The sequence below is a fragment of the Oryctolagus cuniculus genome, chromosome 11, assembly GCF_051225735.1.
Source record: "Oryctolagus cuniculus isolate XC-2025 breed Fujian yellow rabbit chromosome 11, ASM5122573v1, whole genome shotgun sequence".
Taxonomy (NCBI): domain Eukaryota; kingdom Metazoa; phylum Chordata; class Mammalia; order Lagomorpha; family Leporidae; genus Oryctolagus; species Oryctolagus cuniculus.
In genome coordinates, this window is record NC_142877.1 from 35,472,102 (window position 1) to 35,542,724 (window position 70,623).

Genomic DNA, 70,623 nt, shown 5'->3' on the forward strand with positions numbered 1-70,623 from the left:
TTACGTTCAGCTACATTTCTTAAAGCCTTATTCGTTAGCCGGCCTGATTTATTTTAGGGGGTGAAGTAGGCTGAGAGAGGGGGCTGTGATGATGTACAGTTTTTATCTTTGCTTTTTGCTTTCTGCACGGTTCCCAAAAGATTTTCATCATAACGTGTGTGTGTGTGTGTGTGTGTGTGTGTGTGTTTTATGGAAAAAAACAAAGGGCAGCTTCTTCAGAGATTTACTACAGCTTTTCTTTCAGGAGTTAGGGCTGCTGAATTGTCCCCTCTCCAGCCTCTAAGGCGAGGCAGCCCCAGAAGGCCGAGTGTGCGCAGGGCAAGCTGAGCGCTGACCTCTGCAAGGGGGGAGGTCAGTTCAGCACAGAAGACTCAAAAGGGAGGAAGAAAAAAAGCAACTCCTCAGCAGGGAGTTTGACTTGCTTTAGGGCAGAAGAGCTTTTATAAATGAGTTCCCAGTCTCCCACGCCCTCTTGCCTGCTCTGCTATTACTGGGCCTGCCTCTACGCTTAGAGAGAGAGAGAGAGAGAGACACACACACACAGAGCCCTGATTTCCACTCACTGCCTCAGTGCTTCTCTCCACCTGCCCCTGGAACTGTGGACAGACAGGCAGACCCCGCTCAGAACAGGCAGGTGATGGATTGACTGGGAACTTCTCTAGGCCCAGTGGCTGTCAGAGCTCCTCAGTTCCCCCTTCGCATGCTTGACTGGTGAGAAGAATGCAGAGGGCTCTTTCCCAAACCCATTCTGGATGCCTGGGAGGGTTAATACCGTCCCCTCCATTCGTGTTGTCAGCAGGAAAAGGTAGAATGCTAAATCAGGGTGACCTCCAGCCAGGATGTGGGAGCCTGGGCTCAGTGTTTGGGATGCGTCCCAGTGGGCGGAGCCTGGAAGGACTTCGCTGTACTGGTGCCAGAGGCTTGTGAAACAGCAGTACTGCTTTATTTGTGTATCCTCCTTCAGATGCTTCCCTAGTGAGCCTTTTCCCAGTGCCTCTCTGCTCAGCACAGTAACCGTTCTAGAAGACATGGAGACCGCATGAGCAGAGCCTGGGGCTTCTCGAAAGGCCCTTCGAGGCATCTCTCCAGTGACAGGTGTCCCATCGTCAGTGTGAGAGCTAGGCATGCCAGAGATACGGGGAGCTGTGTTGCTGTTGGGGTCCGTGTGTTGTTGCTAGTAAGACTCCAGCTGGAAGAACCTACTAGATCACACCTAAAATCAGAGACAAAGAGATTCTGGCCACCTGCCAGTTCTCTGCAGCAAATTGCCATTCCTCTCGCTTGATGATACTTCTTAGTACTGGTTTATCAAATCGCACATTCTTCTGGGCCCTGATTCTAGCAATGACGTTGGCTCTCATTTCACATGCTTGCCAGGACTAATTCTAAGTCCCAGGAATATTTTAGAAGAGCCGCAGAACTCAAAAGAAACTTTAGCTTTCAGCCAGCAGATAGGCATGTCTTCCAGAGCCAGCTGCCCACCGTGTGAGGGCAATCCCAGGAGACAGGAGATGGTGGGAGATAAAGTGGAGTTTGACATTTAGCCCCTTCCCAGACCAGAAGAGCTGGCCACTGTGCAGTGATGAGAGTCAAGATAGGCACTTCCTTGTAGGGAAAAGCTTCTGGGGGGCAGGAATGGGGGAGAGCAGATTATAAAGTATTTCTGAAATGCTCAATACACTGAAAACCCCGTCAAGAAATGAAGAGTCAAATATTACCACACCATTTCACAAAGAGAGAAAACTGACCCAAGGATTTGTATCTCGGAGTTCTCCAAGGTCAAGCACCTGAACTTAGCTCATTTGGCACTAATTTTATGAAACAGTGATGACACAGAAGAAAGAACTGTGTTTTCCTCCCATTATTTGTAGGCTATGGGCAGCGATCTACACCCACAGACCACACACTGTGGGAGAATTGGGCACCAAGATTTTCGTAGTACGGCAGTTCATTCTTTGAATTTTTCTTTCTGTTACCCTGGCGGTAGGCACCTAACTGACCAAGGAAAAAGCCGAAGATTTGTACAGGAACCATCAAATACAGCAACTGCACATGACTCAGACTGGTATGAATCCCTTTAGGAGAGGCCCGTGTTCATTTTCTGTCACTGCGGAACAAACTTAGCCGCTTTCAACAACATAAACTTGCTATCTCGCAGTCTAGGACACCTTTAGTTAGGGCCTCGCTATGCTGACTTCAGGATGTCAGACTATATCCTTATCTGGAGGCATGAGCTTCCCTTACATTGTTTGCAGAATTCAGTTCCTTGAGGTTTTAGGGCTAAGGTCCCCAGATGCCTTTCTGGATGTGAGCTGGGGACTTCCTAGAAGCCTTTCTCAGATCCTCACCACTCTGGCCCCCTCCAGTTCATTAATAGCGGCAGAAATCACCCTGGCTGTGACTCTCTCAGCCTGGAATCTTCTGACTTCTCCTTCTGTGACTAACCAGAGAAAACTGGTTGTAAAAAGCTCCTGTGGGCAAGTCTGCCCCACCTGGATAACCTGCATTCTAAGCCAGCTGATTTGGAACTTCAGTGACATCTACCACATCCCTGCACCACAGTACCTGGAGGGGGTGTTTGAGCAGGACACCAACAGAATCCTGCCCACCAGCATGTCTGACGGCCCACAGCTGCCCTCTCATAGGAGGCCGGTTTTATTTGGTGAGACGGGAGACTTCATTGAAATCTTAGCTACATTCCATAGACTCTGGTGTCTCGGGTTGCTTAGAGAAAATAGTAAGGGCAGTGGACTTTTCTCCTCCTGCAGTTCTTTTCATCAATATTGACAGTGTCGCATGTTCATGGTCACTCTGTCAGAAAAGGAAACTGGGCAGAGAGGGATTCACAAACTTTCCCAAGTTAGTCAGTGGCAGAGCCTAGAATTCAGGTCTTTCTGTTCCCAAGGCCCAGAAAGTCTGTTGTTGGGCCACACAGGCAGAAAATTCCACGCCAGGAATTGGGGAGGAAGAGCTGGGATGGAGTCAAGGCAGTCTGGCCGCAGAGTGTGTGCCCCTGGCCACTCAGCTTGCGCCTACACAGCCTGACTCCGCACACCGAGAAGGTGAAAGGGGCAGTGCAGAGAGGAGCCAAGCCCGCGCCGGGGCAGAACACTCTGGAGGAAAACGCTAAGGACCTCCGTCCGAACTGCACTCACAGCCAACACTGTCCAACTGAGAACTCACAGGAAGCCGAGAAATAACGGGGCGTGGATGCCGAGAAAGCCGGAGGTTGTGGTGAAGCCCTACCCTCCACCTGTCCCGGCCCCTTCCCTTCCCGCTCCCTTCCCTACGCGGATGCGTAGCTTTGTGCAAAACCCGCATGCTGGTTCACATTTGTGCTCTTGGAGTTCCTTGTTGTGCCTTGAGTTCTTTCAAAAATACTTTCAAAAAAAAAAAAAAAAATACTGCAGAGCCAGTGAAAGCCCCCTGAGGGTATCTGGTTGTTCATGTTCCTGAACTTGGAGGGTTTATGTTTCTGTGTCTGGGATGGGGTTTTTCCAAGTCAGTCTGCGTGGGCGCCTTAGCACAGAGGAAACTTGTGCGTAATATGTTAATTCTGGCCTACCCCGACATGACAAGCAGGTTAAAGATGACTTGTGGGATATGCTGCTAAGCCGTCAGCGCCAAGCTGGGGGAGCAGCCGTCTTGGGGTGCCCGGCGAAGGAAGCAGCTACCCACAGGCAGTTCCGGGAACTCCCGAGGATGTCTGTGCCGGCCCCGCTGCGCACCGGACGTGGTGAACCTCATCACTTCCAGCAAGCGGCAGTTTGCTAGTTCTAAGTGCTCAGGTGATTTTTCCAAGATAACCTGTAAGGAACCTGCAGGGAGACACGGGAGTGGTTAGGGAACATGGGATGAGGCCTCATCATAATTGCAATCGTCTGACACAAGACAGGCCTCTTGCCAGGGTATTTCACACCCAGAAAGCACTGTGGTCCGGAAGACGCCTGCGAAGTGCGTGTGCGCGCATGTGCGTGCGGATTATGCGTGTGCATGCATGTGTAAGCACAGGGAGGAGGGCGACCTTATAGGGCTGTGGATTTCCGCTCTGAACTCCTTTTCCTGTGATTCACTTTATAATTCTATAAAATAGAAACTAAAGAGGAAATATGAAACTTCGCAAGAACAAAGGAATAACCTACAAAGGAATGGGGTTTAATCTGCCCCTGATCCAGAAAACGCCCACTGGTCCCATCCCAGATTTATAAAGATGTCACTTCCTCGGCCAGACCAGCTCAGAGCGGCAACAGTGACTGCAGCAGCTTCCCGCGCCCTCCCTCGAGCCTTTGTGTCAGTTTTGTGAAGCATTTCCCAATGCTTCACCTTTGAAAACCATGCCAAAGGCAGGATCCCTGCATAAACTTGGCAAATTCCCAGAAGAGACAGAAAAACTCAGCAGCCCAGGAAACAGGAGCCCCAGGGTCTAACCCTGGCTGTTGCTAACGCTGTGTATGACCTTGGGCAAGTCCTTGAAACTGTCTAGACCTTTCCTCTTCTGGGAAAGTAGTTGGGGGGAGGGGAGTCCTTTGATCAGCAAGGTCCCAGCTTGCGTTAACATCCCGTGGGTCTAAGATGAAGGCTTTTCAGCCGCACATATCTCAGCAAGGATGAAATCAGCGCTTCACTCTTCAGGTGCAAAACAGAGAGGGGGCCAAGCCATTTGGTCACCTGAGTAGTCATTAGGAAGCCAGCTGCAAACTTGTAGTTCCCTCCGGGATCACGGATGAGCCCCACTGGCCCTGCCAGGAGAGCTTCTCTTTACAACAAAGCTGTTACTTTCATGTTGTTGGCACAGATGCTTGCTCTGTGGATAACTCAACCCTTGGGTGCCCTAGTGTGGTTATTTGCGGTGGGTGGGTTGGGGGAGGCAGCGGGAAGAACTCAGTGCAAGGTTCTTACTGAATTTAGGAGCCTTTACTCTCCAAGTTAATTTTCCAGACTTGCGTTATCACAGGTTAATACTGGACCCATGCATAATGATACATAATTTGAGACTTGTAAAAGCTGCCTTGGACTTGAAAGAAACACAGTCCATGCCAGGAAGGTTGTGCCCGGCATGCAAGAGCAAGTCATACTGGTAGAATGTATGTCCAAAGCAAGGGAGCCGCGCCCCTTTGAAAGGATCTTAGAGGATGCCATGCAGGTGGGAGGGTGGGGGTGGGAGGGAGAGGAGATCCTGTTGCTAGGCAACCGTTCAGCTGCTGCCCTGAAAACCTCCGTTTTCATGACTTGCTCTTTTAACAGTCATTGCAAGGCAGTTCACAAAGGGAAATTCGTTATTTTTAATAGACCCAGAAATATCTCATGGATTTGAAGTGATGCAACAAGATTGCCCTAATGGTTTCTAAACTTTGTTTTTTAAGACTTCTGGGGCCAGAACTGTCAAGAACTGCCTTGGGGCACCCTTCCACTTCAGATAACCAAGCTGTTTGTTGGCATTGTTGCAGACTGACATAGCCTGAGCTAGGATGTTTAGCTGCTTGTGGGGTGGAAAAAAAAATGTTAAGAAAAATAATTGTTGTTTTTGCAAACTATCTATTTAAAAACAGAACCTCAGGAAGCAGATTTCTGTTCCAATGCCTGGATGAATCAGAGCTTACAAAGTATAAATACACATTAGCAGGAGGAGGCTTCCCATAACCCATGTGCTTGTGTGTCTTCCCAGACCAGGAACCTCTGAACTCCTGTTTCTCATTCCCAGTAGAGGCAAGAAAGAGACCCACAGTCAAAACGGAAATGGTGGAGCATTGCTCAGCCCAAATTCAAACCTCTGTAGGCCTGAAGAGCTTTTTTTCCTTTAAAGAAAGCTGATTTTTACCTGCACATTTGCTCGCTTTGGGACAGGTGTAAGCCACTTAGAAAGGTGGGAAACCTATGCTGTGGTTCCTTTGGCTCTTTGCGACCTAAGAAATATTACTAAATAAGTTAACTTTGACTCACTGACCTCTCAGACTGGCTAATAAAGATGAAGGGCTTAGACCATAACTTGCTCAAGGGGCAGTGTAATTATTTTACTTAAAAATGATGTCAGGTGGCAATTTAGCAACAAACTGGCTCCCAGGGTATTTAATTCACTTTAACAAGGAGGAAAAACATTGTAATTAATGAAGAGCTTGTACTTCAGTACTTGAGCAGGGTTGTTCTCAGATTTTACTGTACATAAACTGGGGTGGGGGCGGGGAGGAGAGCTTGCGGCGAATGCAGATCCCAGGTCCAGCTGGATGGGTCTGGTCTAATGGAGTCGTGGGCTTAACCCGGGAATCTGCAGTTAAGGGAGATTTACTTGCCAATAACGTTTCTGTTCACTCAGCCTTACTTATCTTTTAGTGGATATATTCCAAATCTACACTGTAAGTCTAGAACCCGAGGATGATTTCCCATCGTAAAACAACCAGCTTCAAGTTGCTTCATTCCTGGGATTTCAATGATACATTCTAATGCTAAAGTTCTAGTCAGTGCAGTTTCTGGACCAAAAGTGTTTTCCTGGACCCCTTTAAAGAGGGCCCAGAAGTCCTTTCTTTTCCCCTTTCCAAATCCCAGGATAGCCAGGGCTTCACTATCTACTCCCTTCTCCCCAGAAAAGGGAAAAAAACCACCCCTCCCAATTAAGTTCCTGGCTTTGAGCCGTGCCTAGGAGGAGCTTGATCTATGCCCTCCCACTACCAAGAGCGCCCTGGACAGGCTTGTTAAAACAACACCCGTGAATCTCAAGATCACTTCCCTCCTGGAATGAAGAATCACAGAGGCTCATTAAACTTTTTTCCTTGGCACAAAAGCATTTGGCAGTTACCCAGAGAATTCTGGGGTCCTGGGGTCCAAGTTTACAAACCACCAGGACAAGGTATTGCTTCAGGATGGTGTTTGAATCCAGAGCTACTGGGCCAGACTGCTGGTTCGTGGTCTGTGTTTTCTCCTTTCCTTTGACGCTACCTTACAGAAGCCAGCTGTCTACCAGTGTGAAAGTATTGCTACACCAACCCAGGAAGATGTCACGGGAACCCAGACTGTACCGTCCAGGTCTTGTCGGCTGCCTCCCCACTGAGCCAAAATAGGCTGTTGACCATTCTTGGGGCCATCACAGACTCTGGCCCCCTGATGACCTCTGCTGACGCACAAGGAAGCAGGGACACCCAAAGCCTGTCACCCATACCTAAACAAGATGCCCAAGGAGGATAATTCCTAGCCTAGTAGAAAAAAAAAATTTTTTTTCCAAGAATGGAAGAAAACATTCCTATCAGCTTTTCCTGTATTCGGAGTCGCAGACACCGTTTGAAGTTCAGCTATGAAAATCCAGAGGTGGGAAGAAAGGCCTGAACTGGTGAAGCGCCGGGAGTCAGCCTTGAGAGGGGTACGCTTGGCTTCCTACCCAGAAGCAAGGGCATTCCTGCTGACTCCCCGCAGCTGCTGGAAGCTGTCCATGTTCCTGTCGCTGCCACTCATCCCTCCTTGCGGAGGTGCCAGGGGCAAAGCTTCCCCCGCTCCCGCGGGGCAGGCAGGGACCTCAGCTTCTGCCAGTAGACCTCCAGACTCCAGCTGCCACCAGGGAGACCTGCAGCTCTCTGCCCTTGTACAAATAAAGCCCACCTCACGGCAGGCCAGACAGATGGCAACTCACAGCGGCGAGGCCAGCCCCACACAGAGTCCCACGTACCAAGGTGAGGAGTACGTGGGTCCTGATGTCAAAGCTGTAAGTGCTACCTGCTCTGCAGAAAGAAACCACCCACAACGGTGAGCACGCACAAGGTCTGCAGGGTATGGTCTGCAATGAAGACAGGACATCAGTGTTAATCCAAGTAGCCGGAGTGCGGGGGAAAAAACAGCATTAAACGTCCCTCTTCATCCCCCCAATTCCAAACTACTTAAAACCCCCGTGGTGCGGTGGGCATTTCCCGTGAGTGCTCACAAACAATTCACCGCCACACTAGAGGCCATTAATCCAGTGGTGTTTATTCAAGCAGTATTCACACTTGCTGTTGAATCACAAGGGAATCCATGCTCCCCGAGACGGGGCTCCCACAAGCTCCAGCTCCACAGCAGCCCCACGGTGTTTGAGAACCTCAGATGAAGTTTCTGGTTGAAAAGCCCTTCAGTTCTTCATCCTCGGGCCCATCAGGCACAGCCTGTTACACCCGACTACCAGAACAGGCTCAGCAGCGTGGCAGGGGCACACAGCAAAGCCACGGAGAACCATGTAAGCTCACAGGAGGCCACACTGTTCCATGTTTTCATACAAAAAATTTAATAAATATTACTTTTCAAAATTTATTGCCAGGAACAACACATCAAAGATGCATTTCTGTGTTCATATAACACCAACAGGACAATACAAAGTATCTTCACGGTCTCACTGGTGAACCAACAAGATTACTCTGTTTTATAAGCCTTTTTGACCTTGAACTTTGTAATAGCACTTTGATTTCCTCACTTAAGGCAGGCAGTGTACTCTATGGCAAATCTAAACAGTGATCTTACGGGACATCTTATGGTTCAAGTATTCAACTAGCTTATTAGAATACTCCCTAAATGCAGCAGATAACAAAAATCAAATCTACAAGTGGTTCAGTATTACGTATGAATGGTGAAAAGAAATCAGAATTTACAAAGTAAGATTGGTGTGCTTCCAAGTTCACACAGTCAATTTGATATTTTTAATGATATTCAACCACTCACATCTTGGCTACGTTAAGTCATAGCTCTGCTCGTTCCCTTAAATTGCTCTGTAGCAGATCAACCTGCTTGTCTCTTTTCAAGTCTAAAGCAGGGGAAAAAAAAAAGGAACCTGTTCTAGACTAATTCTCAAACTGCCTCAGTCAGTCCTTAAAACGCATTTTAAAGTGATGCTACGGAAGGTGTTTTAACATCTGACGTCGTACAAAAAAAAAAAAAATCCATCAGCATTCCAGGCACAAAAGCCCATCTTATTTTAAAATAAACTAGTTTCAAACACCTTAATTTTGGCTTATAGGCAACACGTAATGAGAAGATAAGTTCAAAAAAATAAAGTAACGCTTACACTGCTATCAAAAACCTTCAGTTCTAAACATACATATAAATAAAAAGGAATGATGTTTTAAGGCTCTTGATTATTAAGTTAATAAATCAAATATACACAGTGATTAATAAAAAAGAATTATTTACATAACTATACAAAATTCTACTTTTGACATTTTCCTCTTTAAATTCTTCATTTTTACCAGCAACTGCTGACATCAAAGTCCCCCCTCCCCCAACAAACAAAAATACAATAAAAAAAATAAATAATAAACTCATTTGTGATAGTTGCTGTGGTTCTGAGCTGCAAAGGCACTTTCAAATACAGAACTACTTGTACGTCATCATAAAACCAATATACAAAAACAACTCAAGAGTCAATAAATATAAATAAAACTATGATCCTAAGACTGCATCACCATGAGGACATCTGGCACGAGTGGGAGCTCAAGGCTGGGGCAGTCTCCTGGGAGCCCGATCCGCGAGGTGTCGCAAACACCAGGGCACTTTTCGCCTACGTGGGTTTTTTTGCTTGTTTGTTGTGGGTTTTTGGTTTTGTTTTTGTTTGTTTTTGCATAGCTGTGAGATGCAGCCCTCGCTTTCCCAGCCAGCCACAGAAACTACCATTGCCAGTGTAAGCCAGCTTGTCAAAACTTAAATTAACACAGGGGTTTTGCTAAGTCAGCGACAGCCTCAGACTCGAACAGGACAACAGTTTAAAGAACAAGCTCCGTGTGCCCTCAGACTCTACCTAGGTGGTGGCAGCGCCCACCGTCTGCTATACGATGTACTCCATCCGGTTCAGGCTCTGGGCACTCTCCAAGTCTCTGTTGTCCTGTTTGTTTGTCCAGTTTGGGTGTTTTGTCGGCGTGCTGTTGGGGGGCTTCTCCTCTCTGTCTACCAGCGTGTACGCCGGCTGTTTGGCAAACCGGGCCTTCTGCTGGTGCTTGTCCATGTCGTCCTCTTCTACTTCAGAGTTGTGTGTCCTTATTTTAGACATTTTGGAGTTTTTGTTCTCGTAATCCTTGATGGGGACCGTGTTGGCGCCGTGCTTCTCAATGGGGTTCTTGATCTGGTTCAGCTGCTCCCGCACATTGTTGGTGGTGTTGTCCTCTGAGGCTGAGTGCGCGTGGCTGCTTGGCTTCCGTCGCTTCCGCACGCACCAGTAGAAGGCCGTCACCAAGCAACAGATCCAAGCCACGGTTAAGACAGAGCTCAGCAAAGGAACCAGGAAATCTGGAAGGCAGGCACAGGACCAGTGAACGCTCAGTGACAACGACCGAGCCATCAGCTCAGGAACCCAAGAAAACCAACGGTGGTTCCTCCTGTCAAGTCCCTAACGGGCACCGTGGGGACAAGTCCCTTTTCACAACTGCACATTGTCACATCACAGCTCTTAAGGGGCCCTTAGAGACCGTGGCACTTGTGTGGCCAGAGGGGTCAGGTTCTACAGGCACCCCAACTCTGCTTGGGGCCAGAGGTGTCTTGTGACTGAAGCTGGCTTTCAGAATTCTCAGTAGCCCAACCCGAGTGTAGACAGCACAGGCCCACATTCCCACCTCGCCAGGGCAGTGAGGGCTGGGATCCTCTAAAGCATTTGACACAACGGGCAAGATACCACTTGGGACGCCTGCATCCTGTGGGAATGCCAGGCTCCTGGCTCCAACATGGGCCAGCCCCAGCTGTTGTAGACAGGGCCATCGAGCCCTCTACGAAACCTGCACTTCCCCGTCTGTGTCATGACATCAGAGCTCCAAACCAGGCTCGGTGCCACCTCAGGCTCCAGGCACAGTGGTGCTTTGCCCTAGACTCTTGCTATTGTTCTACAGGGGAGTGCGCACAGTGTGCTAGCAGGGAAATACTAAGGACAGCAGACCTCTGTCCCCATCGGCCCCGTGACCTTGGACAGGCTGGCCCCAGTGTTAACAGGCGCGGTGGGTTTTCTGGGTGCTGTGAGGAGATGGATTTGCTGCATTGACACCAACCTGTTCTGTTCTTCAGAGGCCGCCTCTGAACCCTCACTTCTGCCACGGCAGCGATAAGGGAGCTGTTGCCGTCACGCTTACTAACGAGATCGATTATTTTGTCGGTGATTTCTTTGATGGGGTTTCCATCATCCCGGATGTCTTCAGCGGACTGGAAAAAAACAGTCCATCTTGAGTCAGGAACCAATCAAGGTAGCTTTCATTCAAAATTACCAGACAACCCATGCACATGGGCTTTTTTTTTTTCCCGTGTATTTGGCCGCATTTTGATACTACATAACTGAAGTTTTATTAACTACCTTGCAGTCAAATAATTGGGTATGTAAGAATGAATCTTCTACTCACAATGGCCACGTGTATTTCATTGTTTGCCGAGGGTGAAGGCTCACAAGCTATGTAGATTGAGTATTCAGCAGACACATTCTTCAAAATATTCAGGTTCCTCAATTCACTACAAATGTGTTCCGTGGTGAGACCCTGAAAGAGTTTTTTGAAAACCCACATGTTAAGATACAAGAAGAAAGCAAAAGGTTGATGTTTGAAAGCAGGGCTAAACCCAAGCCTTGTTTTACCGTAAGACAGGGGTTTAGGCTAAGGGGAGGTGGATCTCAACTCGTGACCCTCCTCCTTTACAACAAGCACCTACACACCATTCTCAACTCCTAAAAAGGTGTTACTTACTGGGGACATCATCTCCTTGTTAAAGGTGAACGTGATGTTTGCACAGTTATCCTGGTAATAGGAGTCCGAGGTGCACTTGGTCTTCACAGGCTGGAGACCGGACGACCGACACTCGCCCACACCAGTGCAGGGGCGGACGAAGCACTGGTCATCCAGGATAGGGATGCAGCTCTGCCCACTGGGACACTCGCTGTGCCCTTTGTGGAGCAGACAAGGTCGAGGGCCACACCAGACCTGCAGAGAGAACAGGAGGTGGCAGCTTCGCAGGAACACCCACACTGACTCCAGCACGCAGGAGAACCACAGCAGTTCCCATGCCCTACCTTCGAGCACGCAATCCGTCCATTAAGGCACTGGCAGGTGTTACAGTCGTCATCCCATTTGGCCCCATCTGGTATCACACTCCCCCTGGTGACGCAAGGTCTCCCTGAAACTGACAGGTGGAGGAAGATGTCAGTGAACACACCTCTCCATGGAGTGCATCAAGGTTCTTGCCTCTTCAACTCCTTCCTTGTTATGAAATGGTTATACCCAGGCACTAACAGTTCATTCCAGGACAACAGGTACATAAATTCCCTGCTCTCACTGACTCTGCCTATTAGCCTATGTGACCTGCTTGGGCCAATGCAACAGCAATAGAGGGGACAAGAGACCCTTTATCACCAGACTGTCACAGTTGAGCTCGGCCTCTCAATGGGCCTGGCCATTTGATAAAAAAGAAATGTGCCCCCCAGCTAGCTGCTGACCAACCTCACCTGACCCCCAGCACAATCTCACTCTGCCCACCTACACAACACAGCCAGAGTTTCGGGATCGTTTGTTACACAGCCATACTGTGGCAACAGCTGTCTAAAAGTAGCTATCCTATTTGGGGCAGACCCCTCCTGCACCCCCCACCATGTGTCCCCCCACTGAGCACAGCACTCACACATGAACAGGCAGAAAGATAACTGCATGGCCCACTAACTGCTAAGATGCAGGGGGTAGCCAGGGCCTGGCCCACTTACCTTCCTGGCACTTGGCACCACTGTGCCCTGGGGGACAGACACACTGGTAGCCATTGATCTCATCCACACAAGTTGCCCCGAAGGCACAAGGCGAAGACTGACACTCATTGATGTCTAGGAAAAACGGAGTTCAAGTTTAGGCCCCAGTGTGGAGCAGCAGTGTTTTTTCTTCTATATTGTTCAGTAACACAGATGGAAAGCATATAAAACATGTCAAAGCTGGATGACTTTTCACTCATGTAATAAAACAGGGCATCCGTATCCCCGAAGCCTCCACCCTCCCAAAGATCCCCACCATCCTGATTTCTGCCAGCTCAGAACACCAATGTTTCATTTGTTTTCCCTGACAGTACAATTTAGAGCAAGGCCAGCAGGCTTCTCCTGAAGAGGCAATAGCTTAGGCTTTGCAAGCCCTAAGGTCTCTCGAAACTGCTCGACTCTATGGTGACATCATGAAGCAGCCATAGATAATATAGAAATGAAGGGTTCTGGCCATATGCCAAAAAAGCTTTGTATAAAAACAGGCCGTGGGCCAGATGTTGTACCCTTCACCAGGCTGTACTCTGCCAGCCCCTTAGAAACACAGAACAGATAGAACCTATGCCTACCCAGTGCTGAGGTCCAGTCACCCCAGACCTGGAGATGTAAGGCACTAGTAAAGTTTCAGACAACAGAGGCCAAGAACAAACCAGTACTGCAACTGACTGTTCTATACTTTTTTTGGGGGGAGGGGAAAGAACAGGACTTGTAAGAGAGTAAAGACTCAAAATAAAGGTTAAGCTTCCTGAAAAATCTGCATTGCCTGCCTCTCACTTTTATTTTCTTCAGGCCTGCTCAAACCCAAGGCAGAGCAAGCAGCCTCCAGAAGCCACCGTTCAAGGCCCTTCCGTTTGCCTTAGCTCCACGCAACAGCTGTGGTTACCATCCACGGGCCTACAAGTTCACATTAGTCATGAGGAAAAGCAAACGCGTTCCTTGGGGCCTCCATGTAGCTTAGTCGTCAGATTCTGCAGCTGGCATTCACTTCCCCCAAGAACTATGCAAGCTGTGCCACCCGGGGAACTACTGGCAGGGACCTGGGAGGAGCCAGCTAGGGACACCTTAATCCCAGCTGGAGGCAGGAGATTATTTGCTTTGTCAGGGTTCCTTAAAGTAGCGATGGCTTTAATTGTTTTTAAAGATGAATAGTCTCGGGCTGAGGAGTGGAGCTGGGGGAGAGTAAAGCCATTGGGAAAACCAGAGTGGGTCCTTACTTATTCTGCAATCCGGCCCGGCAAAACCTGGGGCACACTCGCACCGGTACCAGTTGTCTCCATCCACGCAGGTGCCACTGTTGTAGCTATGAAGAAAGCAAAAAAATAAATAATCCCCCTGGGTTACCAACCAATGGCCCAGTCTACATCTCTGGCAGCCCACCCATCGCGTACAACCGTGCACTTAGAATCAGCGGCTGTCACCCCTGACCGTCCCGGGGAGTTTACAAAAATACTGATGCCTGGGTCCCAGCCCTAGAGAGTCTAAATTTCCTAGGTCTCGGTTGCAGCCCAGGCTCTGGGACTTTTAAAAGCTCCCCAGGTGATTCTCGTGTGCAGCCAAGGTTGAGAACCACTGCTCTAAATGAAGGCACAACCTGGCTAATTAAAGTGTGCTTCACAGAGCAGCAGGCTCAGCATCACCCGGGAGCTCGTTAGGACAGCGAAGTCTGGAGCCCCACCCCAGACCTCCCGACTCAGAACCCGCACGTAAAGCCAGATTCCCACGCAGGTTAAAGCTGTCAAACTTACCAGGGATGAGGGCTGCAGTCATTGGTATCTGCAAAGAAAAGACAATTTAACTGTGAGGCCTTCAACAGGGAAGGCAGTCTTGGCTCTAAGTAAAAGCACCACTTATTTCTATAATAACCAAATGATAAAGTCGTAGTTAACACCAGCAAAATACACTTAAAACCTCTGCTAAATTGGAACCAGGCCTGCACCACACTCGGTTTCATTTGCCGTGGGACACATGTATGCAGGAAGAGGCCCTGGTAGGGGAGAGCATGGAAGCAGACAGGCTGCTGGTCAGACCCAGAGCCGGGAACAAGACACCATCTGTCTCCACTTATCTCATTGGCGACTTTCTCATGCCCAGGTCAGGACTGCATCCCATCGAGTCATTAACGCAGACCCAGGTGATACAAAAGCAGACATCAAACAGCTCTGCTTCTGGTTTCGATTGCAAGTCAGTCCCCAGGGGTGTCAGACTATGCCGCAGCAGCCCTGGGAGAGTTCAAGGGGGAAGACACTCACTCTGGGTACAGATGGGCCCCTCCCAGCCTTCTTTGCACACGCATGTGAAGGACTCGCCGTTGACCACACAGGTGCCCCCATTATGGCAGGGGTTGGGCAGGCAGCTACTATTCCGGGCTACAAGACAAGAGCAGGCAAGACCACGCTTCTGAGAATGCGCTCACAGTCTGGAGGGAGCAAAAACCGGAACCCCGGAACATGACCCTAAGTCCCAGGAGCCAGCCAGCACACAGGCTCCTGCGGCTGCGCCCACCACAGGTCCCCTGTGGGGCTGATGGTTACCTATGTTGCAGGTTGTTCCTTCCCAGCCACCAGGACACATGCACTTAAATGCATCCCCTTCGTCATAGCAGGTACCACCATTGTTGCACGTGGCCTCATCACACTGGCTGTCACCTGGAGGTAGAACAGCTTGGCATGAGCCCCCAGCTAGACCCCTCACAGAGGCAGGGACAACCGCCGGCACCAGCTGCCACTTACGTGAGTGGCAGGTCTTTCCTTTCCACCCGTTTTTGCAGTCACAGTAGAAGTCGTTGACCAGGTCTCGGCACGTGCCCCCATTGTGGCAGGGGTTTTGGCTGCAGTCATTAATATCTAGAATCAACAAGGAGATGTTCAGCCAAAAGGTGACGCCAGAACCATGCACGGCACACCCGGGCCCTCCTTTCCAATCCCCACATTCCAAGAAACGCTGAGCAGTCCGAGGACTTCAACACCATCATCCCCTTTTCTAGGAATAAAGGCGCTCCCAAAAGGGCTCCTGTGAACGCCCCAAGTCAGGCCAGACAGCAGGCAGGCCTCTGAAAGTCCCATGACGATTAAATTCAAGATGAACAGACATTAAAATAACAGAAAGTGCCTGCCTTCCACGCAGGATCTGTATTATCTTAATTGCACAGTCCCGAGCAGAAGTCCCTCCCCGCCGGCTGTCAGCAGCGTTAGCAAACACAAACAGGACACCACGAGACAGTCCTACTGCACAGAGGCCCCAGGTTGAGGCCGGTTCCTCCCAGGGCCCTCCCCTTTGCAAGACTGTCACTCCCAGCACTGCAGACTCACTGGCTTCACAGTAGGCCCCCTCCCAGCCATCGCTACAGATGCACTTGTAGGAGTTGACGCCGTCGATGCACGTGCCGCCATTCTTACAGGGATTGCTCTCACAGTCGTTGATATCTGTGAAAGGAAGGAGGAGGAGAAGGATGACGAACTAAGGGGGCTGAAGGACAAGTCACGCCATAGCCAAGCCCTGGTGCATTCCCGGCATCTCAGCGTGCTCAACTCCATGGGCACCGTTTGCCGAAACATACAGGCAGCTCAGTGAGCAGGGCCTCCAGACAGTGCCTCCCCACGTGGTTTTATGGCCTCACTCACGAAGCTACTTAGGGGACACGGGGAAGAAACTTTTACAGAAGAGAGGGACCATCTACACTTGTAGGATTCCAAAACATTCCAGAACAGGCACGGAGGCCCAACAAGATCTCGTAAATGGAACATGACCTCAGTCTCAGGTCCCAGATGTAGTAAGCCTTTGCCAGTCTCCCCAGTCTTCCCCTTTCTGGTTAAATGACTCCTCCCACCCCACCCCCGGGCTGGGCAGTGGCAGCTGTGGCCCATTCCCCAATGAGAGGGGTCTTACTTTCATGGCAGTATGTTCCCGTGAAGCCTTTGTTACAGTCACAGGTGAATTTGCCTCCCGACTGACTCTTGCACTTCCCGTGGGGACCACAGACGTTCGAGGAAATATACCGCACCCCTTCAGGCGTGTCGTTGGACGCCATGGCCACTGTGCAGCTGTCAATCACTAGAAGACAGGCTGGGGATCAGATCACAGCCAGGGACATGCACAGACATGGCTTTCCTAAGCCAAGGCCCCCATAGGCCAAGCCCTGTTTCCTGGAGAGGAGCGCCCTTTGGCTGAAGAGGGGAGAAGCACTGGGCGGCAATGTGCCCTGTCGCGCAATGGCAGGTGGGGCCGAGACACCTCGTGGAGATTGTTTTCTTAAAGCAGTCTCCCCCCTGCCTGTGGGCTCCTTTCATCCCACTCTGGCATGTGGTAAATGCTTGCTAAGGAAAAAACTCAACCTCCTCCCTCCTTAATCTCGCTTCAAACAAGACGCAAGGACAAACCTGCAGAAGCCTTTAAAAGGTTGTGCCGCCTACTACAGCAGCCACGGGCCATAAGTGGCTACTGGCATTTAAATGAGTTTCTAGTGACACTAGTTCACATTTCTAAATGCTCAGTGGCCACCGTGGCCCGTGGTTACCACACCTGATGACACAGTTATGGGACATTCCCCGCTGTTGCAGGAAAGCTGCTGCCCTGAGGAATTCAACTTGGGGTTGCCAATCAGCCCACCCCAGAACAAGAGTGAGAAATGGATTTCACATGCTCTCCCCTGGGCTGCCTGTAGGCAGGGTCCTCCCACTGCTGGGCCCGAATAGATCGTTTCCAGGTGTCCTGACTTCCCTCGGCAGGCAGACCATGGTAGTTTCAATCTGTCAGTCCTCCTTAGCTCTAGGCCCTTTCTGGCAGTACCAAGGAGAGGTGGCGAATTGGGGTGAAAAAGGACGAAGTCTGGGGAAAACCGGGTTCCGGGGGCCGGGGGTACCTTCACAAGGGGTCGTGCGGCAGTGGTCTTTCAGATGCGAGCAGTTCTTGCCCTCATAGTCCTCAGGGCACTTGCAGAAGTAGTCGCTGGCACGGTTGTAGCACTGGGCACCATTCTGGCAGGGATTGGGCTCGCAATAATCTATGTCGAGCTGCAAATGTCAAGTGCAGGGAAGGAGGGAGGGGAAAAAAAAAAATCAAAGTAAAACAAGCGTCATGGCCCCTGCTCTGGGGCAGGAACAGGACCCTCCATCTGCTTCTATAAAGAGACACCCTGTGTCGTATGTCCTAGGTCCAGGTATGTATTTGAAAAAACAGAGCAGAGCAGAGCACGCGCTGAGCCGGGGGGTGATGGAAATGGAACACAAGGCCAAACAGTATGGGCTACAGGCCTGAAGCAGAGAATCCTTCATCAACCTCTCCTGCCAGCCAGCATCTGTCTAGCGGAGCTCCTAACCAATAGGACGTTAGACACCACGAGACTCCAGACACGACAGTCAAGAGGGGGGCACGGAGGAAGAGGGGAGGCGGCAGCGCTGTGGCAGCTTGGCCATCTGAGGTTCATCAGCACTCACCTGACAGAGGTTTCCAGAGAAACCAGTGGGACACAGACACTGGAATCTGTTGATTTCATTCTGACAGTGACCCCCATTCAAACAGGGGTTGCTGGCACATTCATCGATGTCTTTCTCACAGTGGTTGCCTGCATAGCCAGGTGGACAGATGCAGCGGTAACCATTCACCAGATCCTGGAGGGGCAGAAGCGGTAGGAACACACGCTGACTCTGCGATCCAGACACAGGGCTTCCCCGCCTGTTCGCAGGGCCACTGCCGTCCAGCTAAAGCACTCCTAAGTGCCTGAGGCCATAGGAATCTCTATGTCTTCAAAACGACCCCCCCAGGAGGCCAGGGAATGCGAGCCCCGGGAAACATCCAGAGACCCCCTCTCCACCTGCATTTCTCAATCTCAGGGGGACAGAGCTCTCCCCGCATCCCATATATCTTGAGATCTGCTGTCAATCACCCAAAGTTTGGATTCAAGCAGAGGTCTACATACCCGACAGGCGGCGTCATTCTGACACTGGCCAAGGCAGTCATTGATATCTAAAAAGTAAATAAGTCATCACATTAAAGAGGCAAGTTTTTTCACAACTTCTATAAGGGAACAAATTTCATATATACAGATGGAGATGCACAGTGAGGAAAGAGATTTACCCTGAAATATAGCTTCACGGAAAAGCCCCCTCAGCTCGGGACAGACCAAAGTTTCCCACCAAGGTCCCCCTGTGAGATGAGGCTCTCCCCCCCACCCCAACTGCTCAGACTCAGGGAGTGAAACAGCACACCCTTGTCCCAGCCACCTTATCAGACTACAGCCAGGTTAGCAGCTATGGAGCCCGACAAAGCATATGCTGCACTGACCACGACCTCTCCAAAAACATCCCCAGTTTAAGTATTCCTTCCATGGCTCAAGCCTCAGAACTGCAGCCCGAGCAGGGCTGGGCAAGACCCTTCAAATCCCCCAAGTTCTGGGGGAAACCAAGTCACTCACTTATGTCACAGTTCTGACCCATCCAGCCGGGAAGGCAGTCACAGTAGTAGCTGGCAATCAGATTCTTACAGGATTTGGCATTTACACAAGGTTTGGCCTCACATTCATTTGCATCTGAAAGGAAACAAGGATGACCACTGAGACAGAGTTCTCTCCCCCACCTGCCCCCCCCTTGGAAAGAAACACCACAGAGTTGGTGTGAAATAAGAGACCCTTTAATAAGGCAGCACAATAAGAGGTACCAGGCTCCTCTATTGTGACCATCTGAGCCCCCTCCCTTGCATTGTCCAGGAAGGAGAGCTAATTGATAACTTCCCAGCTGCTGGTTACCAACCGGCCCCGCAACAGAACAGCAGAAAGCCACCAAGCATTTCTGTGCAAAACCCAGCACAACACTAGTTGCTGGGATTTAAATGTGCCAAAAAGAATGCAGACAGCTCATTCCTCATGAGATCATCCCCGTTTGGAACCCAGCTGAACGCTCCTCGGACAGACGATTGACATGGTTCAAGGAATCCCACAACTTTCCCACAGGGCCTAAAAGAGCTAAGTCCATTTGCATTCAAGTTATTTCTCCCAGGCCTGCTAGGGTCTGGAGAGAGTACATGACTCCGGAGTATCATGGAGCACAAACTCACACCGCTGGCCACATGCTCCTCTTCCTCAAGAGCTTTCGATGATCGAGGCCACCCCGATATGGAAATGACAGTCCCAAGGATTCTCTTACCTAACTGGCATGTTTTGCCGGTCCACTGGGGAGGGCACACACACTTAAATCCATTCACCAAGTCCAGGCAGGTACCCCCGTGAGAACAGTTATTGGGAGAACAGTCATCAATATCTGTTCAACAAAAAAGCACAGAGGAATCGACAGTTTAATGCCAATGCACCAGACAACCAAGGAGGACGCGGTCCCAGGGAGCCAGACACCTGCTCCCAGCAAAGCCACGGCAGGACAAGTGGGACGGGGACAATACGGCTGAAGGCTCCATTTTAGCTTTAAATCCCCCACTGCCCCAGTTCAATTAATCCCCCCTAAGCAGTGGGGGAGAGACAGACAGCTGGATACCACAGCGCAACAACCCACGTGCCGGGAGCACTGGACGTTCGTTATCTGCCTCATCTTTGGTTTTTTTTTCCCCCCATCATGGCCACTACACATGCAGAGGGAAGGGAAAGTAACTTTGACAGGTGGCAAACCTCTTCCTCCGATTTCCTTAGAGTCTCCCAAAATAGCATACCCAGGGGCTGCACCCCCAACGCCCACACTGGACTAAGGAGATCTCTCTGCCTCTTTGATGAGGTATGCCACATTGTTGGAGAACTCACTCCCTGGTATTCACAAGAACCATTGAAGATAGAAGCTGCTACCAGCCCACTGGAACAGGAACTGGGGAGGTTACGTGGTCCACCAGCATCCTACAAGGGCCTCAGGCAACCTGACCCCAGAATCCACATCACCAACCACACCCCATGCCACTCTCAGGGTGCCGATGACAGCAATTCTCAGGCCTGAAGGGCTGTGGGCTCCCTAATTCTAGAGGGAATCGGTGGGACCCAGAGCTGCACCGTAAGGCACCCCAAACAGTTCTAACAGCCAAGTCTCAAGAGCCCAGGTAAGCACTGTAGCCTGGGCCCTGCCTTGGCCTTATGACAAAATCAGTGGTGCCAACCGCTCGTGAAAGCAGCCTGGTTACCAAGGCCACAAGCAGAACAATCCCGATGCAGATGAGACAGCTCTGGGAAGCACATGCAGAGCCCTAAGCTGTTCCAAAAGGAAGTCTTTTCCAAGAACACACATGTGTGCTAACAGGTGGGCGGGGGTGCCAGGAGGCCACACCCACTCCTCCCCGCCAGGCAGGCCCAGGTTACATAACCCCAACCCCGAATCCGCACACAATGATCCTCCATAATGGACACCGGCCAAACCCTGGACTTACTCGTGGAGCACGTGGGACCAGTCCAGCCCGGAGAACACTCGCACTCAAACCCCAAGGAGGTCTCCTTGCAGCTGCCTCTGTTGTGGCACGGGTCAGAGAGGCAGGCGTGTTCCGCTACGGAAACCAAGAAGGGCAGTGGTTAAGGGAGGCCGGCGACAGCCACCTCCACCTCCCCCCTCATCGGAATCCCACGCCCACGCCACCATCACACATGCTTCCAGAACTGCAAGCAAGCGTGTAATATGAACCCTGCAGAGATGGGATGTCTAGGAAGAATGGAAGTCATCTTTCCCGCTACGCTGTCTCCAGCCACATTCCAGGGCATCTCAGGGCTGGGGTCACTGCATCTCTTGCCACCTCCTGCGCTAGCCAGCATCACCCATACAACTTTGAGGACTTGAAAGAAGCTTCAGAGACCCACAGGAGGGCTGGAGTGCCAGGGTCATCAACTCTGGCAACTATGGTCACTTTTTTTTTTTTTTTTTTTTTGACAGGCAGAGTGGACAGTGAGAGAGAGAGACAGAGAGAAAGGTCTTCCTTTGCCGTTGGTTCACCCTCCAATGGCCGCCGCGGCCGGCACGCTGCGGCCAGCGCACCGCGCTGATCCGATGGCAGGAGCCAGGAGCCAGGTGCTTTTCCTGGTCTCCCATGGGGTGCAGGGCCCAAGCACCTGGGCCATCCTCCACTGCACTCCCTGGCCACAGCAGAGGGCTGGCCTGGAAGAGGGGCAACCGGGACAGAATCCGGCGCCCCGACCGGGACTAGAACCCGGTGTGCCGGCGCCGCTAGGCGGAGGATTAGCCTATTGAGCCGCGGCGCTGGCCTTTTTTTTTTTTTTTTTAAAGTCCAAAGCTTGTACAGCCAAGTTTACAGAAAAATCTCAACAGATCTCACTGAGCGTGGAACACTCACCAATTTCACAGTTGGGTCCCGAATAGCCCTCAGGGCAGGAACATTGGTATTTGTCAGGACCGGTGTTGCTACAGGTCCCCCCGTTGAGACACGGCTGATGGGTCCCACAGTAATTGAGATCTGCCAAAAAAGATGCCAAAGTCACCACCAGACACCCGTCAAGACGACTAACCCTCCATGGTTCTACAGCCTCATGCCCCCTTTAAAAATGAAACAATCAACCCCACTTTAGACAAATTCAAACAGATTCAGAATCTTAAAAAAAAATCTCCCACTGTCCCCAGGTGCCCTCCCCTGTGGGTGTACCTTTGTCACAGAGCTGGCCGCCCCAGTTGGTCTCACAGAGGCACTGCCAGGGCTCATTGCAGGTGCCGTGGACGCATCCCGGGTGTGGGATGCACTTGTCACAGTACAGGCCCTGCCAGCCGTACTGGCACCTGCAAATAAAGCATATACACCCCCGCTCAGCCAGAGGGTTTTTTTTTTCTTTCTTTTTAAAGATTCATTTATTTATTTCAAAAGCAGAGAGACAGAGACAGAGATCTACCATCTGTAGGTTCATTCTCCAAATGCCCACAACGGACAGGGCTAGGACACGCTGAAGTCAGGAGCCCAGAACTCTATCTGGGTCTCCCATGTGGGTAGCAGGAACCCAAGTATGCCTCCCAGGCACTTTAGCGGGAAGCTGCATCAGAAGCACGGAGCAGTCAGAACTTGAACCCTGAACTCCCATATGGAACACACTGGCTTAACCCGCGGCGCCACAACACCTGTTCCCAGCCGCTTGAATACTCAGAACCGCAAAGGCAAAGCCTTTTCTGCTTTGTTTCTGGGGACAGGATGGTACACTTTGCAAGGCCCATCAGGGGACTCCTTATAAACAAACATTTTCACAGTTGGGCCAAGGTCCCCTTCCCAGCCGGTGCCGACAAAAGGAGAGCTGTTTGGGGAGAGGCCAGTGTGGGGACACCCTTCACAAAGCCACTCTCTTCTCAGGCTCCCACAAATGAGGGAGGGAGGGAGGGAGGATGGAATAAATCAATGCCAGGACCTGGTTGGGACAGACCATAGAAGGAAAGGACTCTGGTGACAACAAAAGCTATGCAAAGGCTGCACTTGCAGCTCCGCTGAGCTCTTTGTCTCAACAGCAAGTCGCGACCCCGGCACAGAGAAACGCAACAAGACACTAAGTGTGGCAGCAAACTGCCACGCAATGACAAGTTACAAAATCAAGTTGAGGAAGAGGCATCCTCCTTGGGGTAGACCCCCATCACATCCCTAACCCCAATTCTGCAGGGTGGCAGAGGGAAGCAGCAGCACTTGGAACCAATTCCATAGATAATTTGTGACCCATTACCATGGCTGTCCCTGCAAAATTTATAGTTATTTCTCACTTTGCAAGAAGAGGGGAAAAAAAGAAAAAAAAAAAAAAAGGTCAGCTGAGTTTATCTAGTATTGGGGGAGTCAAGTTTCCTTTATAAGCGCCTTGTTCAGCGGACTCTTTCGAGGCCAAATGGTGTCTTTGATCCCCAAACAAAAACACAAATATAAACCTTCACCTGGGTGGGAGAGAGGGCAGGGTCTCAAACCACTCTCCCCTCAAGTTTCAAGCCCTCTGAAACCCTAACCGCCCTCTCAAAAACCAAGCTTTCTCAAAAGGATGCAGGGAGAGCTCGCAAGAGCACCAAGTGGCCCGCTGCCGGAATGAAGGTGGGGGTGAACGTGGGACAGGCCCAACGTTTCCAGACTGGGACTTGGGAAGACCACGATCGGAACCAGCCGACCCGTAAGCCGCTCAGCTGCAACTCTGGAAAACAAACGCCAGTGCCCACCCCCACCCCCAAAGGAAAGGCTGGCTTTCAGTTTCCAGAGAGCTGGAGCTAGAGCAAATCCTTGTCATGGGAAAATTATAGGGATCTAGCTAATAGCTAATCACCCATGGCCGAGAATCAACTTAACCCCTGAGAACACTGACTAACCGCTTCCTAACTTCTAAAAACAAGCCATCCACACCCAAACACCAAGAACCACGAGAATGTGTGGTTTAAAATTAATCTGACACAGGATTCTGGTTCACGTAACACAGAACGTCCGTCTAAATGACAAGCGACTATTTCAACTAACTCATCTGGTAGAAATGACTTTAAGGAGCGGACACCCCCGTTGGGGGAGGAGGGGGCGGGGGGCAGCTGTTCCGTGGAGACTGACAGTCTTAGCCTGGAAGACAGGAAGAGTGAAACAACAGGCAAACGGCAATATCGCGGCTGTCTTTCCCTACCCTCCCCACAGCAGGGATTGCTACACCTCTCCGGCCCGCCTAATAAAAAAAGGAGAGGCAGCCGAGGACCCGGCCTCACCTCCTAACTAACGAGAGCGCAATCCCAAAGCATGAAAAAAGCAACCACAAGAGGCCACGGATGACTTCAAAAGAAAACAAATAAAAATACTGACCCTGAAGAGAGAGGCATCCACCAAGTTATCCCAGTTTAATAATATATGATTAAGATTCTCATGAGAAATTGAAGCCACTTTCCTCCGGTGATGATTCATCACTAAGTTTGATATCATTGGCAGGCATGTAATACAGTCAGCATGTGCACCCAGGAAAAGGAAACCCGTGTGCACTTGGGAACCAGAAAACCAGGGCAGTTTTCTCATGGCAGGGAGGAAGAAAAACAAAAAACCGTGTAATACATAATCCAAAAGACAACTGACAAGGCACTTGCCAGTCAGCCATCTCTCCAGCAGGACACGGCCTGCACTTCCTTAGCTGGAAGGTTCTGTTTTGCTTTTCTTTCAAGGGAGGGAAGAAGGAGCTGGGGTTGAGAGGCTATGCAAATGCCGCGTGGGAAAGTGGCACCTTAAGTAAACAAAGGCACCGCTGCGTGTCTGGGCAGGGAGTGGGAGGTGAGACTTCGAGAGAGAGAGAGAGAGAAAGGGCTCAACTCTGGAAACAAAGCCTGTTGTTCTGGCTGGGAGAGCCCTCCCCTGCAGCAGCACCGGCAGCAGCAGCAGCCGCCGCCGCGTGTTTATTCTGATGACAGTAGCACAAATCGTGGCCTCCGCCGATACGCATCTGAGCAGGGAGCAGTCACTAATAGCAGCACCGAAGTGACTTTCTCCACAACACCCTTAATTAGCAAGAGTGAGCGTAGGTGGATTCCTGCACACATCTGACAGCAATGCCGCTAAACCCTACAGTCACCTGCCACGCATGAGGGCATTGACGGGAGCCCCTTCGGCCTTCCACAAGATAAACTCTGTGAAATGCAGCAAGGGGTCCTTTCAGAAACACCTGTTCCTAGTCTCACCTCCTGCGAGTTCAGCGTCCCCTGCTGCATGGGACAGGAACAGATGGAGGGGCGGGGTTGTCAGGGTCAAGGCTTCAGAGCAGGAAGACATACTACGCAGCAACGTCATGGGGCAAACTTGTCAGATGCAGATTCCTGAGATCACAAACCTGCACCTCAACAATCCCCTGGCTCATCCTGGGAATTAGGCTTTGAGCACCGAACTCTGGGGGCAGCGATTCCTGACCTGAAGTAGGGTCCCCCTGCCATCCTGTGACAGCAGCATCCCTTGGGCACTCATTAGAGATGCAGACCAGGGCCCTCCCCAGCCCTGTGGAATCAGGATCTGCGTATTAGCAACAGCCCCAGGTACCATCCTAATTTGAGGTGCACTGGTTTGCACTCTGCTCCATAAGCTGCCCTTGGCTCAAGTCAGAGCAGCTTTGGGGGCACAAGCGGCAGGCCCCAAGGATCCATTTAGTGTCACATTCAATCTGCTAATCCTTACAACTTGAGGTTGGGGGCGGGGGGAGAGAGGGAAGTGCAAGACTGTCAGAACGCTGCAGACACCACCAATATTTCCCTTCCCAAATTGGCATAATATACATTTCAAGACGTCCCCCCAAACCGGAATCAAGACGCAGTCAGGGTAGGTCTCTGTTTGGCTTCTGCATTGTTCCTGGACCATAAAAGAACCAACTTCAAAGGCCAGCAGCAAAAGTCTACATTCATCAGGCTCAACTGACAAGATTCCAGCGCAGCCATTAACCTCTCAGCACCGGCCCAGCTCCCGCCTGCAAAGGGGCCAGGAGATTGTACTAATCCCATTCTAAAGAATGCTGGACTTTCGCCTATTGATGGGAAAAGTGGGGGAGGGCAGGCAGAGGAAACACCAGGGTGGAGGAGGAGAGGGGCACAGCAACAAACCCACATCCCTCCAATCGAGTCCATTAGCACTTTAAGGGAAGATTATGAACGTGTGTTATCAATTTACAGAACAGTTAATACATGAAGTCACCAGCTATGCCCATCAGAGTTTCCTTTTCTCCCCCCAAGAGAGAAGTGCTGTGTGCATTCCACTGGACAGCTGGTATAATTTAATAAGCTTCGGATGTGCCTATCTGATTTTTTTTTTTTGAAGCTTTCTCATCCTCCAAAGAAAAAGAGGCAATGCTCACAATAAAGTCAGCTCCTCTCTCTCACATTTAAGAAATGTTAAGAAGCAACAGACCAGTCGAGTCATTTACCTGCAGTCTCCTGGGAGTTTGCAAGACCCGTGCTTGGGGCTACAGCCCTGCCGGCAAATAGCTGTAAGAAATCACAGAAGGAAACATCAGCGCACTGCCTCCATCATGAGAACGGCCGCGTACATTAAGCCTACAAAATCCACGATGTTAAGAGTTCTCACGTTAAGGCCACCGGAAGGAGAGCAAGACGGGAGGGGCCCAAATAAGAAATCCAGCTTTAAATTTCAAGGCCATGCTGGCAGATCCTCCAAACACACATGGGGACAAAATGCAGGCGAGTGGATGGGGGAAGGGGTCCTCATCCAATCTCACTAAACAGCAATTTGCTCCTCTTGGAACCCCAATTCCCAGCCTGCCTACATCCACCTTTATCAAAAGAGAAAAAGAGAATCCTTTCTCATCCCACCTGCTCTGCCCATCAGGGTGCAGATGAGCTCCTAAAACCCCTACAACTGTTTGGTTTCAAAAATCTCATGGGAGCCACAGAGCCTTCCACGCTGGCCTCATTTGGCAAGCTAATCTGGTGACATTTTCTTCCCCAAGCAATTCTTTCTTTATATATATATATTATATATATATATGAAAGATTGATGTCTTAAAAATATTCATTCAACATCACGGGTTTAAGTGACTGTTACTGATTTTTAAAATGCCAACTATTTAAAATATGTCAATCAATTCCTCCTTTCATATGAATTCCAGAAGTGCCGCCCTTTTTAAAACTCTTGTCACCTGTCAGTTAAGAAAGCAGCATCACCCAGGAGACCTGCTCATTCCTCCCGCATGTCCCCAGGTGAGGGTTCAAAAATTCATTTGAGTTTCAACAAAGAATCTGCCCAGTTATCCTACAAAACGGGCAGTCTGTTAACTGTTCCTGAGGGGACAGTATATGGTTAACTAGAGTCACCCAGCAAGTTGTAGGAATTAGAAATCACTGAATTCTAGAAGGGGCAAGGACAGCAGACAGCACCCAGGACTCTAGAAACTTCTACGCCTTTGGGGCGGGGGAAAAGGGGGGCTCAATCCCACAGAAGTAGGAAGGAGCAGGCGAGCCTTGCTCCGTGCCCCAGCACCCAGGGATGCCCAGCAGAAGCTCACGGGGCTACTCCGAGCTCAGACGTCAGTGGGCTAACCCAGTCCCACTGCCATCTCTTCTGGGTCAGGCTCCTTAGCAGATCCTGAGAAGGGGACTCACACACAGGAGGAGAGGGAGGGAGGCAGATGGAGGGCAAGAGCTGGGCCAAGAGGTGGCCTCAGCTGGAATCTGGCTTCTGCCTGGTCCCAGGGGAGGCACAGGCGCACGCACGTGTGTGTGGGTGTGTGTGTGTGTATAGGGAAAGGGGACAGGCCTTCATACTCTGTCAGTCACTCACTGACCATGAGCTCTGGGGAAAGGAGCAGCTGGAAGCTACAAGGCGCCAGAGCGCTCAGCAGCTGGGGAATGGGTGCAACACAGCACTCCCAACAGCTTGCAGAGAACAGAACCTAAAGGTAAGCTCCCCTTGGTACAAAAAAAAAACTTTTCTGAAGTCCATATAATTCTTTGACAATACACATCTTCCGTGAACTTTTTTGCATGGTTTTCAAGACTCGTTTGCACCAAAATGTATGGGTTTATGCCTTTTGTCCCCCAAGCTCATCTGTTCAGCATCTTCGCACTTAGGCCTGTATTAACTCCCAAAACACCACCCCACCCGAGACAGGAACACACCATCGGACCGCCCAGTGGGCGAGTATCTGACGCCAAAAGCCACAGGCGCACGCACCTCTGTTACACTCGGGGCCCATCCAGCCTTCCATGCACGTTTTGTTGCCGTTCTGGTCGCAGGCATAGTGGCCAAAGAAGTCGTCTCTGGGCCGGCAGAACTTGTTGCAGCCAAAGCCGTAGTAGTAGTCATCACAGGTCACACGGATCTGGTACTCAAAGTGGGCCACCCCCGTGTTCTGCTTCAGCGTCTGCCACTGGCGGCTGGGGTTGATCATGCCCGAGTGGGAGGCCTTCTCAATAATGCTGTCTGGTTCTAGAGGCAAAAGATGAGCAAGAGAATCACATTAAGAATCCCCTCAGAGCCTCCTGCCCGGACCACGTCGGCTACATACATACATACATAAATAAATATGCATGATGCAAAATGCAAACAGTTGTACAAAAAGAGCAGAAAATGAAATGTTTGCACCCTCTTGCCAGAGGCAGACACTGCACTGTCGCCAGTTATGGACCCCCTGCCGGGTGCACAATCCTGCATTGCCCAGGAGCTCCTTTAAATAACTTACCTAGGGCCCCAACCTCGGGCCGTTAGGCTGTTTTTGCTTTTTGCTATTAACCAGAGCCCCGAGGTGCATGTGTACGTGGCACCAGCACTAAGAAGCATCCTAGTGGAGGCACACGAGTGCCACCAACCCCCTCTGTGCGCAGAGAATCCCAAAGGACTCTCCAGTGAAGCCCTGCCAATCCGCACTTCCACCAGCACAGGAAACTGCATTTCCAGCAGCAGTGCCAACAGGGTTGATTATGGCTTTCTGATCTCTCCGCCTGATACGTACCCAAGCATCTCCTGTTCTAATTAGCATCTAATTAAGTGATGGTGAACACCCTTTCAGGTGCTTAGCAAACCCTGCGTATGGGTTCCTGTGAGCTGCAACCTGTTCCTCCCTTTGCCAACCTTCTTGCTACCTTGTTGGCCCTCCCAATTTGCAAAGGCTCTTTATGTATTACAGAAGGTCACATGTAAGAAATTTCACGAGCCCAAAGGTCAACACTCTTCCCTTCCACCTTTAGAGTTTTGGGCTTTGCTTAGAAAAAGATTTGTCTATTTTTGTGGCCTCACTGGAATTCAAGGAATAGAATGAGTTACATTAAAAAAAAAATGCTAACACAGCCACCTTTCAAGCTGGGATTTCAATAGCAACACCGCAGACCTAATGTCTTTCACTTTTTCCCACCACCTAAAAGGCAGGTGGGAGAATAATTCACCCTTGTTTAGAGACAGGTAAGCGAGGTCAGTTCTGTGGCATAGGTTAAGCTGCTGCTTCAGTGCCAGCATCCCATGTGGGCATCAGCTTGAAACAGGTCATTAACGTTTGGGTTTTTTTTTTTTTTGTCTTTTTTGTGTTTTGTTTTTGCCAAGTTATCCTCTTTAAAGAGGGCTTTCTGAGGGGTCAGCTGCTGCCTGCGATGCCAGCGTCCTATGTGAGTATCGGTTCAAGTCCCCTTGGCTCCACTTCCAATCCAGCGCCTTAAGTCATCTGAGAAAGCAGTGGAAGATGGTCCAAGTGCCTGGGTTCCTACCACTCACATGGGAGACCTGGATGGCAATCCAGGTTCTTGGCTTTGGCCTGGATCAGCCCCAGCCATCTGGGGAGTGAAGCAGTGGATGGAAGATCTATCTCTGTCATTCTGCTTCTCAAATGAATAAATCTTTAAAAATAAATAAATAAAAATGCTTCCTAAGGAAAATAAGCCCAGAGTGCAAGTGGCTCTCGCAAGGACTAAGTGGTCCCTGCCCTGCCGTCACTTACAATCTAATCCGACATAAGAGACAGGTAGAAAAATCCGCTCCAAACACAGGTGCCAGGAGTTCAGGGGAGGGTTGTGCAAAGGCAGAAGCAGGGTACTAAGCCAGCACCCGTGCCTGGTTGTGTGTTTGTTTTCTTAAACCTGGCAGTGCTAACTCCTCACCACCTTGTCAAATTCAAGGCCACCTTGGAGAAACAGACTCGGGACCTGCTCACAAGGTCTGTGTGATTCTTACCCACCCACACGGCTGTTTTTCTAGGCCCTGAGCCTGTGCGCTCCCTCACAAAGCGAGCCTCACAAGCCCCGCAGGTGACCAGGAAAAGAAAGATTCCTGCGCGCTTCATCCGCACACTCCACTTCCAACACAGCCCTGGCATTCTCTCGACTGCCGCACGTGCCTTGAACAAGCCCACACACCTGCAGACCCACACCTGGGCATATAGCACTTGCACATATAGCACTTTTGTATTTGCAAAAACTTGAAGTTAATAAACACAGGCAAAAGACAAGCAAAAACGTCCCTCCATTAACTATGTTTGTTCTGCTGCTTTGGTCAAAATGTACTGCACAGTTACAAGATCTTCATGAAGAAAAGGATTTAAACACATTGCCCAGGACTCAAAAGCTTCCAGCGACTCTCAGGCCGGTATCAACAGCAAACAACTCCGGCAAGAGTCTGGGTGACCTGCAGGGTATGTACAGACTGACACGGAATGCTCAGCGGCTCACGGCCTTCTCCTTGTTTCCAGGAAATGCTGCGATGATCTCTTGAAAATCCTCAGGGGGCTCCAAGAAGCTGCCACCTGCTGCGGCAGGGTGCTGGCTTGTCCGTCACACGCTCTCCAGCGCCTGCACTGTTTGAGGGCGAATTTGCTACCTGCTTTTCGCGTGCTACTGCCTGAATCGCACTTCCCATCAGCGTGGGGCTTTCTGAATGTAACTGGGGCAGCTCCCTGGAGAGTGCAGCCTCGTGACCGGGACCGGATGTCACCACACCTCCCTGCAATCCTCAAGTGCCTGAAGACAGTGATCTCACAGAGCACCCACAACTGGCTTTTGGGCCAAGGGGGAAACCATGACAGACCCAGTGTCACGGCACCTGGCAAACCTAGATGGGAGTCTTAACCAAGGCGCCTAAGGAAAGCCTCGTCTCGTGCATGTCTATTTCTATTTACCTATTAAGCAATACAATAAACTTAAACCATGTACTCTGGGAGAGACAGAGTTAAGGCCTTTATACCCTCCCCCTGTCCCAAAATGTAACAGAAATGACTTCGGAGGACTGATGACAGGAGGGCCAAGCTCTGAAGATTCTAACACACACTAGAACAATCCTAGTCCACCCTGGACTTCCTTGAACTGTATTCTGCTCATAAGGGTTCGTTGTAGAACTGATGTTAGAAAGAATCCTGGCCTTCTAGTAAGTAAAGATGTATTTCCCAAATTCTGGGATATATCTTTAATTTCTATCAGAACTTAGGATGTTTGCAACTTGCTTGGGCCCCAAAGGGCAGCCCACTGCCTGGATTTCTCAGCCCTCATGGAGTCCAGTCCACCAGCAGGCACTCAGGATAAAAAGAAAAAGGAGCAAAACATACCAGGAGATCATGTACAAAGGCCCGGAGGCAGAGAACCTACCACGTTTGAGGATGGAAAGGCAACCGCTAGGGTATGGCTAGGATACAGAAGTGATGGACAAGCACATGGCATAGCAGACGAAGCTGTCAGGGAGACAAGGTCTTTGTGGGCCACATGATGATCTGTCCCCAGAACAGGAAGTCACCAAATGGTTGGCTTTTAGAAGTCAGGGAAACAATCAAATGTTATGCTCCGAGACCAGGACAGCAGGAAAATGGAGAAAGCACTGGAGGCAGATAGGGGCCCACCAGTCGGCAGGTACCCTAAGAGTTCAGAGTGAGCAGCTGGTGCCTTGGGCCAGCGCTATGGCAGTGGAGATGGTGGGAGGTGGCTATATTTGAGTGATGTGTCAATGATGAGATTTTCAGAACTTGGAGGTAGATTAACATACAGACGCTGAGAGAGTAGAGAGAGATGAGATGCCCAAGAGGCCTTCCAGATGTGTGGCTTACAGCACCGGGTGTTCATATACTGGTGCTTGTCTCCCAAAAGGGCTTTAGAAGAGGTCTGTGCTTTTGCAGAGGGAAGATCCTGAATTCTGATCCCCTGCTCCCCAGGGCTCACCGCGTGGGCCTCAGCAGCCTCCCAAGGTGTATTCCCGCCCGTCTTCCTTGTCCCCCTACAGGAATTCAGTTACTTCCCAGCCAAAGCCGAGAGGTCCCAGAAGCAGAAGATGGGGCCACTGGGAAAGGCAGACAGATGTGGGCAGCTCTGGACAAGCAAGCACCAGGTTCCCAGGGATGCTCCTTCCTGACCTGTGGGGCGAGGGAAGGCCACCCCTTGGGTGCTGGTGGGGTCTCTCTCTCTCTCGCATCCCTAACCAGTACCCTCACCCAACTCTTAGCACAAGCAGGAGCCACCTCAAGGATGTCCCGCCCTCCACATGGATGATTTAACAGCCAACAGGCAAGGGAAGGAGACCAGGCCTGCACCTGACTACCTGAAGAGCCTCTTTCTCCGCACTCCCCGCCCCCATCTTCCCAATGCTTAGTTACCATTGTCAACAGGTCACAGTGACATAACGCTCACTCAGTCCTCAATGTCTGTGGCAGCAGAGGGAGGGGAGAACAAACAAGTATCTGTGACCCTGACTGCCATCAGCCACAGCCAAGCTGGCACCATCCCCCAAACACACACACCCCCGTGGTAGGATGGGGTGCTGGCTCCCTGCATGCTCCCCACAGAGGAAGGCTCAGACCCTAGACATTCGCAGGCTCCCTTAAAGCAGGAATGATGACCTCAGAGCTGGACTGGGAGCTCCAAAACGAAGAGGAGTGACCCGGAGGGCATAGCAGCCTCAGGCACCCTGGGCTCAGCAAGGGTTCTCTGACCCAGAGCTGCCCCCTGGGCCAGCGGCACCGAAAGCCACCCTCAGAGCAGAAACCCAGCTCCAACAATGCCTATGCCGGACAGTCGCCAGTTTCAGGTTCTGTGAAACACCAAGACGAAGGGGCAAAGGATGCTAGCAGTGAGCACACAAAGAAAGCATCAGTAAGGGGGGAAGAAGTTGGGTCAAGGGGCCAGCATCCCATATGGGCGCAGGTTCGAGTCCCAGCTGCTCCACTTCCAATCCAGCTCTCTGCTATGGCCTGGGAAAGCAGTAGGAGATGGCCCACATCCTTGGGCCCCTGCACCCACGTTGGAGACCCGGGAGAAGCTCCTGGCTCCAGATCTGCCCAGCTCCAGCCATTGTGGCCATTTGGGAAGTGAACCAGCGGATGGAAGACCTCTCTCTGTCTCTTCCTCTCACTGTAACTCTACCTCTCAAAGTATTAAAATAAAAAGTTGGGTCAAGTCTTCATCATGCACGGACCAAGAGCCTTCAATATGAATTGGGGTTTCTAATGACAGCCACCCAGGCTCTGCAGGCACACAGGGTACCAGCAGTTTCAGCCCCATGAGGGAAAACATACATTGAAGTTAGGAAGAGCAAGGCTGCTGTAGTGGCCAGACTGCTACCTTCTCATCACACGCCCTCTGTGGCTTCTCCACCCAAACCCACCCACGCAGTCCAGTCCAGGAAAGTGACCTGTGCAGAAAACGGAGCATCTCTCCAAGGGGATGAGACAGGTAATGGCTCCGAGGCCCTGGAATTCTGCCTCAATAAAAGGCTTGTGGTGTGCATTGTGGGAAATCCAGACGGGCCTGAAGCTCACCTGCCCACCGAGGGAAATTCAAGGCCGGTCTTTAGAGCCCAGAGCCACCTGGATGGGTTTATCTTTCTGATGGGAGATTAAACACTCAAAAGTTTAAATGGACTTTTAAAAAGTCATGACTTTGATCCCTGAGCAGCCTACAAGGTTTTAAAGTTGTAAAACCATTAAGATCTCTATCCCAAAGATAATCTAGGTCCCTTATTTCTTATTCAGGGGACTGAGTTAACTGGGAGTCTGTTCTGGCCACTTAATATTCCAAGCCCGGATGCCAGGCAGAGTTGAGCAGCAGACTCCACTGAAAGGCGGGCACCAGGCTGGGCGAGCCAGGGGCAGGGGGCAGTCACAGTTCCGACAGGCACTGAGGACACAGAGCCAGCTCTGCCAGGTCCCCCGACGTGATACTTACGAACAGTGTCGTTACTGGAATCCCACGCCTCCACAAGCAACGTGTAGGACCTCTGCAAGACAGAGAAACAACGGCTTAGCCGGTCAGCAGCAGTGCTCAGCTCTCCAGGCCTTCTCTTACAGCCCGCCCAACAGAGCCCCGAGGCCAAAATGAAGATTCTACTGTCCACTGCATGGAGGTCTTGGGTGTCTAAATGTAGACCGGGTCCCCTCCCCTCTCGCACACTCTCCCCAGGGTGACAAACGACTTGGTGGGGACCCACTGGGGCTATTACATCGAGGTGGTCCTAAGTCCCCATCAAGAAATGTCACCTCTCCATGAGAGAGCACTCAGCATATGGTTTTTCTCAAAAAGTTTCCAAACCCTAACCCTAATGCAAGGGAAAATACATACACACACACACACACACACACACACACACACACACACAGAAAGAATTTATTCTAAGTTAACCTACCCAGGTATCTGTACCAAAGGGGTATTGCTAAGGTTACACTTTGGGGCCTGGTGGGGCGGTCCCCAGGGAGGCCCCCTTTTCCTTTTCAGAACCCCTTTGAAAGCCCTGTCTGTGTGAGACCATCCCAGCTCCCACAAGTATCAGGTAACCCTAGGAAGCAGGAGGGGGTAGGCGCAAAGAGACTCCCAAGACAAAGGCGGCCGCCTAACTTGGGCGGTGGGGCCGAGGGGTCAGACTGCGGGGAAGAATGTACAAAGGGAGAAATCCCCGCACACCCATGGGTTATATTTATTGATGAACTTATCTGTCAATAAGATCTAACATTCCAGGCATAATCAGAGTCTACTAACTAAACAAATCCCCTGGATACGGGCAAGATGCCAGCTTTCATACTGAAGGCACTTTTTTTATCTTCCAGGCTTATCTCACGATTGCCTACCTCCTCTCTCCCCCTCCCCAAAACCCACACTATTAGAAAGTGCCCGGTCTTACTCAAATCTTCATTTGTAGTCATTTACAATGAGGTCAGTCTCACAAAACACCAGGGTTTCAATGAACTGTCTGCTCTGTCTCTTGGCACTGGTGAAATACACCCAGGGCAGGTGGGCAGCCCAGGAACGTGAACCTGTCGGTGCATCCCTGCTCAGCTCAGTCAGAAACCCACACACTGGAAGTGTGTACTGATGAGCTAATGCTGGGCCGCCAAGCAAAGAGGCACCTGACAAGGCAAGTGCAAAGAAAGGGAGCAGGAGGAAAAAAAAAAAGCTTCATTCATAATTGGAGGCAAGCTCACTGCTCTCAAGGCGACACAGCAGGTCTCCTCTGAATATAAAAATATCTCCAAGATAGACCCAGCCTTGGAATTCAGCCGAAATATGTTTCATACTCAAAGCAGAGTAGGATCCCATTTCGTTCACTGATAACTGTGGGAAAATGCTCAGAGAAGCAAGCAGAACCGGGCAAGCCAGGGCACATACCCAGGCCTCTTCTGTGAGTGGCCATGGGTCCAAGTTCATTGTCGTCGTCGTTAATATTTTATTGGTGAAAGTTACACCTTATTTACAGCCTCTTTAAGTCTCTTAGGACTTCCTACAAATTACAGGACTCTTCCCAGAGAGCAGCAAGAAATTATGTTTCTCAACTGATTCTAGACAACAGCCTGGTGGAAACGAGGCCGGATGTGTGGCCAATTCCGTATAATTAAGCCCTTCGTTCGCTGGTCACGTCGAGGCCCACGTCCTGCACTTCAACAATATTGCTGTAATTAATTCTCTGATTAAATGCATTGATACCGAGAGTTCTGACAGACTTGCATAAGCGCTAAACACATAATACCCACAAATGCCACTGCTAGGGAGGACACCCCGGGACTGGACTGGCATGGCAGCAGTAGCCCCGCTCCAGTACCCACGGAACGAGGCTTCCTTAGGTCTTGCACAACCAAGCAAGGAGCTGCTGACCAACACCACCCCACCTGGAGGGAAACTGACGACTCACTAGGCTCTTAAGAGGCCTGGCTTGGTAGTGACTGCCACAGTCCACCTTCCTTTTCCAGGACAGACACGAGGGGAGGCTGCAGCCCTGTAAGCGCAGCAGAGCCTAAGGAACTTTCTAGCTCCCTTGTCTCACAGAAGGGATGAGAGCTCGGAGACTTGCCTCCTGGAGCCTGGATCTTCAGAGAAGAGGATTCCCTCCAAGGCTCCTATTAGGCACTCTTACCTCCCACTCCATCCCCACACTATAGATCAACAATCAAGATAACCCAGCAATGATTATTAGTTGCTAGGGAACTTTAATTTTTCCCAGGCCCACGCTTGACCTCTGTACATCCCCGAGGATCCATCTAGACACTCAGATCCTAGACCGGGCACACCAAAGCAGGTGCCAGGCCTCAGATCAGCAATCCGCTCAGATGAATTGCCCCAACCCATCAGTCACTGCAAACCTGACCCCCAGCGAGGGCCCCCAGTCCTGTATTCAAACTTAAGTTTTCCAACTTAAGTTCAGGCCAAGAAAACAGGAAAGACCTGGGCTTTTCATGATTTCAAACTAGAAAAACTAAGACTCTTAGGCAGGGTCACCTGGCTTTCATCTTTTTTTTCCTCCTCTCCTTAAGTTTTCCCAGATCAAGAGTCTAGGAGCCATGCAGGAGGGATAGGTAGTGCCCAGATCTTAGCCTGGATTTGCAAAGTGGTCACTTCTGTCCCTGTGCAGCTCTGGGCTCCAGGAAATCTGGCAACACAGAGGCTGGGTGCCATTCCCCCAGCAGCGTCAGAGAGGACTGGTCAGTTTGCAGAACTGCTTTTTGGGCAGTTTCTGTGGACTTTACCTAGAGGAGAGTCCTGGCATCAGCACCCCAAGGCGTCCTGGGGCCACCGGTTCCCCTTCCTACCCCCCACCGCTGGCCCACCAGCGCCTCCTCCCCGGGGCTCCACACTCTGCTGAGCTGTGCCCTGTCCCACTCCATGGCGGTTACCTTGGCACTGGGCAGAGCGGTAAGCACTTAATTGCCACATTAAGAAGGGGGGATGTAAGAAACAAAGGTAATTGTGTTGGCAGCTGGGAGCTTCCTTTTCCTGGCAACAGTGGCAGCCAAACCAAGCCCTGAGAAGCGGCTGCCTCCCCTCCTGCCAAGCTGAGGGACACAAACAAACCGCCATCCAACGGCACGCGTGCGGGCATCCAAACCCCAGGCCGCTGCGACGGGCAGGCGGGCCGGCCGGAGGCACGCACGTCCTGGGAATGCCTGGCGCAGCCATTGTGCGCGGTGGGTCGGCCCCGGGTCTGTCGGGGGGCCCTGCACTCTGCTGACTCAACTGCCGCTTCCTGTCGCTTGTCCCTGTATTAGCAGTATTTCTGGAGAGGCCCCATTCTTCTCCGTAATCCTCGATTCAGTCCATTCGGCCAACTCTATTGTCCCGCCTGCGACTGGGTGGCCAGGGTCTAAAATATTCCAGTCACAGAACGTAGGAAACAAAAACAGGTTTCAGGGGAGTCCATGTGTGGGCACATGCTTGCACACAGCATCCTCGTACCACGGAGTTCTGGCAAGGCGAGCGACGAGAAGACAACTCCCCTACACAGCTCGCGAGCCCAGCCTTCACCGTGGAAGGCAATCAAGTCTGCAGTGGTTGGCATGTCAATAGAGTCCGATCTGGTTACAAAGGGTGATTTTTCTCATCAAAGCCTACCTCAAAGGCTCACCAAGTGGCCCCAAAGCTCATATCCAGATTGGAGACTCAATGAGCGCCCCTATCCCCTTTCCATCATTACCCTTACCTGTTTGAAAAGCATCCCACTGATAATTAAATGCACCAGTTACAAAAGGGTGGCGAGGTTAATAGATAGAATACCGAGAAGCCAGCCAAGCTCAACGGTCCGGTTCACACAGAGCAAGCCCGAACAAGAAGCCTTTCTACTGATTTACCAAAAGGGCATAAAAACTGGGCTGAGCTGGCTGAGGACCCTGAAGGTCCCACTATTTGCATACCCTCTTTAACCAGAGGGAGTCACACCAGGGAATTTTGTCCGCACACGCCTGGTGCCAGTCATAGATGTCACTGACACCATCACATAGGGGGCCGAAGGGCTGCAGGGGTCCACGCAGCAGCCAGAAACCAGAAAACAGCACGGAAGTTATTACGCGGCCACTCGCCAGGGAAAGTGGGGCATTTCCAAACACCCAGGACCCTTCTCCCACCTCAATCACTGTTCTAAAGCCACTGCCCATGCCTTCCCCTCCCAACAACTGGACAAAAAGGCTAAGCTTGTTCCGTTCCAACTTTTTAAAAACTTTTTTTTTTTTTTTGGTATCCCATGTATCCCAATCTGGGGTTGTGGGGTGTGGGGGAGGGAAGGGGGAGGCATGCCTCTAGAAGCTTACCCAGGGAGAATTCTCAGGAATATTTGTTTTTGTGGATTACTATGCTAATTGTATGCATGTCCAGAGATTATGCATTCTTACATTGTAACTAATCTTAAAAGCCTGACATGGGGACCAAGTTCTGGCCCCTGTACAATAGGGCTGGTGGCCGTTAACGAATGCAGCCAAGGACTCTGCATTCCTGTTTTCAGGTCAGGAATGTGAAGATGACTTGTTGCCTTAGACCTGCTGTGGGTGTGTGTATGTGTGTGTGTGTGAGAGAGAGAGAGAGAGAGAGAGAGAAAGAGAAAATATTCTTTTCTGCATGCTAAACTGCCCACATGCCCACTGTCCAAGTGTAAAGACCTCAGGCAGCATTCACGTGGCTGGCTTTCTGGAAGGTTACACGTCTGCAAGCTGCTGCTGCCGCTCCTCCTTTTAGCACTCAACTCCCCCAACAGCCTCTGTGCCAAAACCTTCACCGTTTTCTCCAAGTGTTCTTAAGTCCCTGTAGAACTGTGGGTGTGGAGCTGGTGGGGTGCAAACTCATCTAAGTACTGGAGGTTTGAATAAGTTGCTAAGAAACATGACAACAAGGAGGAAAAAAACAGCGGTGGCTATACACCTGCAAGAGAAAACTTTGGAAACCAAGCACCTGGGACTGGGATTTCATTTTGGGAGCAGCATCTTGAAGACACATGACACAGTTCCGCTTCCCCCCAGCCTGGCTTTGCAAACGTGGACACATCATTCTGTAGACATATTGCTTCCGTCTGGGCTTTTTCTCCACGTGCACAAAGTCCCCTGCACTGAGCACTTACATATGACACGTGTGCATAACACACTGACCACACAGGTCAATCATGAGAACCCCATCCCTCTGCCCTCCATGGGTCCACACAGCTCTGAAGCCTCAGGGACTGGGGGAGGCAGCAGGAGGCATAAAGGCAAAGACTTGTCAATGGTATTTTGTGATTTACATGCTGGCAGCTGATTTACCCAAAGCCCTGGCAATTGGTCATTCAGGCCTAACATGCGAAGGAAGCCAAAGCTGGCATCCCCTCTGGTATGCAAGAATCACATTTCATTGGATTCTTCTTTAAAAAAAAAAAAAAAAAAAAAAAAAAAGTTGATCTCAGCTAGCCTTTAAATAGGGCCAACAGTATTTAAATAGGAGACTAACAAGTTAGGTATTGCAATTGTTCCCCGCCCCTGCCACCACCCAATCACTCTTGGGCCACAAATCAGCCATATAGCTAACTAGGGTTCTGGGATTCCCAAAAAAAGTCGTGGCAATTACACTAATGCAGTTTTAATAAGCAGGCACTACTGGGATTTAGCACTAATTTTGAGAGGTGCAAATTAACCATTTCAGTGATTCATGAATGATTATTCCCAAGTCATTTCTTGTTAAGCCCAATTACCTCTCACAATGCTGTTCTTATCACTTGGTCCCCCCAACCTGAGCACCGTAAATCAGGCCGGGCGCTTCAAGCCCCTTGGAGCAGAGACGAACAACCAAAGCGAAAACTACCACGAGACAGGGGCCAGGGCAGGGGACTCCAAGTCGGCAGTGATCAGATCTGATGGGGCGGGCGGGCAGGCCCACCTCCACAGAGCATCTCACAACGGGCACACTGGAATGTGGACTGTGTTTCATATCTGCCCAAATCGTTTCCTCCTTTTCCTCTGCAGGACGTGAACAGTTGTTTGATTGGGCTTATACTTCCAAACAAAAGGCATGAATTGCGTGACCTTCCCTAACTGACCTACCCCTGCAACACAACCAACCAACAGCTCTTCCAGCGTCAGCAAATCTGGGAGGATGCACACAGATGGGAACTGTGGCTGCACAGGGGCCGGCAGCTTGGGGGGCTGGGGTTTGGGAGTTCTTACTTGCACATCACACATCTTCCACTCATTACCTCTGGAGTTCTACACTAAGTTCACTTACAACCTAGCCCAGAAATCAGCTTGAGAATGATACACTTATCAACTGCCAGACCGCACAAAAAAGTGCTGTCTACTTCAATACCAGCTCAGCTACCTAAGTGCTTTCCAGTGGACGCGCACCCCGGAATCATTGTCCCACGTTGCTGGTGGTGGGGTTTCTCCAAGCCACACACGGGAAAACAAACTTGAACGCGGCACCTATACTCCAGTTTCTCTTGGGAAGCAGGGTTTATGTTTCACGGGAGGCCTTTTTGGGGCAGAAGGGTGGCGACTTGTTTGCGAGTGATACATGCATTTGGCCCGACTTCAAAACAACCACACTCTCAGGATTGCCCCAGCAGTCTCCCCCATAGTAGCAAAGCCAAAGAGTCTATTTCATGGTTGGTGACCCGTGAGGCCCCAAACCACAGAAGAGCACCAGCAAATCACCCTGCCCTACCCTCTCACCCCACTTCCGCTCCTCGTCCACTGAGGACCCTCTATCCAGTGTCAGACCCCCTTCTTGGGCCACTTGTCCTCAGCCAGCCTGGCAAGCAAGCCTTCCAGTTTTTCCTGTAAGCCACCTCTGACCCTACTTCATAGAACGAACCTCAGCCAGGCCCGCAGCTTTTTCAAATCACTAACAGGATTCCTTTTATGGTCTTGTGAAAAGCAAGGGGCTCTGGGCTGATCCTCCCAGGGTGGCACCACCTGCAGGCCCCTTCCCCCTAAACTCCAAACACCAGTTCAAGGGCAGTCAGCATTCACACGCGGCTTGGGCCCAGCCAGATTTAAAGGTGGCCAACTTCTGTAGCTTAAAGTTCTCCCTAATAAGGGATTAACAAACAAGATAAACAGTCTTTGTAAAAGTGAAATCCCGCAGCAGAAAACGCTTTCAGAGCTCAGAATTCCACACGCAGCGCGGCGCGTTGTTTATCCACTAATACACATCTAGTGCGACCCATTCCAGGGCATGTTTTTGATTACTGTCTGATGTCACTCAAAGCAGAGAGCATTTCAGAACGCCGGCTCCTGGAAGTGTGGACGTTAACGGCCGCCTTAAGTTTCACGCACACTCTGCCCTCCGCTCCCACAGTTGCGGAGCCACAGCCCCGGCCGGCGGATAGGAGGCAGCAGAGCGCATCCCACCAGAGCACGTGGCGAAAAGCAACCCTCGGGGGCGCCGAGCTCCCCTCCCACCACCCACCCGCCCAGCCCCGGCCCTGGCAATGAGTCACGCCTCCTGGACAGCGGGAGCCCGGCGCAGGGCACACCCCCAACATTTCCCTTTCCTCCCCTTCTGCAATCGCACCCATCTTCCTTCCACCCATTTTGAGATGTTGTAAGGGCCTTGCTGCAGCTTTGCCAGCTGGGCCCGGGCCTCGAGCTCCTCTGGGATGATGGCGGAGGGAGGGGTGGGGGTGGGGGGGAGTTGAAGGTTCACGCACTCGCGCTGCAAGCACTACCTCTAGCGAGCCGCCCCTTGCAAAACCCTTGGCAAGGCCTGCGAACTTTCTGGGGACCGCGCGCCCGCCGGACGAGGGCGTGTGCCCGCCCTTCCCGGGGAAGTTTGCAAACACAGCTGTTCCAGGGCCCGGGAACCGCTGGAAGTGAGGCCACAAGGGCTTCGCCGCGCGGGGGCGGGGGCAGGAAGGGGCCGGCAGGGGGCGGGGGTTCCCGGGCCTGCAGCCCGCGGCGGCCGCCCCCAGGCCCCTCATGCCTCGCCAGGAGAGCGCCCCCGCACCCACCGAGATTTCCAGGGAGCAGCGGGATACGGGCTCCCCCTGCCCCCCAACACACACACACACCCTCCAGGAAGGACACACCCGCCCTCCCGGCCGCTCACGGGAAAAGGGAGAGTGCCAATTTGGACGGCGTTCACAGCCCAGAGCTGCGTCGGCTCGCCCTCCGCGGCGCACCGGGTTTAAGCGGTGAAGTGAATAGATCACCTCCAGGGACCTCCTGGCTCCAGGGGCACGGGGGTGGGGGCCTGTGTGGACTCGGGGACCAGTCGAAACCGGCCTTCCCGGGAGCGTGGCAATCGTTACCCCTTCTGGGGGTGCCCCCTTGGGCGCGCGAGGCAAACACCAGCGGAGATGGGACCCCAACCCCGCAAGTCTTAACTCTCCGAATGGAGTCTCCGCTGCCGGATCCGCCGCCCCGAAAGCCGCGCGCAGGCGGCGCAAAGTTGCAAGGCAAGGGGCTTTTACCTCCGTCCCGCAAAGGCCACGCGGGGCCGGGCGCGCGCGCGCGCCGAGCCCGTGGCGCAGAGAGGGGGCCACTCACCGGCCAGGCGAAACTGAAAGGCAGCACGATGCGGTTGCGGTCGTTGCCGCGGCTGGCTTTGAGGTTGAAGGTGTTGCCCCCGATGACAGGCGTGGACCCCGAGCCGAAGCTGCAGGGGCCCCCGGCCGTGACGCGGGACTGGTACTCCTTGAGGCACACTTTGAAGTACGTGTCACACTCGTCGCGGGTGCACTTGCGGTCCCCCGGGTTGCGGGCACCTCCGCAACAGTTCCCGTTCTGCAGCTCCCCGTTCACGTTCTGCATGGACAGGATCTCCAACTCGAACTGACCCGAGGCGCCGCACACCTGCCGGCGAGCGAGGGAGGCAGGTCAGCGCGGGAGAAAGTTGTTTTCTCGGAGGGTGGAGGCGGCGACTCCCAGCCCGCCCGCCCGCCCCGGCGAGCCCTCGGCGCCAAGTGAAAATAATTCTGGAAAACTGGCTTCGAGGGCCCAACGTGATTCTGGGGAAGCAAAACGCACAAGTGCGAGGGGAGGGAAAAAAAAAAAAAATCCGACTACGGCCCGGGGAATGTGCCCCCGGCCCAGCCCGGGGCTCCCCAAGGGGTAGCAGGAGCGCTCCCGTCCAGGCGCAGCCTCTCGGGCTCGGGGGGCCGGGCACCCACGGGCTCGTCTCGTCGCCCGCGTCCGGGGCGCCCACGAGGGTAAGGGGTGGGGTGGGGGGGTCGGCCAGGAGGGAGGCCCCGGCGCGAGGCTCCTACCTTGGCTCGCAGGGCACAGAGCAGGGCGAGCAGGAGGCTCAGGGGGCGCCCGGGCCGGCCGCGCGTCCGTGGGGACCGCATCGCTGCGCCGCGCGCCGCGCGCACTGGGGACGCCGCCGCCGCTGCTGCTGCCGCTGCTGCTGCTCGCGCTGCTGCTGCCGCCGGTGCTGCCGTCGCCGCTGCCCCCGCGGCCGCCGCGTCCCGGCTCTAATATACTCCGCCGATTGGAGCATGCACGACTGGAAAACAACACCACTTTTCAAAAGCCCTTTCAGGAGCGGCCCGTTCCAGAAGGCGGAGAGCCCGGCCTCCTTTTATTATTCTGATCGCTTCTTTGAGGCGCTCCCCCTCCTCTTCCACCTCCCGGCTTTCTTTCCTTCGCTCACGCTCCCCTTCTTTTATTATTATGGTTATGCGCAGCCTTTTATTCCCTTTCAGATCAGCTGCATGGGAAGGGGGGGAGAAGAAGGAGGGAGGAGGAAAAAAAAAAAAAAAACCCGAGCCTAGCTCGCCGGCCGGCCGGCTGCAGGTAACACAATGACGCGTGCCCGCCTGGCTCTCGGAGAGGGACCCGGAGCGCCGGTCTGGGAGCCGCGGCTCGCGCTGGCCACCTCTACCCAGCACGCGCGGCAAGGCGCATGCGCGCTTATGAATATTCATGAGGGGCCGTGAGTTCTTGGGACACGCCCCTTCCCTCCTGGTGGACGGGGAGGGGGCCGGCGCGGGGAGGAACTTGGAAGGGGCCCGGGGCTCGTGGACGTCCAGGGCCCCCTCCGCAACCCGTGTCCACGGGAGCGCCGGGAAGGGAGAGCGCGCAGCCGCTGCTCCGGGGCGCCGCGGGCGCCCCCCGCTCCTCCACGGGGACCGCGCCCCGGGCCCGTCGGGGCCCCAGGTGTAGGCGCCGCGGTGCTGCCCGAGCGGCCGGAGCGGGACAGCTTCCGCCTTCCGAGCCGCCTGCGTCAGCTGCGGCTTTCGCCCCTGGAGGAGGGCCTGGCCGCCGGGAGCCCGGCCCGCTTCCCGGGAGCGAGCGAGCCGCCCAGAGCGCTCGGCTGGCGGCGGCGAGGCTGGCGCGCTTGCCGCCGTCTGCTCGCCCTTGCGGAGGCGACCTGGGCTTTAGACGCGGCTTGGGAACTTTGGAAAAAACTTGCCCGGAGCCAGGCTGGCCGCAGACTCGAGGGGGAGGCCTCGGCCGCGCCCCTCCCCCTCCCAAATCCGAGTCTGCGGAACCTGCGAGGGCTGCGGGCTTCCTTTGCTAACCGCGGCGAGCGGCGGGCCAGCCGGAGTCCGGTTCAGGCTGGACGAAGGGCTGGCGGAGGTGGAGGTGGAGGTGGGCTTGCACACCTTCCGCGCCGCGCCGCCGGGACCGCAGTGCCCGGTTTGCACCTGTAGGCGGCCTCCGAGCCGCTCGCTGGGTGGCAGGCGGTGGGCCTGGCAGGCACCGTCTCACCGCCCAAGCCGGCCCTGGACTTGGCTTTTCTGGGGGCGGCGGTGGGCACCGATGCTAGGCTCGCCTTGGCAGTGAACAGACGACGCTTTGGGTCGTAAACAAGGGCAAAGGGAACCCTGAGGCTGGGTGAAGACTCAGCCGAGCCCTCTCCCTGTGGATTTGCTGCTGCGCGTGAGGGGAGCTCTTTGGGGAAGCATGGATTTCCCTCGCAGGAAAGTACATCATGAATTCTCAGCCCACTGGACGGTGGATAAAGATTTAGCTTGCACTGGGCATGTGCTGCCAAAAAGCCTGATGATTCGGCGGCCAGTTTGGGGCTCGACCCTCCTGGGCTGTGAGGCGTGATGGGTGGCGGCTATAGGGTCAAGGGAAAGCAGTTTCCAACGTGCTGAGTTACTGAAAGAACAGCGGGTGGTCTGTAGTTACCTACTTCCTACGTTTGATGGGGAGCTCGACGTGCACAGTGCCCGATGTCATCTTTATGGGGAATCAAGCAAGGCACTCCTTGACATTGATTCGAGTCTAGGAAGGATGGTGAGGAATCTGCATGTAACAGCCAAACAGAAAAACAAGATGTGCTTAAGAACGGTGCTTTTTTTTCATGGTTAAAACGTCCCATCTCGATCGATCCTGAGAAAATGAATCCGTATTTTGGAAGGGTTTATCTGGTCATGTTAGCAGATGGCAAAGGCAGCAAAAACTTGGGTGTTTGGATGTGCCCCGTCCTCCTTCCACCAGTTGTCCCAGATGCATCCAGTTGTTAAGTGCAATCCCAACTAGCTTTGACCGAAGTTTCCAGAAATAGCAGTCTCCCCCACTTCCTACCCCCAGCTCACTTCTACACCCAGAATCCCTATATTAGAGCGCTAGTACAAAATGTGCTGGGGGGAGGGGGGAGAACAAATCACAAAGAAAGCTGCTGTGGTCCTGAAATGCACATTCTTTGCATTTTAAGGAAATGCATGGTTCCTTCTGAATGCAATTCTGTACCTACGCTTCTCAGGAAGTAGGGAATGGAGCCTTGTGTTTAGTTGAAGAGTGTATACCCAGCCACCTGGCTTAGCCTGGGAGGCCGCCTTGGGTAGCAATCTTGAGTTACCTGTAAACCGAGGTCAGCTCCAGTCTAGCGGTGATTTAGCCTATTTGACTAATAGGAAACAGAATATGGATTTCTCAGAGGTTAAAAACCACCTGATTTATCTTAACAGGAATGTCAAGTCAGTAATAAACTCTCAAGGCAAATAGTACGGAGTTCTCTTTCTGAGCCTGGGAACTCACTTTGAGGGAAGGTAGTTGCGGATTTGCGGGGATTCTTTTGAAAATTTTCTGTTGGGGCTCTTCCAAGTAATTGGGACTCCCCCAAAAAAGCCAGTCACGTTTGTGGCAACAGATGCTGAAGGGGAGCTCTGACCTGTCACTTCCTCACAGCCAGTTCTCAGCCTCCCTCCCTGGAGAATGAGGAACTGCCGCTGAGGTCAGCTATGGAGATCCCCGTCACCTAAGCTGCCTGTGGGTAAAGGCTTCCACGTGTGGGTGCGCATCACGCCTCCACCTGAGAGTCGGGGAGAGGCCTGCCTCGTGTGCTCACATCATAACCATCCTCGAATACCTTTCTCCTTCGATTCTAAAAGGAAGATACCTCATTTTCCTTTTTTCACCAAACTTGCCCCGCCTTTACTCAGTATTCACTGACAGCAATCCTGAACCTCCAAAGGGCTTAACAAGAGATATTGAAGCTACATTAACTGTATTTAAATAATATAAGCAACTGGAATTTCTAATCAAAAACAAAAATCAGCTAATCAATATTTACTGAAAACTGTCATTCACATAGGAACATAGCTGATGTAAAAAATATGCTGAGTGAAATAAGCCAGATACATCCTGAATAAACCCACTTCTATGAAGTTTTGAAACAGGCAAAACTAGTCTATGGGGAAAAATACCACAGGGGTGATTTCATGTGGGGCGGGTGGAAATTGCCTGGGATGGGCGTGAGGCTCTTCTAGGGGTAGGGCAGGATGAAGTGTTATATCTTGATAGGGTTTTGTTACACAGCTGTATGCGTTTGTCAAAATTCACTGAGTAGTACATTTAAGGTGGGTGCATTTCATCATACTCGTATATTCAAAAGAGGAAAAAAAGAATTGTAAGCAAATAATCACCTCCAGTTATGTGAGTGTAGACTTCTTTGGGGGATGTGAAATAGTGTCTGCAACTTATTTCAACATGCATAAAGTTGTATAGGATTGGAGAAGGTGGCTGGGCAGATAAACAGTACAGGCTAAAGCAGGATGGTAAACTACTAATGGTAGAATCTAGGTGTTACACTGTTGTTCACTGCATAATTCTCAAATTATTCTGTTTGACAATTTTCATTATAAAATGTTGGGGGAAAGCTAGTGATGTGCCAGGTATTGTTCAGGGTGCTGAGAACACGCTAAACAACACCAAAATAGTGGATTTACCCACCATAGAGTGAAAGGCTATGGGTATGGCATGGTGATGACATAGTTTGGTGAAAGGTAGTTCCTTCCCTCATTGCTTTTCCTCCTAATTCCTTTCTGCATTCCACTGAGAAAGGTCCAAATTACAGAGGGAGCATAAGAAATAGCCTTGAATGTATTCCTTTTTCCCTGTCTGGACATCGTAGAGAAGTTAATGCAAGTTCACGAGTCATTATCTCTTTGCTCCTTTTCAACAGAGCCCAAGGATGCGTCTGTGTCCCATGACGTTTCCTCCCCGGAAACTTGGTCAAGCCCCAGTGAACTCTGCACAGCGAGCATCCTAAGGAAGCACAGCATTGCAAAAGTCAACCATCTCCATTAGTTATTCTCATTCTTCCATGTCACAGATATTCCATATGGAGAAGACAAAAACAATCACCACCTCTGGACAACAAGTTACACATTAAAAATCAGGATAAAGTTATAGCTCCCACAGCAACCATAACCAGGCCACAGGTTTATTCATTCAAGCAGAACTTGAGTGGGTCCAGCCATTTTCCCCCTCAGAGCTTCATTTTACATACACAGGAGAGCTAAATGAATTTGCGGGGAAAATCGAAAGTATGCATTTCTTGCATTACCAACAGTAACTTTGAGTTCATTGTAAACATTGTCTTGGTTTTGCCCTGAGCACAGGAATTCATGATTTTACCCTCCCTGTCCCATTCCTGTCTCACTTACTATGTAGAAATGCATCAGGATGAAGAGATTTACCTATCAATATCCACTTTAATGAACAAATCATAGAAAGTCACCAAAACACAGGATACAAAATCTAGGAACCATGGGACTGATAGTCCTTATTTTACTCCTTGAGTTTAAAGCAAGTATTTTTTTTTTGGTGACCTTTCATAGTTATATTGGAACTTTTTTCTTAGAGTTGGCGATCTTTATTTGAAGAAAAAAAAAATCCTGAGTGTAAATTGCTGTTACATTGGCATTCTCAAAACAACTGTAAATGATTCACTCACCTTCCTTTTTGTGGTGCAGAGGTAGTAAATTGTTGTTGCTGTGAGTGGCACCTGAATGACTTGACCCATAGATATTCTGGGATAACATTTTTTTTAAAACCAAAATTGGTCTATTTGTATAGTTGATTGACTTAAATGCAACTAACAATTTTCTGTAATTGCGAAGTGTGACTGAGCTCTTACAAGCCTTTTCATCCAAGAGGCTCTGGAAATTACATTTCCTGCAACAGGTAGCTTTTGGAAACTACACCACAATTCTCTTCGTAAGCACCTTTTTATCTCACTTGCACTTGGCTTTTCCAAACAAACTCAAACACAACTATATGCCTCTAGAACAAAAAGAAAAAAAGAATCAAAGTAGTTGTTGGAACTTGAGAAAAGGAGTGCTAAATATATTTAGTAACCCGGGGAAATTTCAAAACATAGGTAAACATGAGACTCAAAGAGAGATGATTACACCTGCCAATGGCATGAAAGCAATAGAGGTTTGAATCGCAGTATTTGCTGTTTGGGTTAATGGTCATCAATAAATTAGAAGACTGTGTCTGTGTTTGACACTTTTGTTCTCAAGCCAGTGGTTTCTTTACTGATGGTTTCCTCTACATTAGAGCATCAAAAGTGGATGATCCGCCATGATTGTGTTTAGGTTTTCATTGGGAAGTAAATAGTTGTTTTTATTAGTATGTTATGCCAAGAGTGCTGAGCATTACTAAATAAAGAAATATCAGCTTGAAGACAGAAATACTGGCACAAGTACTATCCATAAATTTAGATCCTTAGATACTTCTCATAAGTTTACTGATATACAGATATTTGTGAGCTTCCTTCAGAAATGATTTAAGACCAAAATCAAAATTTTTTATTTTTATTTTTTTTGGAAAAAAGGCAAGGCACAGAAAATAGAATAAGTATGCGAGGGAAAGTGTAATTTGTAAAAGATGGCCATCTCATCCATATATAATATTTTCTTAAAGACAGGTAGAAACTAGAGAAGTCAGTTACGTTATTTGAAGACAGTGTGGCAGAAATCCACGTGAAGAGGAGCTGAGGGTGTTAACTGGACTATAAGTACAATGTGACTATCTGGCTACTGAGAAGGGTGGCGCCCATAATCCAAAGCTTCAGTATAGAAATGGAGGGGGCTGGCGATGAAAGGAAAATCATAACCCTGGTGTAGTGTGCTTTAACCTTAACACTTCTGGAAGGCTCTATCCAGATCTGGGCACTATTTTTTTTTAATTATAAAATACACATAAAGTTTGCTAACCATTGTTGAGTTCGGCAGTGTTCATCACATGAACAGTGTTGTACAATAGTCTCCAAACTTTTCCATCGTGTGAAACTGAAACTCTATACCCCATAAATAGAAGCTCCCTTTTCTCCTTTGGGTACCTGGAAATCAGCACTCCATTTTCTGTGGGTGTGACTACTTTCAGTACCTCATGTAAGTGGAATCCTACAGTATTTGTTCTTTTGTGACCAGCTTATTTCAGTTAGCACCATCTACTCAAGACTCATCTACGTTGTAGCATAGGTCAAAATTCCCCTCCTTTGTAAGGTTGGATAGTATTCCATGGCATTTAATTACATTAAATTAAATCACGTTTTGCTTGTCCATTCATCCGCTGATGGCATGAGATGGGTCTACCTTTTGTCTGCTGCGAATAATGCTGCTATGAACCCGCAGGTATGAATATTTTCCAAGAGTCTGTTTTCAATTCTCTTGGATATGGACCAGGCACCATTTTTAAGAGGAATACTGACCAACAGGGTCATGCCCAAAAAAGTTTAGTGAAAATGATAAAAATGGAGCCCTTGGAGCAATTGAAGGACTTTGGGCTGGAGAGGTCAACTGGAGAAGAGAGGAAAGGAGGCACAGCAGCTGTCTACAATGTTAGGGAGGCCAACCTGAGCAAGAGGGAGCTGACTTGAAACACTGCAGGTGGCTCATTGAGCTCAGTGGGCCAAGGTTACGAGAAATTGATTTTGACTCAGCAGAAAGATGAACTTTGTTTTCAAGAATGCTGTCCTTAATGTTAACAGGCTCCTTTAGAAATAGCAAGTCCCTGCCATCAAGGTAGTCAAAGGCTGCTGTGACCATTTTCCCAGGAGGGGAGAGAGGGGAGGTTTCACCTGTTGGCTAGGAGCTTGAAATAAATGATTTCATAGGAAGCTCTTCTCTATGAGGCTGCAATAAATGCATAGGGTGAGAGCTCAGGTCTGCAAACATGAGGAGAACCTAGAAGCCAGCTTTTAGATGAATGTGTGGTGTTGCTGCTCATTGAAGATAGGGGTGGAAACTTCCCATGGACCTGTTTTCTAAATTGACTTCTCAAGGATCAGTCACGCATATATTTACCAGATAGCCATAGCAAATAAGTCAATGCTAAATGTCACAGAGCAGCTCATCATAGCTTTGGTGTCTTTACTATAACTCTCACTATTCTGGGTGTGTTCTGAGGGCCAGGAGCATGGCATCACCTGGAAACTTGATAGAATTTCAGAATCTCAGGCCCCTGTCCCAGACTTTCTGAATCAAAATCTGTAATTTCTAAAGATCTCCAGGTATGATTTGTATACATATTAAGGTCTGAGAATGTCTAATTTAACCCACACCAAAATACAGGAATAGCCCAGAGCTTGGTAGGAATTATCAAATGGTCTTTCCACTGAGTAGTCCCAGCCAAGTCCATGACTAGTTAGGTCCTGTCTGACCTACCACTGACTGCAGACACATGAGCCAACCCATCTGGGATCAGCCATCAGTCCAGATCAGCAGAACCTTCCACCAGTGTACAGACTTATGAGAAGTAACTGGTTCCTTTAAGCCAGGCTTGGGGCTGGTTTGCTATATAGCACTACTGAGGCAATAGATGACAGCCTCCACACCTAAGAACCGTATCATGTCAGCTTGCAAACATTCAGTGAGTGATGATTGCCGGTAGTAAACTTCCATAAGCTACACACCGCTTAGGGTAACCAACCTTACTCAGCAGCCTTCACTTAAGAAAACTGAAATGCGAATTAAGGTGACATTGTTAGAGGAATATTCTTGGATCTGTTCCAAATTATCTTTAAAAATATGATTTTCAGGCTACCCTAAAACACTTTGGACCACTGCTCTTCCTCCCTTTTTTGATAAATACTGACTACTCCCCACAACATGGTGGACACTTGCAGTTAAAAAATGAGTTTTCACGCCGGCGCTGTGGCTCAATAGGCTAATCCTCCACCTTGCGGCGCCGGCACACCGGGTTCTAGTCCCGGTTGGGGCGCCGGATTCTGTCCTGGTTGCCCCTCTTCCAGGACAGCTCTCTGCTATGGCCAGGGAGTGCAGTGGAGGATGGCCCAGGTGCTTGGGCCCTGCACCCCATGGGAGACCAGGAAAAGCACCTGGATCCTGGCTCCTGCCATCGGATCAGCGCGGTGCGCCGGCTGCAGCGGCGGCCATTGGAGGGTGAACCAACGGCAAAGGAAGACCTTTCTCTCTGTCTGTCTCTCTCTCTCACTGTCCACTCTGCCTGTCAAAAATTAAAAAAAAAAAAAATGAGTTTTCATGTTCTTGTGCAATTCTGTTCCAAACTGATAGGATGTTATACTTTCCAATAGTCAGTTGGGTGGGTTCCCAAACCTGTATATGCCAGTTGCACTTGTTATTGTAATTGCATCATTGAATGCAATCTTATAGAAACTGATGTAACATGAGTGCTAAAAGAAAGATGCTGCTTCTATGCAAACTAAGTTGAGTGTAACCCGATGAAAACAAAGGAGCTGCTGAAGATAAATTAGTATTGAATGTGATCAAGACAACTGCACAAGAACAGGAAAAAATGTGGAAAATCTAGAAGGGTTCTATATTCAGATTGTTTCCAGTGTCTGCTAATTTTTGTTCCAATTTATAGAAAAAATTAGAACATAATGGATTAGGGTGGAAATAGAATACACTATTGGCAAAAAAGTTTGTCTTGGGTCAAACAATGAGCAAATAAATATCATTTTTATGTTGAAACATTTGTGTGTCATATTTTCTGATTCCATCTTTAACCAACCATTACCAGTGATTGATTGTGTCACTTAAAAAGGTTTTATTCTATTTTGGAGCCTGGACCAGTGCCCGACACATCACAGAAACACTATTACTAGCTGCTGAATGAACTTGTTGAATGAATCAGTTGCAAATTGCTGGCACCATACATCACAGCCAAATGAGACATGTTTTTATACACCAGTGTGTGTTAATACTGAGTTTAAAAACCGGTAACCTAGAAGCTGAAGGGATGGCTTAGCTTTCCAGAAGATCTCTCTATTGCTTGTTTTTAGCCTTCAACAAAGGCTAAAAATGCAAGGTTTTAGTGTATTTGACAGTGTCCCACTAGCATGGACCAGAATCACCCAAAGGCATTCTTTTTTTTTTTTTTTTGACAGGCAGAGTTAGTGAGAGAGACAGTCTTCCTTCCATTGGTTCACTCCCCAAATGGCCACTATGGCTGGCGCGCTGTGCTGATCCGAGGCCAGGAGCCAGGTGCTTCCTCCTGGTCTCCCATGTGCGTGCAGGGGCCCAAGCACTTGGGCCATCCTCCATGGCCTTCCTGGGCCACCAGCAGAGAGCTGGACTGGAAGAAGAACAACCGGGACAGAATCTGGCACCCCAACCGGGACTAGAACCCCGGGGTGCCTAGTGAGCCATGGCGCCGGCCCCAAAGGCATTCTAAACTAAGGACTACTAATCTCCATTTTGGAGTTTCTATTAGGTAATTCTGTGGTCGCATCCTAGAATTTACATTTTTTAAAAATATTTTATTTATTTGAAAGACAGTTAGAGCTTTACCTTCTATGCCACAACGCTGACCCCTAGAATTTAACATTTCTTACAAGTTCCCAGGTGATTGCAACCTTGGTAGATCCTGAAAATAAGTAATTACTGAGGTCATTCGCCTTCCCTCTGATCATTCACCCCCAGGCAATGCAATTCCTTCAAAGGTCTCACCTGTTTGCAAATGACTTTAGTGTTGTACTAGCTAAATAGGATGAAGAGTGGGATGAGCTAACAGCTATTCAAACCTGGGCTATATGCTAGGTTCAGCTGTGTGTTCTTATATACTGAAGAGCTGGAGGAAGGAACAGAAGGAAAATCTAGCTGCAGAGACAGAATAAGCTGAGAAGAAGAAGTGGGACTCTCGAGAAAACCCAGTGCCTGTGGCCACCGAGATCCCCTCCTGGAAGCAAATAGTGGACACAGTCACCTGGTCATTCATCATGTGTGGGAGCATGCAGCGGAATCTAGAACAACCTGCCCTGCGCTCTTAGTCCTCAATGACAAGGACTGGAATTATAATGAAAGCAGCTATGGAGGCTGGCTGGGAGTTTTAAAGTCCCTCTTCATTTGTTCCATGGCATTTGTGTTTCTGACTGATTATTCTTCTTTAGAGTAAAATCCACTCTTTTTGATGTGCAGTTCTGAGTTTTGGCCAGATACAGAATATTTCTATCACCCTGCAAATGCCCCAATGCTGCCCTTTGGCACTCAACCCCCCACCCCACCCCCACCCCGTATCCCGTAGCTCAGAGTTTTCTAGAATTACATAAATGGAGCCAAAGAGTATGAAGCCTTTTGAGTCTGGCTTCTTTCACTTAGCGTGATGTATTTGTTGTTGTTGTTGTTTTTTGTTGTTGTTTTTACAGGCAGAGTGGACAGGGAGAGAGAGAGAGACAGAAAGATCTTCCTTTGCCATTGGTTCACCCTCCAATGGCCGCCGCGGCTAGAGCAATGCGGCCAGCGCACCGTGCTGATCTGAAGGCAGGAGCCAGGTGCTTCTCCTGGTCTCCCATGGGGTGCAGGGCCCAAGCACTTGGGCCAACCTCCATTTGCACTCCCGGGCCACAGCAGAGAGCTGGCCTAGAAGAGGGGCAACCAGGACAGAATCCGGTGCCCCGACCGGGACTAGAACCTGGTGTGCCGGCGCCGCAAGGCGGAGGATTAGCCTAGTGAGCCACGGCGCCGGCCAGCGTGATGTATCTGTGACCTGTCCTTGTGGTTTCATGACTTCATGATTCATCCTTTCTCCACTGCTGGTGCACCATACTTCACTATCCATGCCCAGCTGACAGATACTTGGTTTGTTCCATTCCTTATTGGTTACAAAGAGAGCTGCTACTAAACATTGGCATTCAGATTTTTGTGTGAATGTTAATTTTCATTTCTTTTAGGTAAATAATCCCAGGAGTGGCTTGCTCGGTCCTACGGGGGAGGATGAATTTTTTCTGTGTAGGAAACCATCTCACTGAATTCAGGGTGGCTGTACCCTTTTGCACCCCTCCTCTACCCGAGACGTGGATGATACACTAAGCTTACTCATCCACAGACACACTTCTGGGGCCCAGGGAGGAACTGCCATGAGCATGACCCACCTGGGAGAAGGCTGAGCTCAGAGATCTGGCGAAAGCCGGAGAGGCGGGGCTTACCTCCTCCACCCCTCCCAGCCTTTTAAACCCATCTGTTAAGGTCCGCGTGCCTCTGCCTTGAAGGAAGCTTTGCGCTCACCTTTGTCCCTAGCAAGTGTGCAATTCCCCATACCCAAACCTTCTGGTTTAAGCTTTGTGGCCAGATAATGTGACTTTGAAAAGCAGCCCCAGCCCTCCCCCCAAAAGGAGGCTCAGAAAGGCTCTCTCGGATCAATCCTTAGCAGATAGGCCGAGTCACAAAGCTCCAGCAAATCCTTTATTCTCTCCTCGGAGCAGCTGCTGCTGCAACACCCCGCCCCCAGCTCTGCCCCCAGTGGAAACCTGAAAGCTATTCATATCATTTAATCCTGTTGAAAATCCTCTTCACTCTCTCTCTCTCTCTCTGAGGTGCAGCCCGGCCCACCGAGGTAAACCTGGGCTTAATTCATGTGTTGGAAAGGAGATGAAAGGTGTCCCACGACTTGAAGATCAGGAAACTGGCTCTTTCCTAATCTAGAAGTTGCTATTTGTAACCCCTGTTTGAGAGTGGTTGAAATAAGGTCTTCAAGGAATAGTAACATTTGGATTGTCTTTTACTGGGCATTCATGGCAGAAAAGATAGCCAAAGAGCAGAGGCAGAGTGACTTGAGGGAGCTTTCAGTAGCTTTTCACCTGTATATCATTCAGGTTAGGAATCTGTCAGATGTTTTGTGCCGTATCCGAGAGGTGGCAACAGGAAACTCTAAGGCCCTTTTACCCCTATCTTGGCCACATAGTTTAGCTCTCTTTCCTTCCACCAGGAAGTCTGAGCTCTTATGGCTAAGTTCTTTAATTGTAAGAAATTTGGACATAAGATACTGTAAAGGTCTTTCTAGAAGGAGCCTCAAGTCTCTTGTTCTTAAAAATCTGTGTCTCACAGATACACATCACCGGTAACATGCCCTCAGAGCTCAGGTCTTTCCAGATTGGGTGGAGGTTCTCCACCGGGTTTTCCTAGGTTCCTACAGTTACAGAAGCAGCAAAAGAGCATGGGAAATTTCATCCACATCCAAAGCAAAAATTCCTTCTGGCTTGTTTCAGGATCCAAGCAGCATTTGGAGAATAAATGATCCCAGGTGGCTAATTAAGGGTGACTTCCTTAAAAGGAAAATTATTATAAGCACTCCATGAAAATCTCAATCCCCTGGCAGGCAATGGTTATTAAACTTCTAAATGTAGCTGGTCCAGAAGGCATCCTGAAGAAATACAAAGGTAAAGGCTGTCCCCCAGGGCTTCGCCATTGTTGGGCACACAGAAAAAAATATCAGAATAGTAGCAGGGATATGAAGCTTGTAGTCAACATGTACAGCATTAGGGGCTCATTGGAATCACCTAGGGAACTTTAAAAATCATTGGTGCCAGGGCCCCAACCCAAGAGATCTTGACTTAATAGGTCCGGATTAAAGCCTGGGCACAGAGTCTGTTTAAACCTCCCAATATACAGCCACGGGTAAAATCCTCTTCTGTGAATGGACACACCATGTACCAAGCAGGTGAATGAATGAATGACATCATCAGAGCCTTGTCTTCCACAGAGGTCCATCTGATGTGTGCCTCCTGGTGCAATGGTCCAGAAACACTGAGTGAGAACAAGAGGAATGGAGAAATGACACATTGACGTTTATCATTGCATAGTGGAAGACAGAAAAGATCAGGTACATCTTTAGGAAAGTGGATTTATTCTTTACAGGTTAAAATTACTTTCATTTTTTTTTCTCTCATAAATACTCTTATGGAGGCAACAAAGAACAAAAGGTAGACTCGAGGGGCTGGCGTTGTAGTAGAGTGGATTAAGCCACTGCTTACAGTGCCAGCATGCCAGATCAGAGTGCCATTTTGTGGTCTGGTTGCTCTGCTTCCAATTCAGTACCCTGCGAATGTGTCTGAAAAAGCAGTGGAATATGGCACAGGTGCTTGGATTCCTGCTATCCATGTGAATTCAGGCTCCTGGTTTTGGCCTGGCACAGCCCCTACCATTGCAGCCATTTGGGGGATTGAACCACCAGATAGAAGAGTCTCTCTGTCACTAAGCCTTTCAAATAAGTAAAACAAATTTCAAAAATAAGACTTTGGTTAAAATCTCAGCTCTGCTATTGATTACCTCTTTAGTCCCGGGTAAGACACTCAACCTCTAAGCCTCAGCTTCCTCATCCGTAGAATGGAAGTAATAATAGTACCTTCCTTACAGAACAGTTGGGGAAGGTGAAATAAATGTATGAAAAATACTGTGCTCAGTGCCTGGCTGTGGTAAGTTTTCCACATGTTTGAGTTGTTTCCACATGTTTGAGTTGCTGGTACTATTATCATCATGGTCATCATTGTTGTTGTTATAGATTTGAAACCTAAGGCCACCTTCAATGAAGGGGCAGAGGAGAATTAGAAATGAATTTAGTCTGAATGAACAGAGTAGGAATTAAACAGCAAAGAAATATCTCAGAAACTACAGCCAAAGGAGCTGTTCCAACAGATGTCATGATTGGTTCATTTCAGCTTTGAGAATCTTGTCTAAAGAAGTCTGCCATGTTATTTACAGAAGAAGGGAGGCAGATTTTTTTTTTTTTTTTTTTTTTGACAGGCAGAGTGGACAGTGAGAGAGAGAGTCAGGGACAAAGGTCTTCCTTTGCCGTTGGTTCACCCTCCAATGGCCGCTGCGGCCGGCGCACCGCGCTGATCCGATGGCAGGAGCCAGGTACTTCTCCTGGTCTCCCATGGGGTGCAAGGCCCAAGCACTTGGGCCATCCTCCACTGCACTCTTGGGCCACAGCAGAGAGCTGGCCTGGAAGAGGGGCAACTGGGACAGAATCCAACGCCCTGACCGGGACTAGAACCCGGTGTGCCGGCGCCGCAAGGTGGAGGATTAGCCTAGTGAGCCGTGGCGCCGGCCTGGGAGGCAGAATTTAACAAGTGGCTTGGGAAGTAAGTTATATGCAATGATAGTTACTCAACTAAAAATTTGTCAGATCGATTTAAATTGAAAGGGAAGCATCTAGGACAGCAGTAACAAACTTCCTGACTCCGTTTGAGGGGATAACACAGTGTGTGGGGGCCGGGCCACTATCAGTGACAGACAGCTGAGTCTTTGGTTGGACTTATTGCACCTGGGAAAGAGAAGTGAGATGAGTGAGGAGAAAGCGGATATGGTGTGTGTGTGTTCAAGAGGTGGTCGGTTGGTCCTAAGCAATAGAATTAAATGGGTAGCTGAGGTCGAAGTTGAGAGGATCTCAAATTGAGCAGAGCTCTTACTTAGGGGCTCTTACTTTTTGGTTTTCATGCCCTTGAAACTACTGCTCTTTTGCACTACCACAGGAAAAACGAGAAGGGTGCAGGAAGGATCTAACGTTCCTCCCAAGATCAAAGGTAATGAATCCTTGGTTTTATGGCCGCAGACTAAGGCACAGGCAGTGATTAGCCTTTTCCACCCAGAGGTCCTGGGCACCCACTAGCTTCTGCCTGCCCCAGGTGCTGTCCTGCCTGCCATTCCCAAAGCCTTCCAGGGTCTGACCTCTCAGGAGGCTACTAGACAGTTCTCTACCGTCCTTCTAGCTTAGCACGTGTCACCGTTAAGTATAGGAAAGAATCACTGTGAGAAGTCACTTGTTAACAGATCTGTGCCCCTCCCCCTACCAGGATTCTGACTCAGCAAGTGGAGGGTGGGGCACCAGAATTCACTTACCAGGCTCCCAGGTGTTGCTGCCTGCTGTTCTGAGTAACCCAAGTAACACTTGGAGTAATCTTGACCTAGCAGTGTCCACCTAGAGAATTCTGGAGTGTGTGCCTGTGTTTATCTCCTATGAGAAGAGATTAAACCTTGGTAAATTCTCTAGGGGATCTTAGTTGGGATTATGGCCCCTGGTGTGGTTTCTCAGTGGACGTTTATCAATAGGGCACAAACTTGCTCGCTTTGGAGGAGATTTTGTGCAATGCAGATAATATTATGTCAAAGTTCTTTCAGGGGCTGGCACTGTGGCGCAGTGGGTTAAAGCCCTGGCCTGAAGCACCGGCATCCCATTTGGGTGCTGGTTCTAGTCACGGCTTCTCCTCTTCTGATCCAGCTCTCTGCTATGGCCTGGGATAGCACTGGAAGAAGGCCCAAGTCCTTGGTCCCCTGCACCCATGTGGGAGACCCAGAAAAAGCTCCTGGCTCCTGGCTTCGGATTGGTGCAGCTCTGGCCACTGTGGCCATCTGGGGAGTGAACCAGCAGGTGGAAGACTTCTCCTTCTGTCTCTACCTGTCTCTGTAACTCTTTCAAATAAATAAAATAAATCTTAAAAGAAAAGTTCTTCCAAAGAGAAACACCATTTGTTATTGTGTCCCATCTAAACATGTGCTATATTGAAGTGTAAGTTGAGGGTCCTGTAAGATGAGGGTGAGGTGTTACTTTAGTAAATTTCAAGTCTAGGGGTTGACATCATTGTGCAGCAGATTAAGCTGCCGCTTACAATACTGGCATACCATATTGGAGTTCTGATTTGAGTCCCAGCTGCTCCAGTTCCAATCCAGCTTTGTGCTAATGCACCTGGGAAAGCAACAGATGATAGCCCAAGTACTTGGACTCATGCCATCCATATGGGAGACGAGGATGGAGTTCCTGGCTCTTGGCTTCAGCCTCATCCAGACCTGGCTATGTTGGACATTCGGAGAGTGAACCAGAAGATGAAAGTGCTAAGGCGCTTGCTCGCGCTCGCTCTCTCTCTCTCTCTCTCTCTCTTTCTCTCCCTCCTCTCCTCTCTCCCCCTTTCAAATAAAGAAATAACTATTAAAAAATAAAGAATATGTGCCAACAACCCCTTATTGCATGTTTTGTCTCTTGCATTTGGTATACTTTTGAGAAAGAAGACAGTCTACTTCTCTTAAGGATCTATGAACAACTTTTCCAAGCTGATTTTAAAAAATTGTTTTCATTTTATTTGAAAGAAAGTAAGAGATCTTACATCTGTTGGTTCACTCCCAAATGCCCACAACAGTCAGGGCTGGGCCAGGCTGAAGCCAGGAGCCCAAAACTTCATCTGAGTCTCCCACTTGGGTAGCTGGAACCCAAGTACTTGAACTATCACCTGCTGCCCTCCAAAATGCATTAGCAGGAAGCTGGAATCAGGTGTGGAGCCAGGACTTGAACCCAACACTGATAAGGGATAGGAGCAGCGCAAATGTTGCCTGAAGGTTGAGACAAATGCCAGCCCACCACTACTGAGCTGGTTTTCCTTTTCTTCTTTTTCTTTTTTAAGATTTATTTTATTTATTTGAAAGGCAGAGTTACACAGAGAGAGGATGTGGGCTCTTCCGTCTGCTGGTTCACTTCCCTGATGGCTGGGCCAAGAGCCAGGAGCTTCTTCCAGGTCTCCCACATGAGTGCAGGGGCCCAACACTTGAGCCATCATCTGCTGCTCTCCCAGGCACATTAGCAAAGAGCAAGATTGGAAGTGATGCAGGACTCAAATCGGTGCCCGTATGGGATGCTGGCATTGCAGGCTGTGGCTTAACCCACTAAGCCATAACTCCAGCCCCTGCTGAGCTGCTTTTGAAGGTAGAACCAACACTTTCTTTTAAAAAAAAAATATTTATTTGTTCAAAAGGCAGAGTTACAGAGGTGGGGCGGGATGGAGGGGGGGTGGTCTTCCATCCACTGGTTCAGTCCCCCAATGGCCATAATGGCCAGAGTTGGGTTGTTCTGAGGCCAGGAGCCTGCAACTTCTTCCTGGTCTCCCACATTGCTGCAGGGGCCCAAGGACTGGGCCATCTTTTACTGCTTTCCCAGACCACAGCAGAGAGCTGGATCAGAAGAAGAGCAGCTGGGACTGGAACCGGCACCCATATAGGATGCTGGCACTGCAGGCAGCAGCTTTTACTGGCTACATCACAGCGCCAGCCCAGAACCAAAATTTTCTATAAGGGATCGTTTTTTTTCCTCCTTATTCTGCCAGGATGAAATTCTCAATTTGATTTGGCCCTACTTTACTTTCTTTCTGGACCTCCTAAATAGCATTTATAGTATGTAGTGATGCCTTTAAAAAAATTTTTTTTTTTTTTAGGAGCAAAGTGCAATGTCAATGCTCCGCCAGGACAAAGCCCTCTGACTTAACAACAGTCCCAGCTCCTTCCACTGTGTGGACTTCTGGGGTTGGTACCTAAAGGAGTATGACTTTGTTGGTTCTTGCAGACTCAGAAGTCTATCTAGGATGCCATGCTGTGAAATCAGAGCAGCCCACTGTTTGGTGTAAACAAGACTGTCTTAATTCCTATCTGGAGCTGGTAACTGCTTGACTAGCTGAGAAGCTTCAGTGTGGAACTGTCTTCCATACTAATCTCACTTTGTGGACTCACCACCTGTCCCAGGGCTGCCTAAATCAGTCCTTGCAAAAGAGGTGGTTCTTCAGCAACAACTGGAGTTTATTTTGATCTCTATCTTTTGAAGCCAGAAACTTCATGTGTAACTTTAAAGAAAGCCATGACTTTTTTTTTTCTTCCTAGAGCAAAGCTGCAATTTGAAGGCAGCTTCTATTAAAAACAGACAAATAATTCCCATTCCTTCCTGGTCCTGCCTATTGTTTTCCTAAGTTTGTTTGGATTCCCAGATTGAATCCTTCTGGCTAGCCTTCCACAGAGAGGGTCCCGGCCACTGCCATCCCGTGAGGTTGACCGCCTCGTGAGGTCCTTGGGGAACACATCCTGTTTCTCCATCAAAGAGGCATTTGGAGGATGTGGGAGAATGTCTCCTGTCTTCTCCCGTTCAGAGAGCCTTTTATTTCCTCCCCGTGTTTTGTCTATAGACGGCTTCAGTCTTCCTAAGAAGAGCTGTTGCTAGGAAGGAATGTTGGTCAAGTGCCAATATCACTTCCAGGTAGTCAGTAGGAGACCAGAGGATTGGTTGAAGGCACCCACGACACTGCCCACAACAAGTAACCCACCTCATCCACCAGACAGCCACATCAAAGACAATGAACTGACCCTGAAAAGATACATTTAGAAGCATTTAGCTGATGACGCTCCAGGTGTGCCCCTTGCTCCCACACCAAGGAAGGCATCCTGACTCACACGTCCGTGGCTCCTTTTCCCCAAGGACCCCTTATATGTCAGCATTCTTCATGCAGCCATTGCCCATTCATCAGCACTGAGCTCCCTGTTGCTATCCAGTATCCCTTCCTCGGTCAAATGTTGACTTTCTTCCAAAAGGAAAGACATGGTGATGGTGTGACATTGTCACCTTTGTGATTTTTGCCTTTTTTAAAAAACTTTTTGCCCCTAGGTCCACATGACTGTGCTTGGTTAGACAAGGAGAGTGATGCCAGAGTCCTAGATATCCTTTTTCTACAAAGGGTGCAGGGTCTTACCAGTGAAAGTAGATGCAGTTGGTTACACACACTAGTAAGCACATGCTTGCTGAGAAAGTTCCTAACAGCGGTATTGAGAGAGGAAACAATTTTTGCTCAGTCTAAACATGAAAGAGCCACTGCTGATTAAATATATCTGGTTAAAAATCATTTCTCTTAAGCTTTAAACTGAAATCTCTAAAGTCTCTTTCCCAGAATATTCCAAATGCAAACGGGCAAGTTGTATTATTTCCAAGTTGCCTTTTCCTTAGGGAAAACTAGTGATGTCTGAGACAGGCAGACATGGAGCTCTGCGCATCCTGATAAAGATAGGAACTTTAGGTTAACAAAAAAAATCTAAATAAACAGATTTTCAAACAAACCAGCTTTCCTTTTGGTAGCTGAAAAGGAAACCCCACATCCAGGAGGAATGTGGATCAAAGCAAAGCCTACAAATGATGCAGAAACACATAAAAAAACAAACAAGCCTGGTGGGAAGAGGGAACTTTTTGTAAAAGAATAGGCCTCTTCATATTACACTGAAATTTAATGCAAGATTGCAAGCAAAGATACATGAGTTGGGAATACAAAGCTATAGTTTCTTTCCCCTTTTTTGGGGCTGAGGGTATACCTTTAATAGGTCACATTGGAAGCCACTAAAAGCAACAGACAAAAGATAGGCTCCTTGTAGGAAATCTTGCCTCTGTTGCCTTTTGCAGTTGCTTTTGCCTCTCTCTTTCTCAATATAAAGTGGACAGAATAATTAATTCATTTCTACTGTAAAAGTGGAACCTGAATTACCCTCTTTGCAAAGCATTCCATGTCAAACGCAGAGGCTTTTTCATTCCTGAAAACCTGGTTCTATTTGCAGGTGTTCTTAGGTGAGATCTAGATTTTAAGTTACTGGTAATAGAGCATTTTAATTTAGAGACTGAGTTATTTTCCTTGGTGTTACAATTTATTTGGGCTACACTGTCAGCTGTTTTACAATTGGAAAGATGCAAAACCACTCTTACAATATTTCATCCATGGGAGTTAAGCCCATTTAAGTCATATCTGCCTTGATAGGTGCTGAGTGGCTACTGAAGGCAAGGAACACGATTGGATGCTGTTACTCCCAACTGAAAAATCAAGATCACTCTCATTGTTAAGTGTCTTACACTGTTTGAGAACGATTGGAATGAGTACCAGGTGGTGTTAGAATCCTCTTTGAAGACCTTGAGGTGTTAAGTGGACATGTAGTTGTTACCTCCATTTAGAAATGGGAGTTGACTGTTACTTTTGGGTAATTTTTGGCAACTTGTCCCTCAAAGTAGCAATTAGCTTTGCCTAATAGGAACATTACCTGGAGCCTATTCCTTGGAGTGAAAGTTTCAGTCACTGCATATGTTTATCTTTGGCTATTGCCAAATTATTCTTCTCAGTGGTCACATCAATTTATATTCCTGCCACTGTGCAATGATCTCTGTCCTATTATTTCATATTTTTTCCTAATATTATTATAATATTTAATTTTAAATCAACTTCTGATGACTGGGTAGTGATTTTTTAAAAAAAAAGATTTATTTATCGGGGCTGGCACCGTGACTCACTTGGTTAATCCTCCATCTGTGGTGCCTGCATCCCATACGGGTGCCGGGTTTTAGTCCCACTGCTCCTCTTCCAGTCCAGCTCTCTGCTGTGGCCCAGGAAAGCAGTGGAGGATGGCCTGAGTGGTTGGGCCCTGCGCCCGCATGGGAGACTAGGAGGAAGCACCTGGCTCTTGGCTTCGGATTGGTGCAGCGCCGGCCGTAGCGGCCATTTGGGGGGTGAACCAACGGAAAAAGGAAGACCTTTCTCTCTGTCTGTCTCTCACTGTCTAACTCTACCTGTCAAATAAGTTTTTAAAAAATATTTATTTATTTATCTGAAAGGCAGAGTTGCAGAGAAACAGAGGCAGAGAGATAGAAAGGGGTTTTCCATTCACTTGTTTGCTACCCAGATGGCTACAACAGCTGGAGCTGTGCCACTCCGAAGCCAGGAGCCAGGAGCCTTCTCTGGGTCTCCCATACAGGTGCAGGGGCCCAAGGACTTGGGCCATCTTCTACTGTTTTCCCAGGCCATAGCAGCAGAGAGCTGGAGCGGAAGTGGAGTGTCTTTACCTGCTACGCCACAGCGCCGGCCCCAATGGTATTTTTTAAAAAGATTTATTTATTTATTTGAAAAGTATAGTTACAGAGAAAGAAGGAGAGAACAAAATGGGGGGGGTGCACTGGCGCTGTTGCGTAGCGGGTAAAGCTGCCATCTGCAGTGCCAGCATCCCCCATGGGCACCAGTTCAAGTCCCGGCTGCTCCACTTCCGATCCAGCTCTCTGTCATGGCCTAGGAAAGCAGTAGAAGTACACCCGCATGGGAGACCAGGAAGAACTTCTGGCTCCTGGCTTCGGATGGGCGCAGCTCCGGCCGTTGCAACCAACTGGGTGAACCAGTGGATGAAAGACCTCTCTTTTTTTCTCTCTGCCTCTCCTTCTCTTTCTGTGTAACTCTGACTTTCAAATAAATAAGTAAATCTTTGAGAGAGAGAGAGAGTGAGAGAGATCTTCCATCCGCGAGTTCACGCTCCAAATGGTCACAATGACTAGGGTTGGACCAGGTTGAAGCCAGAAGTCAGAAGGCAGCAGTCAGGAGCTTCTTCTGGGTCTCCCATGTGGATGCAGGAGTCCAAGCAGTTGGGTCATCTTCTGATGCTTTCCCAGGCTCATTAGCAGGTAGCTGGATGGGAACTGGTGCCCATATGAAATGCTGGCACCACAGGAGGCGGCTTTATCTGTGATGCCACAGCTCTGGCACCGGATTTAGCCAGTTTTACATGAATTCATTTAGTTTTATGCAGTTTTTTCATGTGTGTTTACTCATATCACTGACTCTACAATCAATGTATGAAACTCTTCTGTTGTCACATATTCCTTCCTGTATCCTGTTCTGAATCCAGGAGCTTCTTCCGGGTCTCCCATGCGGGTACAGAGGCCCAAGAACTTGGGCCATCTTCCACTGCTTTCCTAGGTGCATTAGCAGGGAGCTGGATCAGAAGTGGAGTAGCCAGGATTCGAACTGGAGCCCACATGTGATGCTGGTGCTGCAGGCCATCGCTTAACCTGCTGCACCACAGTGCTGGCCCCTGGGTAATGGTATTTTGTTTCCACTTGCACTTCCCCAATTCCTTGTGAAATTAAATGCCTCTGTAGAAGTTATTTATTGAACATTTAGCATTCCTCTTCAGTGAATCATATCCTTTTGCATTTTTTTTTCTTTTGGGATGTTTGTCTTTTTCTTACTGACTTGTAGGAGTGGTTTAAATATTCTGAGTAGTGATTCCTGATCATTGAAGGCATTGAAATATCCTCTTCCCAACTGGGCCTTGAATTGTTAACTTTTAATGCAGTTGAATTGATCAGTCTATGCTTTTGTGATTTGTGCTGATTTTTTTATATTGTTGGGAAAAGCTTTCTTATTCTCAAATCATAAGCATATTCTCTTGTACTTTCACCAGTGGGACCTACCATCAACTGGAATAGGATTCCGTGCACGAGGTAGATTAGGAATGGGAGAGTAACAAGCTTTCCCATGAGCCATGCAGTCTATTTTTCCTCTATGCCTCTTCTATGAAACATCTCATTTTCATGTACAAATGTGCTGGTTTCAGTGTTCTCTGTTCTGTTCTGTTGACCTTTGTGTATCCCTGTGCCCGTGCCACCTTGCACTCATCAGTATCACCATCTACAAACATATTGGATATTGGCAGATTGAGTTTCTCCATCCATCCTCACTCTTCCCTCTTAAAATTCACTTGGCTATTCTTGACACTTTGCTTTTCTATATAGATTTTTATAATCTGTCCCATGTTGCATGAAAAACTATGTAGACATCTCCATTGTAATTACATTTAAATTATATTTTCATTTACACGTGCATTTTTTTACATCTTTTTCTTCCCTTTGATGAACATTGTGTTTTACTTTGCTTATAGAGTTATATATTAATGCTCTTATAAAAGTTTCGTTGATAAAATACTTCCAGATCTTTTGTTAGATTCCTGGGGATCTTAGAATTTTTTTTGTTGCTGTTAGTTTTTGTTGTTTACAATCAAGTACTTTAACTCCTGCATTTATATTTTGCTCCAAATTTAAAATGCATTAAGTGCTAAGGGGGCTATATAATTTACAGTTCTTATTTTTGTGTCTCATATTCTCATGCAGGAGCAAAGACAGTTGTAACAATAGGAATACTAACTGGGCATTCTGTGATGAAGGACCAGTCACCATCAGGGTTAGTTGATGCTGATTGTACAGAATAGTCAAGAGTCATATATGGACTGGTTCGGTTACAGGAGGTTTGCTAAATGAGGTGGGGCTTGAAATTTGAGTAGCATTTTGATAAAGATATGAAATGGATAAATTAGAAGAATTCTTTTTTTAAATTAATTAATTTATTTTAAGGGCAGAGTTACAGAGAGGCAGAGGCAGAGAGAGAGGTCTTTCATCCACTGGTTCACTCCCCAAATGGCCATAATGGCAGGAGCTGGGCTGATTGGAGGCCAGGAGCAAGGAGCTTCTTCTGGGTCTCCCACATGGGTGCAGGGGTGCAAGGACTTGGTCCATCTTCTACTGCTTTCCCAGGCCACAGCAGAGAGCTGGATTGGAAGAGAGTTGCCGAGATTCGAACCGGTGCCCAAATGGGATTCCGGCATTGCAGGCAGCAGCTTTACCTGCTACACCACAGTGCAGGTCCAGAAGAAATCTTATGAACATAAACTGGCACGTGGTTAGGTGTCAGAGAGTTGAGGATTGTGAGAAAGAAGACTGTGGCTAGACTATGAATGGCCTTGAGTGCCAGGATAAAATTTGTCCTTTATATTCTTGGTAGAAGTCTTCCAAAGCTGGATGATATGTTGGATCTTATTAGTCAAATAGTCTATAAGGCAAGTTCAGCAGAAGTAGGCTTACCTTGTGATGTCTTTTTAAATTCATTTTGATTCAAAGTTGAGTGCAAACTGAGGCAAAGTAGTTTTTCTACATGAAATCAAATGTATTTAAGACAGAGTTGAGAGCTAGGATTTAGAGAAGGCATTACTCTCAAAACTTAAGGAAAGTAGTTCTGGGGCTGGTGCTGTGGCACAGCGGGTTAAAGCCTCAGCCTGCCATGCTGGCATCCCATATGGGCACTGGTTCGAGTCCTGGCTGCTCCTTTTCCAATCCAGCTCTCTGCTATGACCTGGGAAAGCAGTAGAGGATGGCCCAAGTCCTTGAGCCCCTGCACCCACTTGGGAGGCCTGGAAGAAGCTCTTGGCTCCTGGCTTCCGATCAGCTCAGCTCTGACTGTTGCGGTCATTTGGGGAATCAACCAGCAGAATGGAAGACCTCTCTCTCTGGCTCTATCTCTCTTTGTAACTCTTTCAAGTAAATAATAATTCTTAAAAAAAAAAAAAGAAAGAAAGAAAAATAGTTCTCAGAACTGCCTAGGATAGATGCCTGAGGCCTGGCATACAATGTATCCTTTTTTGATTTTCAATCTTGTTAAGAGATTTATTTATTTATTTGAAAGGCAGAGTTACAGAGAGGGAAAGGTAGAGGCAGAGAGAGAAGTCTTCCATCCACTGGTTCACTCCCCAAATGGCCGCAACATACAGGGCTGGGCCAGGCCAGTGCCAGGAGCCAGGGACTTTATCCAGGTTTTCCACACGGGTGAAGGAACCCAAGTACTTTGGCCACGTTCTGCTGCTTTCTCAGGAGCATTAGCAGGGAGCTGGCTGGGAAGTGGAGCAGCTGGGACTCGAACTGGTGCCCATATGGGATGCTGATGCCACAGGTGTGTTCTAACCAGATATGCCACAGCACCAGCCCCACCTTCATTTTTTTTTTTTTAAGATTTATTTTATTTGAAAGAAGAGTTACACAGAGAGAAGGATAGAGAAAGAGAGATCTTTTATCCACTGGTTCACTCTCCAAATGGCTACAATGGCCAGGGCTGGTCCAGGCTGAAGCCAGGAGCTTCATTCAGGTCTCCCACGTGGATAGCAGGGGCCATCTTCCACCGCTTTCCCAGGCATATCAGCAGGGATCTGGACTGGAAGTGGAGCACCCAGGATTCTAACTGACACCCATATAGGATGCCAGTGTTACAGGCAGTAGCTTAATCCACCATGCCACAACGCCAGCTCTGACCTTCATTTTTTAATTATCATTTTAAAAATGTATTTCATTAACTGAATCCTTCGAAGTATTCTTCCTGGGGTTTGTTGAGGTCCAGCGGCAGAGGTATAGATTAGAGTTGAGGGGGAAATATGAGGAATCCCCAGTATTTATGACCTCATGATAAAGGCTTCATTAATCCTTACTGCCCAACAAGTGATTTATTTTCTTCCTCCTCAAAATTTATATGCAACCTCATTGAAAGTTATAATGTTCTTTTCTCCATTAAACATCATATATTCCATTTCCTGAAAGAGCTGTGCTATGGAAGAAAGAGACATACCCCAGTCCTACTGGCAATTATGCCTTGAAGATGAGGTGGGGAGTGGGCAGGGCTGAAGCAGGGCTGAACCGAGTGAACTAAAGGTGTTAGCACCAGCTGTCAGAGGAGGCCTCAAGTATGTGTGATTTTCTTTTTTGGAAGCTTAGATGATAACATGGAAATAGCCATGGCACATGCTTGCCGTAGCCCTCCCAGCTCCTTGGAGTTGTCATTTGTGGGAAATGTTGATATTTCAGGGAGATCATGGTAGACAATTCTGCTGCTCTTTTCACTCTCTTGTTTTATAAAGATGTTACTTATTTATTTGAGAGAGAGAGAGAGAGTTGCAGGGGGGAGGAGAGAAAGTCTTCCATTTGCTGGTTCACTCCCCAAATGGCCTCAATGGCCAAAGCTGTGCCGATTGGAAGCCAGGAGCAAGGACCTTCTTCCAGGTCTCCCATGCGGGTACAAGGGCCCAAGGACTTGGGCCATCTTCTACTGCTTTCCCAGGGCATAGCAGAGAGCTGGATTGGAAAAGGAGCAGCCTGGATATGAACTGGCGTCCATATGAGACACTGGTGCTGTAGGTTGGAGCTTAGCCTACTACGCCACAGCGCTGGCCCCTCATTTCACTCTCGAAACTGGCTAAAGGCCCTCAGCGCCCCCGTAGTCTTCAGTTCCTGTCCCTCTCCCAGAATCCCTGTCCATTCAGCTGCCCCATTTCATTCTTTCTTCTTTAGCTTTTACCTACTACTGCACTGGTGGGAAGAACTAAGGCATATCCTGCTAACTGAAGGTTGCCATGCTCTGAGAGGAGCCACAGCAAACAATGATGTACTGTGGGGCTCAGACTTTGAGGACCTGTGTGGGCTGCCCCAAGAAGGATACCTGTTCTGAGACCACATAAGATTCCTTGGAAATAATAGCTCTAGATAGGCTTGCAAGCTCTTCAGCTCTCTTGCCTGAACTAAAAACCTTCCCACCTACATCCTGCTCTGTGATGCTGGGGTTGAGATCCTTCTAATCCTGTTTGGGTCTTGCCAGCAGCTGCCAATAGGGGCTGCTAGACCATGATGGCAAGGGTAGAGGAGGAAGAAGAAATGAGCCTATTTGACGCCTATTTTGGTGGGTGTCACCTAAGCAACAGTTATTCTCTGTGGCACCCCCACCCCACTAGTTCTAGCAGCAGTTACTTATTCCAGTTTGCAGTTCATCCACCATGTCCTGAATCAGAATCCCACATTCCCTTCGAGACACTGGTACCAACGCCTCTTCCTCAGGGGCCCATGGGAATGACCGTGAGCACTGTGAACAGCACTGACTGAGCCACGGCTCCTTCTCAGCGCTCCCTTCTGGGTTCCCTTCCTGTAAGCATCTGGGTTGGAGGATTCCAATCTCTTTCCCTTGTTCTCCTCATTCTAGGAGCGCTGGCTGCTTCCCACAGGTGCTCTCCCCATGGCACTCTGGGGTTCTCTTCTTGCCTTTTTAATGACCTGGTTGGAAATATCTACCTAGTTAACACCTCTTCTGATTATATTCTCTCTCTTCAGTCACTGGAATGATTTCTAACTTCTGACTACACCTGATTAGATCAGTGACTCTCACTGAAATCACCAAAAGGCTTTGCAAAAACACAGACTGCTGATTCAGTGGGTCTAGATATGGCAAAAAATTTCAATTTCTAGCAAGTTCTCATGGGATACTCATGCTGCTGCTCCAGGGCTCACACCTTCAGAACCATCATACTAGACAACAGGACCTGTCCTCCAAGGAATGTCTGCCCGGAGACTCTCATGTTTCTTTGGAAATAACAGTCCCAAGTCAACATCATTGATGAATGAGTTAGTGTTTTAAAAATAAAGGAGGGTTTTGAAATTTATATTTATTAAATAAAAGTTAAAAAAAAAAAAAAAGGAGGGCAAAGTCCAGGGTGCTATCCCTTGTCAT

At 49.4% G+C, this 70,623-nt stretch overlaps 1 protein-coding gene and 1 long non-coding RNA gene across 3 annotated transcripts; one reads left to right on the top strand and one right to left on the bottom strand.

Moving 5' to 3' along the window:
* Window positions 1-7,927: 7,927 nt before the first annotated feature.
* JAG1 (jagged canonical Notch ligand 1) lies at window positions 7,928-44,059 on the bottom strand. Of its 2 annotated transcripts, XM_002710971.6 has the most exons (26): window positions 43,475-44,059; window positions 42,756-43,061; window positions 34,219-34,270; window positions 28,268-28,522; window positions 26,502-26,562; window positions 22,271-22,401; window positions 21,965-22,084; window positions 21,053-21,166; window positions 19,840-19,953; window positions 19,113-19,226; window positions 18,618-18,664; window positions 18,136-18,309; window positions 17,562-17,712; window positions 16,589-16,753; window positions 16,012-16,125; window positions 15,433-15,546; window positions 15,235-15,348; window positions 14,953-15,069; window positions 14,449-14,476; window positions 13,918-14,003; window positions 12,665-12,778; window positions 11,981-12,090; window positions 11,658-11,891; window positions 11,322-11,453; window positions 10,977-11,127; window positions 7,928-10,227 (listed from the first exon to the last, which is right to left on the bottom strand). In XM_002710971.6, exons 1-26 carry the CDS (start codon window positions 43,553-43,555, stop codon window positions 9,770-9,772), a joined length of 3,657 nt encoding a protein of 1,218 aa, XP_002711017.3. In that variant the 5' UTR covers window positions 43,556-44,059; the 3' UTR covers window positions 7,928-9,769. The 2 variants fall into 2 exon arrangements, with proteins under 2 accessions (XP_002711017.3, XP_089163454.1); XM_089307328.1 differs by lacking the exons at window positions 42,756-43,061; window positions 43,475-44,059 and adding an exon at window positions 41,936-42,202.
* LOC149123410 (uncharacterized) lies at window positions 42,952-48,557 on the top strand. Its single transcript, XR_016215933.1, has 2 exons — window positions 42,952-43,084; window positions 47,626-48,557. It is a non-coding gene; the product is annotated as an uncharacterized LOC149123410 (long non-coding RNA).
* Window positions 48,558-70,623: the final 22,066 nt, after the last annotated feature.

Bases quoted from the DNA above. Each gene is read 5' to 3' on its own strand.
- JAG1 (XM_002710971.6), bottom strand. From the start codon at position 43,555: ATGCGGTCCCCACGGACGCGCGGCCGGCCCGGGCGCCCCCTGAGCCTC. The intron at 22,402-26,501 runs GTAAATGACTCG...CTTTATTTGCAG, and splicing joins AAACTCCCAGGAGACTGCAG to GTGCCAGTACGGCTGGCAGG. The intron at 11,454-11,657 runs GTAAGTAACACC...AAACTCTTTCAG, and splicing joins ACAAGGAGATGATGTCCCCA to GGTCTCACCACGGAACACAT.